General features: G+C 36.6%; 1 long non-coding RNA gene across 1 annotated transcript; it reads right to left on the bottom strand.

Moving 5' to 3' along the window:
• Nucleotides 1–17292: 17292 nt before the first annotated feature.
• On the bottom strand, nucleotides 17293–42222 carry LOC124108354 (uncharacterized). Its single transcript, XR_006856661.2, has 3 exons — nucleotides 42147–42222; nucleotides 37370–37480; nucleotides 17293–18163 (listed from the first exon to the last, which is right to left on the bottom strand). It is a non-coding gene; the product is annotated as an uncharacterized LOC124108354 (long non-coding RNA).
• Between the last annotated feature and the right edge of the window lie 29867 nt (nucleotides 42223–72089).

Here is a 72089-nt window from a genome sequence, read left to right as displayed (position 1 = left end):
TACCAGCTGTGCAAAACTGGAAATTGAAGTAGCGTTTCCTCTCAGTGGGCAAAACTCAAAGCCATTCTCAGATACCTAGACACTACTTTAACTTGATGAACCTTCTTATGTTTTGTTGCCAATAACAGCTATTGCATATGCCACTTGGAAAATTAAAATTGACAAGTGAAAGACACCCCTTACTTGGGACCATGAACTCTGGACATGAATCACAGCTGCTGATCAACTATGTGGGTCATTCATGTGGGCACCCACAGTAAACAGAGTTTCATGGCTGAGACTGGTTGGAATAAAGCTGCTGATTAAGCCAGCATCACCCAACTGCAACAATTGCTATCTGATCATCATTACACTGGGCATGTAAATATATCCATCACCACAGACTGACACAAAGTCAAGCACTTGGAATTTGTGATGCAGGGGCTGCTACTGCATGAATTACTGGGAAAGTGTTTGCCTTGAGGCAAGAGAGGACACATTGCTTAGGATATCATCCCTGATTGCTCCTGGTTGAGGGAATTTGAGCTTCTTTCGACAGTGGTGCTGCACCACTGTGGACAGTTTTTCTCAGACTATGGCTTGTCTTTCTTTGGTCATCTTAATAGCACTTTTTAATGAATAGAAAGAAGTGTTTAAACTTAATGAAGTCCAATTTATTAATATTTCATGGTTTGCACATTTGTTCTGTTATTTCTTCAATCATTTTTAACCACAAAATCAGCAATTTTGCATGGTTCAACCTAATACATGTATTAATTTATTTAGTTTACACTAACAACCTATAGGTTAGACAGCCCATTTCATAGATGATGAACATGAGGACACAGAGATAACTTCTCAAAGGTCACACAGTTAATAAATGACAGAGTAAGATTCAGGCATAAGAAATCTGACTCTAAATTCCTTGCTCAATCACCAAGTTTTTCCCATTTGGTACTGAAGTATCAGTTAATATGTCTCCCCTTTTAATCTATGTGCTCCTTCATAGCAAACCCGCTTTCTTGTCTTTGTAATCCTTGCACCCAGTTCAGTACCTTGTGTATGATGGATATCGAATAGTACCTGAGGAATGAGTAGATGAATGAATGAGGAGGTCTCCACCCCTCCCCCTCCAGGGATTCTGGTTTGACATTGCAGAAACAATAGTCATGTCATTTCAGCCTGGATGCATTTGTACAATGTGCCTGCTAACCTTTGAACATATATCAGATTTTCTGGAACTATCTATTTTCAGGGCTTTCCTCTTACATTAAAGCATTGGATATTGTAATATAGATATTCATGAGTCATGGTCCCTGGAAATGGGGATCTTTAAACTATATGGCTGAAGAAAACTCTATTGCATAAGACTCTAGGTATTAAAAAATATTACTTCATGGATAAAAGGATGGTGCCTATGAAGGATTACAAAAACTAAATTTTATTCTCCCAGTTCCACTGGAGAATCATGTTCACCTCTTCACAAAATATCTGCATGTCCTATTATTATATCTATTATATCTAAAGAATATTATTATGTATATAAATAGAATGCAATTCAGCCAGAAATAAATTAGTTTGCCACATTTTAATATTATTATTATCAAATTCATCAAATAAATTTGGAAGAATACTACCACCTCTTTTTATTTTTGAAAAATTAGTCTTTGTTCACTCTTGGTATTGTTGCCTGATACACTAGCATACTTATTTAGGTGAGAAAATTTATGTGAGTTTCCCTAAAGCAGTTCAGTGACAATGCATATGAATTATGTTATAATTTTGGTAATTAGCATTCATAAAAACAGGAACATCCTTTACATATAGGCAAGGTATAAAATTCCTTCTCACATTTAAAACTGCTAAATAAATCACTGCTAATTTGTGCTTTATAGTTGAATGTCCATTGTGATTTACCAATTCTAATTTATGTCAGTCTTGGTGCAAAGGATATTTTGCAGAAATTTTAACATTGTAATCTGACTTAAATATCATTGTAAGTTGGGTTTACTGAAGTCAGATCTGATTGTTGAGAAATAAATATAATTTTATTTGTTCTTAGTAGTTCTTGTCAAAATATTTTAAAACTATTTGACTTTATATAAATATAAAGTCTTATATAAATATAAATATAATTTAAGCCTATCCTAATTTTCTAATTTTCATTCATCTTTGAAAGAACAATTTCTTTACCAGATGGGTAGCATGCAGGTGAATATGTTTCTTACAAATAAATAAAATGATACCAGCTTCCTAGAAAAACACTTAGGAAATGTTTTTCAAAACAAGTTCATATTTTTTCATCAGATTTGGGCTCATTAGAGAAAAATGACTTGAAAATTCCAAAAGTTTCTGTTATTATTATAGTTATCATTTAAATTGTTATTAGCAATATATCATATTAATTATCCTTAATGAGAATAATAAATAATTACAATAATAATGATGAAAATAAATCACTGTTCATGGAATGAATTGATTTTCATAATGTTTTTGGATGGGTATGATTGGCAACATAATTAAATTTTATTAGTAGGCAATACTATTACACACACACACACACACACACACACATACACACACTATTTTTTTCCTTTGAGATGGGCTCTTGTTAGTTGCTCAGACTGGCTCAAACTTGCTATTCTCCAGCCTCAGCCACTAGAAGAGCTGGGGCTATAGGGGTAGGACAAAATGCCTGGACAAAAATATATTTTTTATTAGAATATTAGGAAGTTCTATCGTCAAAATTTTCATATGTACAGTACACTCTCAGCCAAATTCTGGGATGATGCGTTATAAATATCTCTGCTAAAAGATAAAGGCACAACTATTGTGCTGTATAATACTTCCCCCCAAAAAGTCAGGGTGATAGTAAAAATGGCCAGAGATATCAATGACAGAGAGATAAGGGATTCCAAAAGTGTTAGATCAGAGAATCTAGGGGAATTTACAAAACAAAGACTTGACTGAATGCTTTTTTAAAAATGTACTTCTTGCCTCCCGGAACTTCCCTGGCCCGGGGCTAGGAGCCCGCGGAAACTGCTTCTCGGTCCGGGTCCTGCTGAGGGCCGGTCAGGACTCACCTGTTGCTTTGGTTGCCCGGCAAGGGGAATGAAATGCTGCCATTCGCATAGGATACCAACATGGAAGAGATCTGATGTCATCAGAAAGCGGCGGAGGAGAGAACTTCATCAATACCAGCGGCGACAGAAACAGTTGGTCTCCTGGTAGGGGGGGTGAGGCACAGACACCCGAGTCTCCTCAATTTGTCGTCGAGCCAGAGGGGAGGAGCCGGGCCGCCGCCAGCGCCCGGAGCAGGCCCAGCGGCTCGCCAGCGTGGTGACCACGTGACCCCAATTGGAGAGGGGGCAGAGCGGAGCCGCCACCCGCACCCGCAAGGTGGGCAGACCCGCGACCCAGTGGTACATGGGCGTGGTAGGAGGGGCAGGGCAGAGCCGCCGTTCGCGCTTGCAAGGTAAACAGAACTGTGACAGCCCGGCGGGTCAGGCCCAGTGGCCTGCCAGTGTGGTACACACGTCACCCCAACTGGAGTAGGGGCAGAGCAGATCCTTCTCCCACGCCCGGATCAGGCCCTGCCGGTGTGGTGGTCACGTGACCCCAATTGGAGTGGGGGCAGAGCGGAACCGCCACCCGTGCCCGCAGGGTGAGCAGACCTGTGACCAACCTGCAGATCAGGCCCAGGGGTCCGCAGGCGTGGTAGGAGGGGCAGGGCAGATCCGCCGCCGCGCCTCCAAGGTAGGCAGACCTGCGACAGACCGGCGGATCAGGCCCAAGAGCCTGCCGGCGTGGTACACACACCACCCTAATTGGAGTAGGGGCAGAGCAGAGTCGCCGCCCGTGCCAGGAACAGGCCCAGCGTCCTGCAGGCTGGGTAGTCACGACACCCCAATTGGAGTAGGGGCAGAGCAGAGCCTCCACCCATGCCCGAAAGGTGGGCAGATCTGCGACCGACCAGCGGGACAGGCCCAGTGACCTGCCGGTACGACAGACACGTCACCACATTTGGAGTAGGGGCAGAGTAGAGCCGCCGCCCGCGCCTGCAGGGTAGGCAAACCTGCAACCGACTGGCGGATCAGGCCCGGTGGCCTGCCAGCGTGGTACACTCGTCACCCCAATTGGAGTAGGGGCAGAACAGAGCCGCCGCCAGCGCCCAGAACAGGCCCAGTGACCTGCCGGCGTGGTAGCCACGACATCCCAATTGGAATAAGGAGAGAGCAGAGCCGCCGCCCGCGCCTACAGGAAAGATACGCAAGCAGTATGAAAAGACAAGGAAAGAAAGGACCACAAGCAATGCAGGTCAACGCAACTTTAGAAGAGGTAACAGCTGCAGCAGATGGAATGTCAGATAAAGAATTCAGGATATACATGCTTCAGATGATCTGGAGTCTCAAGGAAGACATTAAACAGCAAAATCAGACAATGAAAGATCACTTCGACAATGAATTACGCAAACAAATCCAGGAAGCAAAGGATCAACTATACAGGGAGATAGAGGTTATAAAAAACAAACAAACAGAAATCCTAGAAATGCAGGAAGCAATAAACCAACTTAAAAACTCAATGGAGAATACTACCAGCAGAGTAGAACACTTAGAAGATAGAACATCAGACAATGAAGACAAAGTATTTCAACTGGAAAAGAACATAGACAGCTCAGCAAGACTGTTAAGAAACCATGAGCAGAACATCCAAGAAATATGGGATAACATTAAGAGACCAAACTTAAGAGTCATTGGGATACAGGAAGGTACAGAGCTCCAAACCAAAGGAATGAGCAGTCTATTCAATGAAATAATAGGAGAAAACTTCCCAGACTTGAAGAATGAGACAGAATCCCAAATCCTAGAAGCCTACAGGACGCCGAATGTGCAAAATCATAAGAGATCCACACCTAGACACATTATAATGAAGATGCCCAACATACAGAATAAGGAGAGAATTTTAAAAGCTACAAGAGAAAGGAAGCAGATTACAGTTAGGGGTAAGCCAATCAGGATAACAGCTGATCTTTCAACACAGACTCTGAAAGCTAGAAGATCCTGGAATAACATATTTCAAACACTGAAAGAAATGGGTTCCAACCAAGAATTGTGTATCCAGCGAAATTAAGCTTCAGGATGGAAGATGAAATTAAAACCTTCCACGATAAACAAAAGTTTAAAGAATTCGCAGCTAGAAAACCATCTCTTCAAAACATCCTCGCCAAAGCATTACAGGAAGAGGAAATGGAAAATAACAATGAAAACCAACAGTGGGAGGTAGGACAGTAAAGGGGGGGGAAATAATCAAAGAGGAAAAGAAACCATGTTTAGTAACAGAAATAAACAAATATGGCTGGAAGAACAACCCATATCTCAATAATAACCCTAAATGTTAATGGCTTAAACTCACCAATTAAGAGACACAGGCTAGTAGAATGGATCACAAAAGAAGACCCAACAATATGCTGCCTACAGGAGACGCATTTGATAGGAAAAGACATACATAGGCTGAAGGTGAAAGGTTGGGAAAAATCATATCACTCATATGGACTTCGGAAACAAGCAGGAGTGTCCATACTTATATCAAATAAAATAGATTTCAAGCCAAAGTTAATCAAAAGGGATAAAGAGGGACACTACATACTGCTCAAGGGAACCATACACCAACAAGACATAACAATCATAAATATTTATGCCCCAAACAATGGTGCAGCTATGTTCGTCAAACAAACTCTTCTCAAGTTCAAGAGTCTAATAGACCACCATAACATAATCATGGGAGACTTCAACACACCTCTCTCGCCACTGGACAGATCTTCCAAACAAAAGTTGAATAAGGAAACGATAGAACTCAATAACACTATTAATAACCTAGACCTAATTGACATATATAGAGTATACCACCCAACATCAAGCAGTTACACTTTTTTCTCAGCAGCACATGGATCCTTCTCAAAAATAGATCATATATTATGTCACAGGGCAACTCTTAGACATTAAAAAGGAGTAGAGATAATACCATGCATCTTATCTGATCATAATGGAATGAAACTGAAAATCAACGATAAAAGAAGGAAGGAAAAAGCATACATCACTTGGAGAATGAACAATAGGTTACTGAATGATCAATGGGTTATAGAAGACATCAAGGAGGAAATTAAAAAATTCTTAGAGATAAATGAAAACACAGACACAACATATCGGAATCTATGGGACACATTGAAAGCAGTTCTAAGAGGAAAATTCATTGCTTGGAGTTCATTCCTTAAAAAAAGAAAAAACCAACAAATAAATGATCTAATACTTCATCTCAAAATCCTTGAAAAAGAAGAGCAAAACAACAGCAAAAGAAGTAGAAGGCAAGAAATAATTAAAATCAGAGCTGAAATTAATGAAATCGAAACAAAAGAAACAATTGAAAAAATTGACAAAACTAAAAGTTGGTTCTTTGAAAAAATAAACAAAATCGACAGACCCTTAGCGATGCTAGCGAAGAGAAGAAGAGAGAGAACTCAAATTACCAGCATACGGGATGAAAAAGGCAATATCACAACAGACACTTCAGAAATACAGAAGATAATCAAAAACTATTTTGAATCCTTATACTCCAATAAATTAGAAGATTGTGAAGGCATAGATAAATATCTTAAGTCATATGATCTGCCCAGATTGAGTCAGGAGGATATAGAAAACCTAAACAGACCAATATCAATTGAGGAAATAGAAGAAACCATAAAAAGACTACCAACTAAGAAAAGCCCAGGACCGGATGGGTATACAGCAGAATTTTACAAAACCTTTAAAGAAGAACTAATACCAATACTTTTCAAGCTACTTCAGGAAATAGAAAAGGAGGGAGAACTTCCAAATTCATTCTATGAGGCCAACATCACCCTGATACCTAAACCAGACAAAGACACTTCAAAGAAAGAAAACTACAGACCAATATCTCTAATGAACCTAGATGCAAAAATCCTCAATAAAATTCTGGCGAATCGGATACAAAAACATATCAAAAAAATTGTACACCATGATCAAGTAGGATTCATCCCTGGGATGCAAGGCTGGTTCAATATACGGAAATCAATAAATGTTATTCACCACATCAATAGACTTAAAAATAAGAACCATATGATCATCTCGATAGATGCGGAAAAAGCATTCAACAAAGTACAGCATCCCTTTATGTTCAAAATTCTAGAAAAACTAGGGATAACAGGAACATACCTCAATATTGTAAAAGCAATCTATGCTAAGCCTCAGGCTAGCATCATTCTGAATGGAGAAAAACTGAAGGCATTCCCTCTAAAATCTGGAACAAGACAGGGATGCCCTCTCTCTCCACTTCTCTTCAACATAGTTCTCGAAACACTGGCCAGAGCAATTAGACAGACGAAAGAAATTAAAGGCATAAAAATAGGAAAAGAAGAACTTAAATTATCACTATTTGCAGATGGTATGATTCTATACCTAGCAGACCCAAAAGGCTCTACAAAGAAACTATTAGAGCTAATAAATGAATTCAGCAAAGTGGCAGGATTTAAAATCAACACGCATAAATCAAAGGCATTCCTGTATATCAGCAACAAATCCTCTGAAATGGAAATGAGGACAACCACTCCATTCACAATATCTTCAAAAAAAATAAAATACTTGGGAATCAACCTAACAAAAGAGGTGAAAGACTTATACAATGAAAACTACAGAACCCTAAAGAGAGAAATAGAAGAAGATCTTAGAAGATGGAAAAATATACCCTGTTCATGGATAGGCAGAACTAACATCATCAAAATGGCGATATTACCAAAAGTTCTCTATAGGTTTAATGCAATGCCAATCAAAATCCCAATGGCATTTCTTGTAGAAATAGAGAAAGCAATCATGAAATTCATATGGAAAAATAAAAGACCCAGAATAGCAAAAACAATGCTAAGCAGGAAGTGTGAATCAGGCGGTATAGCGATACCAGACTTCAAACTATACTACAGAGCAATAGTAACAAAAACAGCATGGTACTGGTACCAAAACAGGCGGGTGGACCAATGGTACAGAATAGAGGACACAGAAACCAATCCACAAAACTACAACTATCTTATATTTGATAAAGGGGCTAAAAGCATGCAATGGAGGAAGGATAGCATCTTCAACAAATGGTGCTGGGAAAACTGGAAATCCATATGCAACAAAATGAAACTGAATCCCTTTCTCTCGCCATGCACAAAAGTGAATTCAAAATGGATCAAGGAGCTTGATATCAAATCAGAGACACGCCGTCTGATAGAAGAAAAAGTTGGCTACGATCTACATACTGTGGGGTCGGGCTCCAAATTCCTCAATAGGACACCCATAGCACAAAAGTTAATAACTAGAATCAACAAATGGGACTTACTCAAACTAAAAAGTTTTTTCTCAGCAAAAGAAACAATAAGAGAGGTAAATAGGGAGCCTACACCCTGGGAACAAATCTTACTCCTCACACTTCAGATAGAGCCCTAATATCCAGAGTATACAAAGAACTCAAAAAATTAGACAATAAGATAACAAACAACCCAATCAACAAATGGGCCAAGGACCTGAACAGACACTTCTCAGAGGAGGACATACAGTCAGTCAACAAGTACATGAAAAAATGCTCACCATCTCTAGCTGTCAGAGAAATGCAAATCAAAACCACCCTAAGATACCATCTCACTCCAGTAAGATTGGCAGCCATTATGAAGTCAAACAACAACAAGTGCTGGTGAGGATGTGGGGAAAAGGGTACACTTGTACATTGCTGGTGGGACTGCAAATTGGTGCAGCCAATTTGGAAAGCAGTATGGAGATTTCTTGGAAAGCTGGGAATGGAGCCACCATTTGACCCAGCTATTCCCCTTCTTGGTCTATTCCCTAAAGACCTAAAAAGAGCATGCTACAGGGACACTGCTACATCGATGTTCATAGCAGCACAGTTCACAATAGCAAGACTGTGGAACCAACCTAGATGCCCTTCAATAGACGAATGGATAAAAAAAATGTGGCATTTATACACAATGGAGTATTACTCTGCATTAAAAAATGACAAAATCATAGAATTTACAGGGAAATGGATGGCATTAGAGCAGATTATAATAAGTGAAGCTAGCCAATCCCTAAAAAACAAATGCCAAATGTCTTCTTTGATATAAGGAGAGTAACTAAGATCAGAGTAGGGACGAAGAGCAGGAGAAGAAGATTAACATTTAACAGGGATGAGAGGTGGGAGGGAAAGGGAGAGAGAAGGGAAATTGCATGGTAATGGAAGGAGACCCTCAGGGTTATACAGTGGAGGGGGTAGAGAGAGAGGAGGGGAGGGGAGGGGAGAGGTGGGGAGGGGGGAGGGGGGAGGATGGGAAAGGCAGCGGAGCACAACAGACACTAGTATGGCAATATGTAAATCAATGGATGTGTAACTGATGTGAATCTGCAATCTGTGTATGGGGTGAAGGTGGGAGTTCATAACCCACTTGAATCAAAGTGTGGAATATGATATGTCAAGAAATTTGTAATGTTTTGAACAACCCACAATAAAAAATTTAAAAAAAAAATGTACTTCTTGAACACTAGCCCTAGAGATTCTGATCCACTGGACCTGGATATAGGCACATTATCTACATTTTTCATAGGCACCTTAGAAGACTCCAGTGAGGGATGTCCCATAACACTGAGAAACATGCTCTGGGAAGATTAAAATATCAGGTAGGTTGCCACAGTGGGGACTCTATATGTAGAGCAAGATTGAAACCAGGGTATCAGTCATACCACAGGGTTAGGGCTAGCCTGGAAATGAGGCTACAGGGATTTCATGAACAAGGTCAGACTGGTCTTAGAGAGTCAAGTGGGGCTGAGGCTACAACCAAGAGTGCAAACAGTTCTGATGGAGGACAGGAAAAAGCCCAAGGGACAGGAGGACAGTTCCAGTCAATCAGTATTTCTTCCTCCTCCCGCTTCTGGATATTCTGTAGTTAAGTGGAGTATGGCTCTCCCTCTAAAAAGAGCCCAGACTTTGGGTGTGGAAGGAGCCATTCTCTCTCTTCTCAAACTTGAAAGGGTGGCTTTGACTCTAGGAAGATTTTCTGAACAGGTTCCAAGTGTAAACAAACAAACAAACAAAGAATGAAAAGGGCAGAACAACCTGAGGCTGGAATTCTGGAGACACACTGAGAGGTGATACTTTCTGGATGTATGACATTTGCTCTGCCTGTGTCACAGTTGTGAGTAAAGTGGCTTCCTGGAGTTCACCTAAAGAAATGAGTAGAGTTGTAATAGAACCAGAAAAATTCCAGTTCAGTTGCCCATCAAGATCATCTGGGGACTATTAAAATCCCTCCCCTGAAGATCTCATTTAGTAGGTCTTACACAGAGTTTAAGAATCTGTTTTTAAATAGTGTTCCAGTTAATTCTTATTTTCAGCCATTAATTGTGAACCACAATACTAAAACATATCAGAAAGTTAGCAAGTATCTGAACACTGACTTTGGTTTATCAAGAGTTTAATGCTTAACATTTCTATGCTTATTTTTTCTGTGCCTATTAATCAGTACAATCAAGTGTACAATTTTCCATGAATATTTGAAGTGTTGCTTAGTGTTTTCATGCCTCCCATCATAATTCACATTAAGATATTTTAACTAGAGTCCATCAACAATCATTAAATCGGTGTTTTGTGGCTATGTGACTATTTCTGTTTTACCTAATGATCTGTGAAAGACAACTAGAGTGTGACTAAAACTTTCACATCAAACAACAATTTTCAGAAAGGAAAAAGGTCAAGGCTACTTAAGCATACAAGATCAAAGGGAAGAACCCTGGTATTCCCAAAGCCCACCTAAACATAATCTTTAGCAAAATGCCAAATTGTAAAAGGTAGATTTTGTGCCATATATTCCCTTCCGTGTAATAAAGCATTCATTAGGAAGGGGAATTGAGCATAGAATGACATGGTGCGACTATGACAGGCTGTGACCCTTAGATGAGTGGAGAGTGGCAAGGCTGACATTAAGTAATGACCACAAGGTTTATATAGAATTTTCCCTAAATTAAGGGGAGATCTTAAAGCACATGGAGAGAAAGACAGCCAGGAAACTGGGTTTTGTTATCTGTCTAAAAAGAGAAAGAACAGCTAGCTGAGGGAGCTCTGTTCTTGAGCTAATTATGAAAGCTGAAGACACAAAAAAATAATATTTCACTTTCAAAAGGTGCAGTGTTAAATAGCTCATCCAGCAGAAATGTAAAGCAAATAGCATCAAACCACTGGATTTTGGGCCACTTTTAACACAAAGTGGAAAGGCCTTTGATTCTTGAGAAAAATCAAGTAGTGAGTAATTTAGAGAAAATGCCATAGAGTGCTCTGTCGAGGGCATAGCCTCTCCCCTGGGACCCACCCCATCTTTTTCTGCAAACTAGTACCCTCTAACTTCCTAAATGCATTCAAATCCACGTGGTCACTGTGAGGCTCCCCTGACAGTACAGTGTGACCCCCATCTCCTAATTGCATTTGATCAGCTCCTGGGTTGGGCTTCCAACCTAGGCTGAGCAAATCACTTTTCTTTTCTGAGAACTTGGAAGGGTCTAAGAGATTTTTACTCCTTTTTGTTAGACTCTTGAAAAAAAAAAAGGTGAATTCTGCACAAATGAATTAAGAAATCACTTTCTATCATAGCAATTATAAAACAACAACAACAAAAATTAAGTCTGCAATGTGAGAGTAGATGTAAATGTGAAAAGAGAAGCAGAGACTGAGAGAAGAATGTCAGTGGTGATTTATCACCCTGCACTAATCACCCCTGTGGCCTGAGTGCACTGTTTCACCCCACACTAGTGTAAAATGGGTGTTCATGATTATAACCAAGGGAATTCTAAATGATATAGAGGGAGAAAGCTGTAGGGTTATTCAAAAAGGACCATCTCTTAACAATCCCTGTTGTCTAATCATTGAACATGGTGATACTTGCCTATAGAAGGATTATGAAAGTACAGGTGTTATCAACAGCCTCTTCACCTTGATGTAGGATAATAACGGAAAGGGAAAACAGACTTTGGGAACAAACAAACAAGCCAATAACAACAACAATACCCCATTGCCTAATATTACCTAATCCATTATTAAAGAAATTTATTTTTTTTAAAAAATTACAAATGGAGGATGAGAAGATCATGGGTGACTATATTCATGAAAGCTGGCAATCTTAAGTTAGAATAAAGAAAAGGACACTCAACCAGCAAGGAAAGGAGGAAGTCTAATAGCATTCTAATTTCCACAATATTAAGGGCCTCATGTCCTATTGTGGTTTCATATATCTAGACTCCTTTTGTATTTAAATGCTCCTGTGTATGTATTGTTGGAGCAGGAAAATAATATTTGCTAATATACAAATAATATGTCAGCAAACGTCTTTAAATTATTTTTCTTGACTGACTTAGAAGAATGGTTGTCATTTTTTCCAGACTCATTTGTAGTAAATTTTCACAACAGATCAGAGTAACTGGCACATTTCTGGTTGACACTTGGTCAAATATAGTCCTGTCACTATCATAAATTAGATAGAAACCCATGGACCTTCTTCTTATGGCCCAAATGAAAGTGTCCTGATTCCTAGACTTTTAGATTCATTTATTTGCTGAGATGTCAGGTTTTTATACATCTTTGCTTTTCAATTTCATATATAATTTTTCTTGGATAAAAGATAAAAGCCCTAAAGGACTTTTTACTTGTTCTCTTCTGCTTCAAGAAAATAAAATTTCGAAAAATCTATAGTTTGCCCAATGGAATAAGGGGTGTGTAACTTACAACAGTCACAGTTCTTCTAAACATCGTAGCAATATCATTATTTGCATTCAAGTTAAAAAAATTGCAGAGCAAATAGAACTTAGAACCATTGCAGGTAAAACATTTCATTATGTTTTATTATTCCCAAATCAATTCCTAAAGCAATGTGTGAATTAAAATGTTTTATCCAGCATCTTCAAGAAACCAATTTAAAGTTACACAGCTTATAAGAAATTGCCAGAAATATTACAGGCAAACATTAATTTACTCAAACCAATTAAATTCTACATTAATACACGCAGTAATATACATGCAGTTGTTCTTAATTTCCTTTTGTAATTAAGCATACAAGGTAGAGCCTTACTTGATAAAGAATTTTAATCCCCTCCTTTGATCTCCCCCTTGTCTTCTCTGGCCCCTATCTCCAAATAGAAAAAGTCACTTTGCCTGTACCACCCTTTTTTCACTTATAAGAACAGTCTCATTCATACACTAATATACACTCTGCAATAAGTTTCTAGGCATCCTGAAATTGCCTTTGTATTTGAGAGAAATTCCACCTTCACATCCATGGTGAGAATTTCCCAGAAGGTTAATGGAACATAACCTTCCGTACATGCATAAGTGTTCCAGAATTTAATGTCAAGAACACGGAGAGAATAAATGCAAATTGTACCAGTTCATGGTCAAAAATCAGTTCATGTGCCATTCTTAGCTTCACATCTTCAATTGTATATGGAAATTAGCCTGACCTACAATCCAGGATATTTAATACTCTTGTAAAACCCGTTCAAACATAAAAATTATTGACCAATCATGGGAGTGCTATCATTACTCTGTAATTTCTAAACATTCACTAAAAATTCGAATTTGAGTAAAAAATAAAGATTGAAATCTCTATAAAAATTAATCAAATTGAACAAAACGTCTCCATCTTAGGAAGTCTCAGACACTTATTAAAGTGAAAGGGATTGGTATTGGGCTTCTACTGTGTCCTAGACTCTTAAGTGGATTTGCTCATTTAACTCTTTCACACAAACACAAAACTTAATAAGGACATGGATGGATACTCAGAGAAAATTACGAATTTGCCAGGGTCACACAGCTGTGGAGGAACTGAATTCAAACCTGGCTGTAACCTAAAGCTTGCATTCTTTACACAATGTGAACATTTTCCTCAGTGAAATAACTCTTTCCACATAGGCAATGGTACCACCCATACCCACATGAAAATTTCACCCACTTGAGTACAAATATTGCACTCTGCTTTTCTTATTCACTTGGCATTATGATAAAAACATTTTCCAAGTATATATAAAAGCTCCAAAATGCTAGATTTTCACATCTTTCTAATGTGTTTTTTTAAGCATTTCCCTAATATCAGGCATCAAAATTGCTTCCAAGTTCTTTTTATTGTAGGTAATTCATGCATAAAATATTCATTTCCTAAAATTTTTGTTTGTATTGAACTATTTCCTTAATAGTTTTAGCTGCAGAAGTCATAGGACTAGAGGATATGACCACTTACTTACTTACATAGCTCTTGGTATGTGTTGCTTTTTATTTTTCTCAAACAGATTCACTAATTTAAAAATGAAATATTGGTACTTTTAAGAAAGGAGACATTTTCAACACTGACGTTCTACAATAAGGTGAAGAACATCAAGCTCCAGGGATTTATCATGCAAAATGATGTTTTGTGAACAAGATGGGTGATAGAGTTCCGCCCCTCCCTTGAATTATATGATGTCTCAGAGGACTAAAATTATCATTAATTTTTAATACTATCTCTTCTGAGTGAGGAGTATAATGAATTTTCTTTTATACAGTCTTGTAAGATTGAAGTCCTGGCAATCCTTGAAAGATCTCAGGGCATCTATAGTAAACCCAGAAAATGTTAACCAGCTGCTAAGTTCCTGAAAGAAGGTACATATCAAAAATAAGAATAATTATTAAATCACCTACAACATCAACTCTAATAATAATGACTAATGAATGTGCAATGAATTCCTGTTTAAAGAGTATTTCCTCATATGTTCAATTCTGGGCAATAGTCGATTAAACTATTGGTGAGATACAGGGAACTCTGTGTCAGGAGTGAATATAGTGTCTCTGTCTTTGTTGAAGTTAACATTTTCATTGGATTAAAAAGACATCATATTAAAAATTAACTATTGATCTCCAAAATGGTAATATTAAATACCTCATAAGTAAAACATATGTGTCAGAATATAAAAGAAGGAAATTTAATTATTCTGAACTTGAGTGATCGAGGTAGTTAATGGTGCTGAGGTATGGAAAGTACCTTTCAGAAAAGTTATATATAATGAGTAAAGTTAGGTCTTAGTTACATTTTGGACCTTTTGCTTTCTCACATCACCTCGGTGTACATGATTCAAGGTTTTGGGGCCATCCTGAGGGCTCACCTATCAGAAAAATGTATATGACCACTTTTCCTTGGCCATCTGTGGAAGTAGAGCCTGGTAAAAACTCAAGAGCAAAAAGTTGTACCAGTGAGCCAATCTACTCCAGAGCAAAATCTCTCTCCTGCATCAAAACCATCCATGTTTAAAAATCTTACTCAAATTTGGGTATGGAAAACATCAAGCTACAAGAATAAAGAATGAAAGGAGCAATTTACTCAGGCAGATAACTAAATACATCCATTTTTTCAACAAAATTCTAACCACTTAGAAGGTACCTGACCTGGAACTGAGTGTTTGGACACATTATTGACGTAAGGGGAAAATAGCATTTCATTCTGATTATAGGACAGAAGAAATTCATTTAATTTAACCATAGTAAGAGAAATTCATCTATTCTAAATTCTTTATCATGAATATCAGAAGACCACCAAAAGCAAGGGAACTTCCTATAGGTCCAAAGGTGGTTAGTGTAAAACCCAGATCCTAAACTCAAATTGTCCTACTCTTTGCCAGTTTATCTTTTGCAATAGTCCCACAAAAATGCTTTTATCACCTTTGTCTTGTTAAAATGTTCAATACTCTTCCCTGAAAGAAACTGTGAAAAAACATCTCCCAGTGCACAAGTAGTTGTTATCTTTCTTTTTGTTACTATGGTTTAAGAGGAAGGTCTTCATCATCTAATATTTAGCCTTTTATAAAATGAACTTGAGTAACTAGGTATACATCTACAATGCTTCACAAACTATTAATAATGATAAAACTATTAAAGCTGCATTGTCCTACATGATAGTCACTGCCGATATGTGGTTACTGTTTCAAAATTAATTATTCAGTAGCTCAGTAGCATTACCTTCATTTTACATGTCCAGTAGCCACAAGTAGCCAGTGGCTACCATGTTGAACCATGCAGACTCAAAACATTTGCATGATTGCAAAAAATTCTAATGCAAAGTACTACACCTGGCCCTGTAAACAATGTAAAGAAGGAATTAATACACAAAATTCATTTTTTTAAAAGCATCTTCTGCCTGAGGAACAAGATATTTACATAAGGAATGCATGCAGAAAGAGATTTTACTGAGAAGTAGTACAAGAAAGATACTATCATTTGTTTTTCTGCTTCCCTACTTTCAAAACTAAATGCTTAAATGGCATTCTTTAAATACCTCAGATGCTGAAATTTTTCTCTCCATATGACCAGAGTTTCAAATTTTTCCATAAGATAATTGAATGTCTTAAATGGAAATGTCAGTAATATTCACTATGGTACTCATTCTATTACACATATATTACAATTTTATTAGAAGAAAAGCAAATATTATTTAGGAAGGAAATTTATTTCCAAATAGATATTCAAGTGATATGCCATTAAAGAAAAAATAGTAGCTTTGACTACATTATTAAATTGAGCACATCTGATTTTTAGAACTAGAGAACTTTGGAGAAGATTATAGGAATAATAAAATATTTTCAAATAATAACATCTATAATAGTGAAAATATTTTTAAAACCTACATGGTCATTAATACAATATCAGGAAAGTAAAATAATTATTCCTATATAAGGTGGCATTATTTAGACCTAAAAGAGGCATTATTTAGACCTAAAAGTGAAAATATAGTCTTCACCCAAGCAAGAACAGTATAATTTCATATACGAAAAATGAAAAGTGTAAACCTACAAACAAAATTGACAGATAAACACTGAGGTACTAATATTGGGTACTTGGGTTGATAATATTTTTAATGTCATTCTCTCTGTCCTTGTCCATCTTTGCTGACAGGGTTTTTAAATTTTGTGTGTTAAATATAAACTATTATTACAATGGGAAGGCTACAATAGAATTTTTTAATTAAAAAGTTTTCCCTACCTCCATGCTGTAAAAATGCAGAGTTCAAATAATAAATACCTGAATGTATAAGCAAAGGAATAAACAGATGAATAAATATGGCTTTCTTTCCCAACACACTGGGAATACAGTGGTCTTGTTCCCATAGTTTTGGGAGGCCTCTACTAAATGACATAGTTTGTTTTTCAGTTTATTATACAATAAATCATTAAGGAATCAAGCTTTCACTTAGTTGTTAGCCATGGTTGAAAGTATAAAAGGGTCAATGGAAAGAGCAAGGGAAATTTATTAAAAAAAAAAAATTAGAATCTATGGTTGGAGATTTATCTCAGTGGTGTGCACAAGGCCCTGGGTTCAATCTATAGGACAAAAAAGAAAGAAGGGAAAAGGAAATAGAACCTAGAATACACAAATTTAAACTGTACCCTGACTATTCCCAAAATTTGAGTTTTAATTGAATTTTTAAGAATTTGAAAGGTGAAATGTAAATGAATCAATAGTGCTGAACAAAGCAACCTACATATCTATTGTGTGTCATCAGCTCTTTCTTTCTCTTTTTTTAACTTACTGTGCAAATTATAGGCAATGTATGAATTTTCGAAAGGCCACCATTTTTAAAGAAACTGAAAAATTATGTTTCTCCTCTTTTACTCTGAACCTTAATGAGATCAGTATACGTGGGTACTACAAACAGAAGAGGGAAGAAAGAAGAATAGATGAAGGGGCGGTAAGGGGAGAGAAAGTTCTAAACCATTTCAGTGGAGTAAAGATCAATTTCATTTTAATATAATTTTTAATGGTTGTTCAAACTCCTATAATGCACCCACACAAAAGGCTTCAGTTAATGTGTGTGTATTTTGAGCTGTTCCCCTCTTCGACCCTCGATTTTAATTTCCGTCCTTCAAATGAGATGAATGGAGCGTGAAGCAGGTCATATCTCAATGCTGACACATGGGTTGCAGATAGAACTCACAGCCTAGAGAAGCAGCCAGTTTAGAGATTAAATCAAAGCAGCTCTGAATAGATGGGAGGTCAGCCAGGGCCAGCTTTGACATTTGATAGGACCTTGCGCTCAATCAGGCCTTTCTTCACTCATCCAGGCATCCTTGTGACAGTGGCCCTAAAAAACAGATGGAATATGTTACAAAGTGTAAGAGAAACACTAGATTGAGAAAGGAGATAGGTATCAATATTATCAAAGGGACAACTGTTATTTGAAGCAGCCAGCAAATCAGAAGCCCCTGCTTTGCTGCAATTGTTCAAGTTTGCCTTTCATGATTGTGAAATCTGGACCTTGGGGATGCTGAGATAATTCGTAAATTGCTTTTAAAATTTGCTTATATCCTATGCATTAAACTGTAAACTTTGAACGTTCTTGATGTCATAAGATTAAATTTTAGCCTGTGTTCACTTGGCCCATAAACAGTGTTTCCAAAAAGCCAAGCATAGGTTACGCTCTGTTTGTTTCTTTGTTTGCCTTTGGGAAACACACACACACACACAAACACACACGTGCATACACACACATACACTCTCTCTCTCTCTCTTCTACACAAACACATACACATACACACACACACACCAGGATAACCTTTGGAAGTGAAGAATCAGGGGCGTTAATGCAAGCACTCACTGTGCAGGGACCTGTGTGTGGTTTCAGGAAATCCCAGTCACGTTGCCAAGAGGATCATGAAAAATAAATGGCCCCAGAGCACTGCAGTGACAGACCGTTTTTAGTGAGTGGTAATGGGGCCATCTCTAGGATGAAAGGCAGGCTACCGGGTGTCACACCATTCATTATGCCTGCCTGATTTAAAGGAGATGCCTTTTACAGGGGTGACATGGGAGCAAATTATTTCCAGGAATATCACAGCTCTCTTCACCCCCTCCTCTCATAGCTCTGTCTTGCTGACTCTCATCCCAGCCATAGATACCTGCACTTTCTCTGAATATTTCCTGTCCTAGGCTATGTTGTAACTGGAGTTGACCCCTCCAAAATTCACCCCCTCCATATTGGGATAAGCAAGCTGGATGCCTGGCCTGAGGACAGCTTAGATAAGGACAGAAGCCTTGCTCACACCCCACTGCCCCTCCTTTACCCACTTTCTGGCTGGGAGTCTACAAGCCCAGGCTACATGGCCTTAAGACAACAACTGGACTCATATGCAAAGTGAGTTTCTGAAGCCATATTTTTGCTTGACATGGACTCCATCATCAGGGAAGTTAGTGTTTGACTCACATTTTATTCTTTCATTACAGTGGTCCATTAATAGTCAACTATGTGAAATTACTCACCTGAGGTTATTTCTGATGAAACATTAACCAATTCATAAAATTTCTCTAAGTTATGTTCTAACACTAATGCTTTATTAATGCTCGGAATTCTAATAAGAGAGTTACATAAAATACCCAAAAATTCCAATGAGCAAATCAGATTAATTATTAAAATTAATTATTAAACATAATTGATCTCAGAGAATTTGTGGGTAGAACTATCTCACTTAGTAGAAATACGCAAGTCTCATTTTGAAAAAAAAAAGCATTTAAATCTATCAGAAGAGTTATCATAGGATAAATTGTAATCTATGCCTTAGCTCACTTAAGGTATAACATTAAAAAAAATAACTTCATATTTCACACTGGTATGTTGAGGGAAAGATACATATAACCTACTTGAATCCTAACTAAGTTAATTTAGCTGCCACTTTAATGTAGCAAAGTACATCCATAGCTTAAAATAAAGTCTCTACAGGCATGCATTCAGTCTGTGTCACAGGTCTTTGTGAGGAGATGGCACAGTGATACTGATGAAACTTTCCAGAGAGGATCAGAGCACATTGGAGAGGCCTTTGGATTATCAGAGCATACAAGTCCTGTGAGTCTCTGTGTGTATGTTTAATTTATGCAAATTGTGCCCTGATTCTGGCCCCCAAAGGCTCAGATGTTTGTGAGAATTTAGAGAATATTTACAGAGAAGCATTTTTTTCTGAATAATTTTATCATTGAAATGTGGCACAAATCTTCCAAAATGGTAATTCTTTCTAGCAAGCTAATCCTTCAAGAGGTTTTTATGTCTCAGAGAAAGCTGTGCATAATCAAAAGACTCTACAAAATACATATTGCTTTGAGTCACTCTATAATTCCATTTAACTATTGCCAACTCCAAAAGCAGCCACAATTTCCCTGTATCTTGTGCACATCAGATGAGGAATGCAGAATGAATTGGCAGTTGGCCATCGAGTAGCCTAAAGAGGAAAAAAAAAAAAAAAACTTTGCAGGTCTTTTCCAACTAATTTTCTTTTCTTTTTAAATATTTTTAGTTGTAGATGGACACAATACCTTTATTTTGTTTATTTAGTTTTTTTATGTGGTGCTGGGGGTCAAACCCAGGGCCTCGAGCATGCAAGGTAAGCACTCTACCACTAAGCCACAAATGCCTTTTCAAGGGAAAGTTTGAAAAGAAAAGAAAAAATAAATGGGAAATGACTTTAGAAACACTGGTTCAATAAGATAAATTTTGACCTGCCCATCTTTCTGTGACTGAATGTATAGTCCAGTTACCAGAAAGATGACAAAAAAAAAGAAAGAAAGAAAAAAAATCATAGAACATATCTTTCAACAATTGATTTTTTAAACTATGCTGACACTTAAAAATAAGAAGTAAAAGAATTGAATATTGAAAAAATTAAGTCTGTTGGAAAATTAATAAGAAATAAAGCAAATAAATATATACTTAAGAACCTTAACCAAACTTCCATTTTCAAAAATTATACTAATTCCAAGTAATAAAGAAAAGATCTGGTTGTTCAAATAGAACACAGACACTTGTAAATATCATAGAATATGTTTTATTTCATCTTGCAACTTTTAAAAAATATATAAATGAGTCATTGACGTTCGTCAGAATGATCTAGAAGCATAATGCCCTGGTACATGTTCTGGCACATAACAGTTCACCAAATACACCAGCCCTTCAGTGAGAAGCAAATTACTAGACATGGTTACAGGCATAACCAGGGGGTTTTTGTTCTACTCAGTCAAATGTTCTGTAAACTCCCTGATTTATACCTTACAGTTGTGTACTCCTGAGCCTGGAAATCGATATAACTAGCCAGTTCACATATCGCCCACATTCTGAACAACATTTAAAATCAGTTGAAGTTTTCTTAGGGGCAAAGGCAATAATCTGGTAACAGTTTATTTCAGCTTGGGCATTCACCTCTCTCTCTTCAAAAATATCACAGGCTCAGATTTAGGGAAGAGAACTAAGGATTCAAAACCCTCTCAGATGGCATCCACGAGCATATGAAAAGGATGGTCCTGGTTCTGTAATAAGCATTGGGTCATGAAACAGATCTACCCATTGCAGTTTACTGTTCTATCTGTGCAAAGCAGCCCCAGAGGACTTTGCCTAGAGGGATTAAGGGCTCAGGTCTTCCTTGCAGGTGGGCAGGTCTGGACTCAAATTTGAGACCTGTGTCACCAAGGTGTGACATTGGGCAAGTCTATTTTAAGTGCAGTGACAATGATGCTTATTTCAAAGGACTAATAGACAATTGTCTAAAATGATTACATAAAGCGATTTTCACAGTTCTTGGCACAGATGAAGCATGTGACTGTTATATACAAATCCAATTCATCTTATCTTTAAGCATTCTAACCTGATAGGATTCCAAGAATACAAGGACACGACATGTCCTCATGCCCTTGTTAGTTATCATTTTGCAACTAAAAGAAAGAATTAACCAAAAAACCAGTTAAGTCAGTGGAGAGATAAGAAACCAAACTTGAAGATGGTGCTCCTCAGATGGTAAATAAAAGATTCATTGATAATGGCATCCTATTAAACAGATTGGAATTGCTTTTTCAGAGAATGCTGCATAATAACAATTAGAACATTATAGCATAGTCTAAGATCCTGTAGAGTATTGATGCATTTTTTAACCTATTTCTGCATGACCTATTGTCTCATCTTTTAATAGATGAAAACAATGAATGTTTATTTTTCCAGCAGTTTCTGGCAATTGTGAGTCCAAGAGGAGCTTAGCTGAGTAGTTTGGACTCCGGTTTTCTCATGAGCTACAGTCAAGACTTTGGATGGGTGGGGGGGATGGCTTCCATTATCTCAAGGTCTGGCTGAGGGAAAGTCTGCTTCCAGGCTGATTCACAGTGCTGTCAGCTGGCCTGGTCCTCTGAAAGGCTACTTCCACGCTCACTCCCCTGGGACTTGCCACAGGGCTGCCTTATGGCATGGCAGCTGTCTTCCCCTAGGGTAAGCCATTCAAAAGAGGGGTTGGGGGAAGCCCCTCCTCAATGCAAACCACAGTACCTTATAACCGAAACCTCAGAATTAACATCCTGTTACCTCCACTGCCTTCTATTTGTGAGATGTGAGGCAGTAAGACCACTCTACACTCCACAGGAAGGAATTAGAAAAGGGTGTGAAATCCAGGCAGCAAGGATCACTGGGGCCATATTAGAGGCTACTCTGCTTTCACAGTCCATCCTCTGGCTCCCAGTGACTTTTGTCCATCACCAATGCAAAATACACTCACTGCCCCCAAACACCTCAAAACTCTCATCACATTGCAACATTGACTGAAAGGCCAGAATCTCATCATCTAAGACCAGGTCCAGATGATGCTTTTCAAGGATAGTTCCTTAAGAAAGACTCCTCAATACTTTTCCTTGCAATCCATAAACCTTGAAAGAATAAAAAAAAAAATTGTGTTCTGTCTGTCAATATACAGTGGGATAAGCATAAGATCCATTCTATATAGTCCTGTTCAAAGTGGGGTTGGAGGACAGACACCAGAATTACTAATCCATAACAATTCTAAACTCCAGTCAGGTAAATGATAGAAGATCCTTGATTAGGTCTCATATAAGAAATAATCTTTTGTTTCTCTACTATGGCTTCTGTACTCTTGGTTCTACCATTTAATCTTCTTTCCATTTTTGCTAAAAGTAGCAGGTGTTAAAATTTTTCTGAATTCAAAACTCCATTTTTATTCTATTCTGTCTCTGTCCCCTCCATCCAAATGGTAATGTTTCTGTACATATCTCTTTTGAGAACTCTGTGGACTTCTTGTGAAACTTTCTGGGGTTAAATTCATTAGACAAAAGCTATACCCACAAGTCTCTTCCAGATAAACCCCTCCCTAACTTACACCTGTGCTAATATGACTAAGGACAGTGTCCCTCAGATTCCTGGAAGCCCTATTATTTATGGAGAAAATCTGTGTGGGACACTCTTAATCTCTTCAAAGGGTCTTAAGTCTGAGTGTTCTCTAAGGCATCACCTTAGATCTTTTTGAGCTCTCAATAAAAAAATTTTACAGTTACTCTCTGGTCTTTTCACTTCACACAATGTTTTCTTGGCATTACCCTGGATTTGATATTTGTTAGGAGATTTTTAAAAAATTATTTCTTATTTGTTTTTAAATTTTGGCCTCTTTGATCTTCTGAATAGTCTGAGAGCTTTCAAAACCCTTAGTCCTGGCTTTGTTTTGAAGTTTTGTTTAATAGTCCTTCCCGTGGCTTGTCTTTCATCTTACATTTTGCTCTAAGCAGCAAGAAGAAGCCAGGCAGTACCTAAATGCTCTGCTTGAAAATCTCTTTATCTAGGTCCCCACATTCATCGGGCACATTTCTACTTTCCATGTTACTGCACGTACGAGTCTTGCTAGATTTCTGCCCTCTCTGCCAGTGTCCAGTAAGATTTTTCTCCCCTTCCTTTACAAACTCACTGCTTGCCTCCTCAGAGTTCAAAATTCCATGGATAATGGGCTCAATGTACTTGCAGCTTTTACCAAGACTCTCCTCAAAATTCTTACTGTGTTTCCATTTTCTATATATTGCCAAGTTCCAAAGCGATGACCACATTTTAGATTTTGTTACAGCAGCTCCTCCATATCTGTGCCAGCCAGGGGTCAAAATTCATTCAGTATTCAGAAAGGCAGAACAACCAGGAGATGAATATCTCCTGGGAGAGGAAGGGTTTACTTTGGTATTTGTGGGCTTTGAAAAATAGAATTTGACCTTACACTATTGTGGAAGATGCATCATCAGTCTATGTCAGGTGTTTCTTCAGTTTGATAGGCTATAGGCTGAAGTCCAAGGTAAGCAGTTGGAAAGGGAAGACCGACATGAAGGGGATGAGATCAAAGATGGGACTCCATCAGTTATGACTGGAACCCATGAGGACAAACCACAAAACATATGTGTTCTTATTGCTTCTGACTTTGGTGGTATGAGTGTCCAGAGAAAAGCCTGTGCCCCTGGTCATGGAGCTGAAACACACCCCTGGTCCAGGAATTGGTAAAGCTGAAGGAAGAGCACAAAAAGGTGGAGCAGTTTCAGGCCTGGCTCCTGAGGGCACCAATGGGAGGAGCCAGCACATAAGCACAGAGATTAGCTATAAAATAGCTGCTGCCTCACTTCTACCTTCCATGCCAGGCCTCCCATGGGGATCTACCTCGTGGCTCATACTCATTGAAAACACACAGGAAAGACTATTGAGAAACATAGTTCAGCCAAGCCAGGATGACATGTTAAAACGTCACCACAATAAGCTCCTTTAGTAAAGTATGTGTGTACTTTTAAAAAGAATCCCTTATCTCTTATATCTGTTCAACCAATATCAGACATTACACTAGTTGGTAGGAATTAAAAAAAAAAAAAAAGAACAAATCATACAAAAATTCCTGCCTTCTTGGAGTTGATTCCTTATTTCAGGAAGATTGATGGTTTAGTCATATTTTCATTGTTGTGACCAAAATACCTGGCAAGAACAACTTAGAGGAGGAAAGAATTATTTTGGCTCAGGGTTTCAGAGATTTCAGCCCTTGTTTGGCTGGCTCCATTTCTGTGGGCTGATATGAGGCAGAACATCATGGCAATAAGTGCAGGAAAGCTGCTCAGGTCTTGGCAGTAAAGAAGCAGAGGGTGGAGGAGGACCTGGACAAAAGAAATACCCGTCTAGGGCATGTCCTATTGACCTACTTCCCCTAAAAATGCCCCACCTGCCTTGAGTTTCTGCCACTTCTCAGTACTCCATTTGGCTACCAATGGATTAACTCACTGATGAGGCCAGAGCCCTCATGGTCTAATCCCTTCCCAAAAGTCCCACCTGTGAATGTTGCCGCATTAGGGACCAAGTCTTCAACATATGAGAATTTTAAAAGGGACATTCCAAAATCAAACTGTAACAAGTGACAATAACCAATTATTTTTATCATAAAAAAAAAATCACATAGTACCTGACAAAATGAAGGGTTCTGTAAAAACAAAAATACAAACAAAAATCAGGACAAGTGGATTGGAACTGTAGTCTGGGGAGATCACAGGTCTCATTGTGATATTTACTCAAAGACTTAAGGGAGATGATGTGAAGGAATATGCAGATATTTGAAGGAATATTGTCAGTACGTTAAAGATGGTAATAGTCAACAAGCGAATGAATAAAAGAATATATAATCAAATAAATGAATAAGCAAAGAAAACTTAAGACAAATCCAATGGAAAGAAATTACCAATACGTGAATTTCTGATAGTGGGGACATTATCTCCCTACAACTTTTTTACCCAGTTAACTTTCTAAGACATGAGTCATATTGAGAAAATATTTCTACTTTTTACAGTTAGGTGGTTTTGGTTGTAAACACTCTGGCCAACTTAAAATCAAATTCATAGCAATTATATGAATTAACCAATGGACCCAAAAAAAAAAAGAAGTTCATCAGCCAGGCTTTAGGAAGAAGGCATCAGGACAATTCACATGGTGTAGGTATGAGAAAGAATGCATTGATGGGGACTCTCTTCCCGGCACCACTAGCAAAATGAACCAGTGATCATGATCCTTGTTTGTGTCATCCCACTGAAAACTCAAATTTGTGGGAGAATGTTTCACTCTTCAAACTTGGATCACCTGTCCATTTACTGGCCCAAAGAAAGACAAGCCAGCTGGACTGACAGTGTCACCAAGATGGGCTGTGACAAGAGTGGTTGGTTCTTCAAAAGAAAAATATGGATACAGAAAAGGATACTGGAGCTACAGAAGCAATTGATACTAACCACTTCTTTCAAAACTCATTGTAACTGGCTTATGGTCGGCTATATGTAAAGAATGGATAAGAGGACCTAAAGATCTAAAGACAAGGGAAGGGATGAGATTTTACTTGTGTCCCCAGCACTAGGGCCATCTTCTATATACAGGTTGGTTCATGCTGTCTTGTTGATGGTATTGTATAGGAAACAGGTAGTTCGAGGTAAGGAAGAAAAGAAATGCCCTAAACCACACAGGATGATTAGAAATGCTTGTCTCCTACAGACATGGCCTTGGGTGATAAATTATCATTCTCAGATCAGAGAAAAGGCCGGGGGCATTATAAACAGGATAGAAATCCAGACCTTGGGTCTGCCATGACTATAGATAAGGTTGCGTGTTTCTTCTCAGTCTATTCATGTCAGTTTCTTCCTGTTCTATTGCTCACCTTTCTCTGCCGGTATATTTTTAAAATATTAATTCAGAACATGAATCTTTCCTTTCTCCCCTAAAATGTCTTTGGGTATGTGATATTTTCACACAAAGGAGCTATTTTTTGGTATTCAAAAATTGCCTTTCTTCCTGCTGACAAAAAGAATTCACTCACTACCTACTAGTGCATAACACATATTTTGCTAGAGAGAGAAAAAGAGAAAGAAAGAGCACGCTCTAAATTATATAGGGAAAAAGAGAGGATATTAGATTTTAGAGGGACAAAATTATCCCTCCTCTTTGAACATTTTCCAGAACAACACAGTGCTGCCTGCCCATTGTTTCGGAGCTAATTGTTATATAAATGTCTCTGTAACACCACCTCTTCCTCAGAGCTCTTGTAGGCTATGGAATAATGACTCACTTCAGAACCACACCCTTATCTCTATCCAGTACTCCGGAAAGAAGAGAGAGTGCATTCTTTAATTTTCTGGTTTTTAACTCCTTATTTACTTTTCTAGTCCTTGTAAAGTTCTGTTTTCAATGTGTGTGATTGACCCCCTATGTCAATGCTGAAAAAATGGAGAAAGAAAATTAGGACAAGAATCAAGATTCTCTCTCTGTTCTAATATCTTACAGAAAATTCGGGCCAATATTTTCACCCAAGAAAGAAAAAAAAAAGTAGGGATTTTATAAACAAGATTTTCCCAGTTTAATGTACAAATGGACATTATAAGAATTAGACTAAAAGATCTTTTTATTTAACCTCTTTTTAAAATTCTAGATTGCATGCTAATTTAGATAATATCACTCTTTGCTAGGAAACTCAAAGAAATGTAAGTAATTGGTAAAAATAAGCTTTTTATTAAATTTTCTCACTGAATTTATGCATAGAATGACATCCTACTTTTGTCAGTATTTGTGTTGGATTTTCTTGGAACTTAAATTAGAAAATTCCCCAAGCCATTTTAGTTCTTAAAAATTAAGAGGGTACCATTTAGAGCATTTAAACTCTTGGGATACCAATTAGAGAACGATTGGTCTGGAAAATTAAAGATGTCTTCTAGAAAGTGTTTTCAGAATAGAGTTTTTAAAAAGCCTTCTTATTGGGACAACTAGACTCAACTGATGAGCATTTGAAAGGATAGGTTATTATTCCACAAAAGTATCACCTATAATAGGAAATATAAAATGTTACTCTACTTGGCATTGTAATACAATATGATAAAACACGAGCCACAGGTAATGGCTTCCACTAACCAAATGAGGCGATCAGATATGAGATCAAACTACTGGAGAGGATAGAAAAGACCTGTCCTGAGAGGCTATATTTTGTCCTTTGACTCCCTGGGATTTGTTTTCTCCTATGGTAGAACTTAGAGCTGTATGGTTTTTCAGAGGCTACAGATTTATAACCTCCTTATAGACATTTTATATCACCTGCTATTTATTTGCACTTCAAATACTACCTTTCCTCCTTCCTCCCACTGGCTTTTCACTGCTAGTTACAATCTTCTTTTCTCATCTGTATTCCTAGTATCTTGCCTGGCCTCTTGCTTTAGACACTTGATGACCAGGATCTTTCAGGTCAGCAACCATGCCTCTTTCTACTCAGTATCTCCAACACTAGCACTGAGCAAATTCCTAGCAGAAATAAAGTAGTATTTGATGAATGAGTGATATAAAAAGAAAGAAAGAAAGAAAGGGAGAGAGAGAAAGAAAGGTGGATGAGTGTTGAAAGAGTGGTCAGTGTCTATGGTAAAAGATTCATCCTTCCCATCACTGAAACAGTGGGAGATACGTTTTTGCAAAGGATTGTTTTTTTTTTTTTTTCAATGAAAATAACATAATACCATAGATGGCTTCTGTATTTTTCTTTTTATTTCTTTCTTTTTTTTTTAACATAACATGGTCCTCTACTTCATGAACATTACAGATAAAGTGGACTTTTTGTGGACCTGTTTTCTCCTGTAGTAAGATCTTGATAACCTTGTAAATTCCAAGTTGTGTTCACATCTCCAAAAACCTGATTGATAATGCATGTCTTATAAGTTGGCTTATTGTGTTTATAAGTTGGAGAGTCTCAGAAAAATAAAGCCAAAGTTAACTTTCACAAGTCCAAGTTTAATACAATTTGTAATTTTATGGAGGCTTTAAAGGCTGGAACTCACGGGCTGATAAACAGAGCACAGACCCCCATACCACCTTGGCATCTGGCATGCTGTTTATAAAAGTGCTTCCATATGTCAAAGGGAGGGAAGTATTCTGTGACTCCCAAAGCAGAATCGGGATCCAAGGGAAGAAGCAACAGGACCAAGAACTCAATTCACTTTAAAGAAAGACAAGTTTTAAGCTGATTGCCATTGGTCATATTCAAGAAACAAAACTTCTTGGTTTGCTATAGAATTCTGAGCCACCCTGAGGTCTGCTCAGCCCATTGAGCAGCCACCAGAAAGGAGACCTTGTCTGATGGTTTTCTTTAAAGGCAGGTGCAGGGACTCACCTAGCATATCCATCCATGCATCCATCCAGCTGTCCAGTCATCCACCTGTTCATTCATTGTTCTCATAAAAATTCTCTCTGAATTTTCTTGAGGAGTACCATCTTCACAGTGTCCATGACACTGACTTTCACTCTGTGTTCTTCCTCCTTGGTAATCTTTGCTTTCCTTCCCTTCTCCTGCTGCTCAGACCTCATTACACTAATCTAGGACCCTCCCCTACAGACACTATAGGATGTGCATATTCTTAAAAAAAAAAAGAAAAAAACTAACCACTCTGACTTCTTTCCTCTCCATGTGATCAACTCCTGAGAAATCTAGGAGTAACTTCCTGCTCTTATCACTCACATTTATTATTTTTGAAACACCCAATGAAAAATATGGCATTGGTATTAGTATTCCCAGTTTGTAGATGAGAAAACTGAGGGCCAAAGAAATTCCCTCACTGTCCTGAGCTCACACAGGTAAAATGATAAAGCCATCATTTAGATCTGGGCCCTCTGGCTCCAAGCTTGGTGCTCTACTCACTACTTCAACTGGGACCACCAGGTGTTGAGGCTTTGAATAGGGAATTCCTCATTGTTAAGGCTAGAAGTCTCTATTTTACATATATATGAATCCATTTTTTATTTTCCTTATCTATCAATAAAACTAATATGGGGATCTATAAATGTTCCTAGCATCAATCTCTTTTTTTTTTTTTGGAGTACACTGCAGCAGTCATAAACTGACGGTACTATTATTTAAGTTAGTTTGAGATTATACAAAGAGGCCAATTTTATCACACTGTTATTGCTATTGTGTCACTTTAGCTCAGACAGGTTAATTTAAGAAAAGAAAGTGATTTCAAAGGCAGTAAGCCACAATGGTGTAGAAAAGCCTTTGCCAGCTGGATATAATGCTCTGAAAATTAATGAAATCATCACCCCTTAAACTTTTCTCTAGAGCGGCATTGTCAAGAATGTTTTTTCTTTTTTCCTAAATTTAGCCATTGGCAAACAACCTCTTTGAAAACTAATAAAATTTAGTAATTTTTTCCATACATGTATGTTAGGGTGAATAAAATTTACTGAATAACATTGTAATCTGAATGACTGTTCCTCTGTGGCATAAATGAATCAAGATGAGTGGCACTGAGCTAAAGAAGCAAGTCCAAGGAATGATCCCCAAATATTTGCAGGAGTTAATTCAGCTTGGGTTGGAGAAAAACCAGGATCTTATTTCAGCCCTACATTCATATACTGCAAGCCTTTGAGTATCCAAGTAGAATGATGATAAATGTCACACGGGTCCAGGCAGAAAGAGGCTACATAGATCATCAGTCCTCAATAAGATCTTGCTGAAGGCCAACTTTTGGTGAATAAAATAGTTATGACCCACCCCCCATAAGTTCAGGAGCATAAAATGTGCTACATTTGCATAAAATTTACATAAACCTACCTAAATGATTCCAGCTGCCACAGAAAAAAAATATATGGGCATCTCCTTCTATTACCTTATACCTTGAGAGTGAGAGAAGTGCAGAGAAGTTGCTTGCAAGGTTCTCTGAAGAATGCTGCCCCAAAATTTAATCGTAAAAGCTTGATTAAATGGAATAACTGCAGGAAGGGAATCTGTTTGGCTAATTTTAATTTAAGTAAATCTGTTTTTTAAAATGCTTATTGTTGGGGTTGGGAATATAACTCAGTGGTAGAGTGCTTGTCTAGCATGCACTAGGCTCTGGGTTTAATCTCCAGCACATGTATGTGTGTGCACGTACACACAGACACAGACAATCCTTATTGCTGAATATATGATGATGTGGAACATTATTAAGAGAGCAAAGTCTTTTAGGGGACTACTCAGGTGGGCTCTGATCATCTGCTGGCCTTCAGATAGAGGCACACTTTAAATTAGTTTATCTTCTCTATTTTCTCAGCCATAGAATAAAAGATGGGGGAGTATTCAATCTAAATGGGAATGAAAATTATCTGAGAACTTTGATGAAAATTAAAATCCCAAGATCTATTCTGAGAGATCCCAATTCCAGGGTGAGGAGAGGAGTCATAAATCAATACCATGATCAGGCGCTGTAGATGATTCTGTACAGTTGTTCAGGTCACCAGACTTAGACCTTGCTGGGTTGAAAGAAATCAAAAAAGTACCTAATACTCATGGTTTGTGTCCATTAAACTCCCAGTTTGAGGTTCAGCATCTTGAAATCCCTAAGTTCTGTGAAGAGCAAAAACTTGAAAAAATGTGTTATCAAAGTTAGCCTTGGATCAGAAGTCAAGAGAAATCCTGAGTTAGAATCCTGGTGTCTTCCTCTAATTTTCATTATATTTGCAATCATTTTAATCTCTCTACATGTCTTTGAGGTGAAGACTAATTCATTTCCAAAGTCTCCCCAGTTTAAAACACTATAAAGAGTAAAAGAATTTGATATGAAGCTAAGTTCTTAGGTACATTTTGAAATTTGTGAGGAAACCATATCCACCTCTAAATTGACTGCTCTTAAAAAACATTTCACACACACAAAAAAATCTCTGTTCAGTTGACATGTACCCCGTAGAAGGAGGCTTCAGCACACCTTAAATTTGACTCAAAGTGAATTCTCATCCTCTGATCCTTCTCTGAGAACTTTCCAAAATGTCGCATATTCCTCTTTTAAAAACATAAACATAGGGAACAAAAGAACAAAAGAGAAAAATGAAGTTTGTTTAAATCATCTAGCTCAAAAGTTAATTATAAAGTAACACCCCTATTCAAGACCTCAGCCCAATGTTGTGCAAATCTAGACTAACTTTCTCTGCTGTGGGTGTGTACAAAGAACTGGATGAAGCATATATGAAGACTTTATAAGTCTGTTTGCAGTGGTCAATAATCTAGAGGCAGTAGAAAAATAGGTTTTCTGATAAGGCATCAGTTTTGCAATGAACACAATGAAATATGTCACTTTCAAGTTGAGTCCATTTTTGAAATCCCAGGCAAAGCCATCACAGCCCCTGTCATGGATACTGGATAATTGGGATTCGTTGCACAACCTATATTCTCTAAGAAATGATTGACATCCCTGAGGTTTGTGCTGTGTGAAAGTGGCCACATTGTCAAAACCTGGGCAAACACAATCTTCTCAAATGGTTAATTGAAATTCAGTTGAATACAAAGGTATAGAGGGTTTTTTTTTCATATATTTTAATACATAGCTTTAAAAGTTATGATTAGAATGAAGTATTTTATCTAGACTTACACAGTCTGACATGCTAGCTATAAGCCATGTGCGGCTATATAGCACTTGAAGTGTGTGGCTAATCCAAAATGAGGTTTGTTGTAAATATAAAATACGCACCAGACTTTTAAGGCTTGATTTTAAAAAAGAATGCCAAATATGGTGAATCTCAATAAAACCTTTTATGTTGATTATATTTAAAGAAATTATATTTTGGATATGTAGAGTTAACTAAAATATAACAGCAAAACTACTTTGACTTTTAAAAACTTTTTGAATATGACTAGTAGAAAATATAAATGACATATATGACTCATATTACATTTATATGAACAGCTTTGTTTTTAAAGAAAGATCAAATGTACCTTCTCAAAACAGTTTAACTGATGCTATTGATTACTCATTTGAGCATGTATAGCAGGTGAGATCAAGATAAGAATGTCACTCAATACCTGTTTATTCATTTTAGAATCATACTGATTGCTCTAAGATATGAAATCATAATTTCAAATTTTAATTTCTGTCTCAAAGGACCTTGTTATGACATAGTGCCCCATAGAGCCTTGGAATATCTAGAAGTTGCACTAAAAAATAATTTAATTGAATCCTACCTTTAGAGAACTCAACGAAGTCCTAGAGTTTAATCTCCTTGATATTACTTGAGAGAAAAGTAAGAACTAGAACCCAGATCACTGAATCTCAAGCCACAATATTTTGTACCATCACTACTTAAATTTAACTGTTTCAAAATGAGAATAACATTACTGTGTTTTTTCACAATGAATAGTCTTATTTTTACAAAAGGTAGATATGTTTTTCAATCCAAAAGCTATGTTTTTAAAAATTGCCATAATTGAGACCACACTTTTTTTTTCAAACAAAGATATTTGACTAAAGTAATTCAATGATATCCTTTCATTGATGTTCTTCCCCAGTAAATATAGTCTGGTCTAAAAGGATTTTAAGATATTAAGCAGTCAAAGCACAAAACTTATGAAATCATTAGAAGCAAAATGTGTCTGAACAGAAGAAGAGATGGGAAGGAGAATAAGCTTGTCTAAAGGAAGAGCCTTAAAGCCCTGGAACAAAGTCAGATGCCAGGCAGGCCTCCTGCCTGACAAAAATAAAATCAGATAAGGGCAATGATTTCCCCAAAGGGATAAACTTGGGTGAACGAAAGAACACTGACGAATTTACGGGAAATATTTTTTTAGATCTCATTAATTTTATACATATGGCACAAAGGAAAAGCAAAGGAAAACTGTCACTTCTCTCCTAGGTAGGGACAGAAAACCACCCCCTGCCCCAGTTCTCCTCCATGCTGACCTGGGTTCCTTGGGGAGCACTTAACCTCTTCATGGCCTCAAGAAGGCATCCCTCCAGTCACTCATTTGTAAAGCAAAGAGTCCCATCAAGGCTTTCATTGATTCTCCATAACTAACTATATTTTAAAAATATAGCTGTGTGTGGTGGCCACACCTCAGCTACTAGAGTGCCTGAGGCAGGAATTATAAGTTCAAGGCCCGTCTCAGGCCCTAAGGTGACCCTGTCTCAAAACAAAAAATTAAAAGTACTGGAAAGGTAATTCAGTGGTAGAATACCCCTGGATTCAATCCCCAATAGTGGGAAAAAATTTAAAAATAATAATAATTAATATTCCATTCTGTAGAGGTTGAGGGGGAAAGGAAACAAAATGTATCTTTTAAGATCATTTAAAAATAGTCTCATTATCAGAGGAAAACAGTCATTCTAAAATACTATTTTAACTAAATTGGCCAATTGTTTTTGGTCAAGGAAATATAATAAACTTTAGGGTGCCAAATGCCTGCCACAGTGCCTGCCCACCCAAGATACCCAATAAATGTTCAAATTATCTGCATCACTCAGAGAGATGCCAGTGTGAATATAAGGGTAGAGATGATTAAGGACTGGGGAGTATCAAGCATCAATATCCTGTTTCTTTTTTCTTAATTTTTTGTATAGTTGTAGATGGACAGAATGCCTTTATTTTATTTAGTTATTTTTATGTGGTGCTGAGGATCAAACCCAGTGCCTCCTACATGCTAGGCAAGCACTCTGCCACTGAGCTACAGCCCCAGCCCAAAATCCTATTTTTTTTTAACATCCTGATTTTATTTTACTTAACATTTCAATTATAATGCATTTTCGTGTATTTTACCTGAAATATATAAATACATAATATTCAAAGTATAAAGTATAATGAAAATCCTTTTCATCTTTCCTTTTTCCTTTTTTTAATCTTACCATTTCTCTTCTTTTAGTTTTGGCTTTTCTCAAACAAGGTTTGTGTCACTCCAGACTTTCTCTAATTCTATTCTCTTCACTGGGAAAACATATTTACTGAGTTTGAGAATACTTGGCGCTCTCTTAGAGCAAGATGAAGTGGCATTAATGTCAAGACAGTTTCCTAACCACCAAAGGAAGACCCAAGATGGTCACTATGGGATCAGCAGCACCTTAACTTTTAAATGCTATATCATCATTTTAGAGTGCCAATCAAATTTTACCTTGCTCTGGGGAACTGCTTCCCACTAATCCAACCATTAACAATCTGATGTTCAAACCATCAAGTATTTGTGCATTATCAAACAATATCCAAAGAAAAAAAGATGTCCTGAGAAGACATGAACATTCACATCAGTTCATCAATTCCAATGTTCTTTTCCCATAACACAATATGCATAGGAAGTTACATTTACTCAGTAAGTTGCTAAATATAGGTAGATGGTCTTACTGATGAGTGTCATTGAGCTAAGAAGGTGAGATATACTTATCCACACTGTAGAATGTAGAATTTGCCTACCTACTTGCAGGAATAAGGAAAACTTTATTTTCCCCTAGGGATTATTGGCAATATTCTGACAAATATTAGTTTTTAACACTTCTTTTTAATTTTTCTAAGCAAGCCATCTTTCTTCTTTTAGTATTGCCTTTTTTACAACTGTGTGTCATTAAATTAATCAAATTCGGTATACTGCCTTGTATTGCATTCCCATTCTGCTTTTCTAAGAAGTCTCCTTGATGGGTTTTTAGCTGTTATCAAGAGTTTATAGTCCTTCTTTTACAATTATCTATTGGTTTACCCAGAGAGAGTGCCAATCAAATCTGTTATGTGGATATTTTTACCAGATTAACTCAATCAAAGTGCTGCTATTTCCAAGTTTTTTGTTTATATCTCACTCTTGTACCCTGCATTTACTGTGTAGGCACCCTTGTACATTCTCTTTAGCAATGGAACTACCAAGCCTTATTCTAAATAATTTAGGACATGTCTAAACACATTTTTCATGAGTGATGTTGACCCACATGACTCAGGCACTTCAGAGAACATAGTATCATCATATAAAAATTCCAGATCTAGACAACTAGATAACTTTCCTTTTGAAAGCAAATGGTTCTCTATTTTAATTCCTCCCCAGTCTTCCAAAGCAAATAGATTTCTTCCACTATTTTTCTAAGCTAAGTAAACATCATTAAGTGGGCCTTTGGCATAGCTTAGGTTCATTAAGTGATGTTTCTATCTGAAATTAAAATATAAAAACAATCCTCGTGTCCTATTTGCTTCCACTCTAATGGGGAGTCTAGGCATTGGCTTAAAATTTTAGTGTGGATGCAGGATTGTGTATTCCACTTTGAGCTGCAAGAATCTCTACAGTCAGATGCCTGTGTAATTTCTATGAAAAAGTCACAACAATTTTTTGTATAACAGTCACTACACAATACTTATATATAATTAATTCTTACATGAGCTACAGCTCTTTAAGTATAGAGATCATAATTTTTGTTACATTTCTTGGATCCATTGGGATCTCTATTATGTCAAACCAGATGATGTCTTTTTCCCCACCATATTGTACATTTTCCAACCACCAGTATACTTGTATTACAATTATAATACGAAATTGTCTTACAGCTTTCAAAGACAAATGAAGATAAAAACACCTCTTCCTCATACTACTGAATTCTCAGTTTCTGGAATATCTTTGCATTTTGTCCATAAAGGCCATATTTCTGGCCTTGACACCTCCCATCTTTCATTGAGTCATAAACCAATAACATCACAATGTGTAAAGGGCAGGCATGTGTGGAGGTGGGGCATTGGAAACCAGGAATAGGACCTGGACTGCCAATCCCTTTGAATCTTGTAAAAGTCCAAAGGAGTTGTAGTTGTTAAAAACAGGAGAGAAAAATTTTAACATTCATGAGTTTACATCAGTGAATTTTGAAACATGTTATTACTAATACACTTGAGACCTGATTGAAAACCTCAAAAGTTTTCTTCTTACTAACACAGAAAAAGAAACAAGAAAAATTAGGAGCATACTGCCACCATCACAAATGTGACTCTTTATGTCCACATTTTCCTATGTTTGCAATATCTGGACAACAAATCTCGTGATTCCTTACCATTGTTTTGAATAATTGATCATGAAATTTTTTGGGGGGTAACTATGCTTCTGTGAAAGCAACATCAAAACCAAGGTGTTTCTCTTCCATTCCAACCATCTGAATCCATTTCCTATCTCTGTCCTGCACATTTTCTTCCTTTTCTCACATTTCTGCATATTCCCTCAAGTCCAGAATTTCTGAAAGAGGTTGATAAAGATTACCTACATACAGTCTAAATAAACAACCCCACCATGATGAAGGACAGATTTGGGCTACAAGGAGGGATCAGTCTGCTTGCTGCTGTCCCAGTCCCGCCCGATGTCATAGACTATCCTCTGATCACAGCTTCTCTCTTTGGAACTTTTTATACCCTCCTGGCTTACTGCCGCTGGTGATGCTCTCTGATTTAGTTCTCAGCTTGGCAGTGTGCCCTAGTGTAAGCACATGGTCTCTTTGCTGCACAGTTCTCCACAGCATGCACCATGAGTTACAGCCGTATGGCCAGCCAGCTAGCACCAGCTTTAAAGACCCCCACGACATACCCTGGCGATCCACAAACACCATCTAGGAAAAGAGAAGGCAAAATTAGGAGAAATTCTAGAATGTGGAAAAGGATGTAAGTGAGCAGCATTACCAAAACGATAACGATTTTGGGCAACAGCCTGCAACACAAGTGAAAGAAAGGAGGTAACTAACTAATTTATTAAAATGTGCCCTTTCGCATACTCACACTGCATACATACGTGCTTTGGCTTTCTTTGTTCTCGGATCCAACAACAGCTATGGAATACTTTGGTGACAGTTCTTACTTCATAAATTTGGTTCCCTGGTCCAATTTTTCCTTGCAAGGAAAAAAAGAAGAAAAAGAAAACTTAAAGATCTCTCCTCAAATGAGATTCTCTTTCCCCCTGGGTTTTCATTGATTTATAATTGCATCGATATTTCACATTTCTATTAAAAACACCGTGTTCTAATGCTCAGTCTGGCAGAGGCTTCCCTTTGCATTTGACAGAACATTCACCAAATCATCTTATTACGGACAGACTCGGGTTTTGGGAAAATCAATACGTGTTTAGCTCTCAGGAAGGCAGAGGAGCTTCAGAATGTGAACAGGGGCCACCAGCAATTGCTGGGATGGGAATGTTGCTAAAGAATGAAATGAGGCCACGGGGCTGTGGATTGTGGAATTTCAGTGGTTATGTAACCACATTTTTAGGTTAATTATTCACTCTCTTCTGCCCCTGTTTCCTTTAGGGTAGCTGCTCCTGGGACAGCAACATTGTCATTTCCTGTGAATTGCTGCTTCACTGACCACTGTTTTTGTCTGAAAGGGAAGGGGCCTTTCAGAGAAACCCTATTTTGTTTAAGTTGCTAAATAATAAATCCTTGGCCTCTGTGCTTCACATTGCTTTGCTGTCAATCGTGGACAGTGTTCAGTTATACATCAGGGTGAAGATGGGGTTTCTCTTTTAGACATGTGCCCTGGAAAAAGCCTACCTCCCTGCTACTTACAGTGGGGGTTCCATTGTAACAGTTCTGCCTTTTCCCTCATCTCTGCCCCCAAATCAAAACATGTACTCAAAAGGCAATGAAAGGTCTCAAGCTGCTAAGGAAGCTAAACAAATCTGCTAACAATAGTCACAGCCTTACTGAGGTGGGATGTACAAGAAATTAGGTCTATATTCCTCAGAAGGCATTCTGGAAAACCTCCCCATCACACCAAAGCCCACCTCTAAAATATGACCAGTCATGGTGCCAGGCAGAGGGTTGGGGGTTCATGCCTGGTGACTAGGGCTGATGGCTCATATGTAAAAGTACAGCATTCTCCCTGCTCATGTCCCAAAGCTACTGGGAGTGAGATCAGCAACTAACTGCTTCAGAGTGGTTGGGCTATTGTCTAACTAGTTTCTATTCATCATAAAAGCAAAGACCTGAGCCTTACTTGAAAAATGTTTTGAGACTAAGGCTTCCAAGCAGCAAACCTTACCATCAAGGAGAAAGAACAACCTCCTATGGGAAACGGCTAAACTTAAAATAAAATTGACCAAGCAGAGAGTTATAAATAATATTATTTTAACAGGGTTTTGAGGTGCAGCCAAATATTTTGGAATGTTCTCAGTCTGAACAAAACTAGCATATTTTTCATGTTTTCCAGCCTCATGACTGAAACAAGAGATAAAGGGACAAGAAAAAAAAAAAAAAACACCACAGTTTAAAAATGTAAATTGAAGAGAAAAATCAATCTGGGCAGTCATAAAATCCAGGTGGCAGGCAAAAATTGAACTCATTTATGAAAAAATGCAGAGTTTCCTCTAACAGGCCATAATCAAGGTGGAATGAAAAGAGCAAAAAAAAATTGAAGGCAGAAAAAGTTCAAATCCCAAGTTTACCATTCATAAAATGTTTGCATATGGGCAAATTCCTTAGCAAACATGAACTTCATGTTACTCATCTGGATAATGGAAAGTATAGCACCAATTTTGTAGAGCTATGAGGATTTAGAGATTGGCTATGAAAGCATCTAGCACAGCACTTGGTGCATACGGGGACGTGAAATTTATGCTGTCTAATACTGTTTCCCACATCCCTCCCACCCCCAAGACCCCAGAAGAACAGAAGATTTGACCTCAATTAAATTCTTTTAAATAGTTTGGTTTTTGTTTGTTACTGAAAATGATCATTTGGCTTTTAAAAATAAAATTAAATTAGAAATCTTGTCTTTTGCTGATTCTGCAACTGTGGAAGAATTAGCTATGAGAAGAGTCCTCACTTCTTTAAACTTCAGGTTCTTGTCTTTAAAGTAAAGGGGCTGGAATCATCTATTTAAAAAAACAAACAAACAAACAAACAAAAAAAAACTTCCAGTTTGGCTATCCCAGGAATGGATCAGGAATGGATGGGATCTATGCCTATTAAAATCATGGTTTTCCTGTTTTGTTTTCAGATGGCCTTCTCCTGATAGGCTATTTAAAATTGAGTTTTGGTATAACTAATACTGGTGTTTTTCTTTGTATGTGGAGATCTTCGTGAAGGCAAAGAAGAGTCTTGTTCTCAGAAGATGTTCAATACATGTTTGCAGAATGAATACCTTATACTAATTAATACAAAACAGAATGACACTTTTAGTATAAAACTTTGGTCCAATCCCAGTGCATTGCTCCCCCTTATTCAGAGCTCCCCCAATCTTTGTGGAAACATGGGATGCACCATCCATAATACTGTGAATGCAGCAAGCAGCAGGTATTTAAAGAACTTTTGCATCCAATGCAGTTTTTTTTTCATTTTATTTTAATTATTTTTTTATAATGTTGGTGAGTGGCTTATGAGTTCTTTATTGTTACTAAAAAGTTCAGAAAGTTCCCAAAATAATGCAATCATCTGTCTTTCAAAGTTAAGCATTTATAAAATAAATAACAAAATAATTGTAAGCTATCCTTTTCCAAACATTCCTAAGAGGAGAGAGAGGGGAAAAAAAAAAAAAACAAAACCAACTAAACATATAGACTCTGACTTAAATGCCTATATTATGTCCACAAGTTGTAGTGTAGCCTTTATCTAGGGTGTAAATAATCCAAAGAACAAAAGAGAAACTCCTTCTTCATCAACAGGACTTTCTGACCCTAGAGGTTTTTTTGTCAAGCATATACCAGTCCTATAGGGCATGAAAATGTGTGGGTTTATCTGTTAATCAAATTAGTTTATTTGTAAATTGGAAATATTGAGTCAGTGGAAACAAAACCTTAAAATCATGAATTTCTGTGGAGGAGAATTCTTCTGCTCTCAACATTTAATCTTTTGAGGGGTTGAGGAGAAGGACATATTTCCTCTGCCTCCATTGGCCTTTGGACCATTGATTGGTCAAGATTAGAATTCAAATTGTCTGTAAGGAGAATGAGGCATTGACTGGAGTCTCCACCCGTCTGGCTGCAAGGTCTCCTCCTAAACGTGTCCTCACTGCTGGTGCTGCTGCTTCTGCTGCTGGAACTTGTTATCCTCAGATTCAGATGTCTTTGGAATTCGTGACAGTGGCTGGCATTTGGCTTTGCTTCTGGGGTAAATCTGTTCTAACTCTTCATATGTCACCTTATAATTTTCCACTTTCATGGATGTAGTTTAAATTTCCACAGTAGTCAGTTCTTCTACTGAGAGAATGCAGTAAGTCAAGAGAGAAGTGTTTGCCAACTCAAAAAAAATTTAGACAATTAATCATGAGATGTTTCACTAATGGGATGTCAGATGTTGGTTTGGCTTTCAAGTTTACGTGAGTATAACCAACGACTCTACTACATCAGTCGAGTTACTGGTTTTAAAGAATTCCTCTATCTTTTGAATATGTTCCAAATATTATTCCTTGTATTTAGTTATCCATTTTCTTTTCTACTGGTATTTGGTGATTAGGCAGATTGTTACATATAAACCTTAAAGTTTTCACCGAAACTTCTCTTTGATATAAAGATATGTAAATTTAGAAAGAATGTAACAAAAAAAAAAGTTTTAGTGTTTAGAGCCATGTGTTTCCAAGTATATAAGAATATTCTTGGAAAACAGAGGAACATTAAATTTGAATCTCCTAAGCCATTGATAAAATGAATAAGCAAAGACTTTTTCAGAATCATATACATTCAATTATACCAGTCAAAATTCAATAGCAAGGCAATCAGTACTTTAAATTTTACTCAGGACTTTGTTATAAACAATTATACATCATGTTAGTGCACAGTGGCCTTTGAGGCCCTTCACAACCTGCTGGATGATTGACACCCTTTGACACTGGAAGTTCCCATTACTCCCTTACCTATATTTGTGCTCCTCATGGTCGGAGCCCTGCAGCTGCATTCCCGCCTCCACCTCTAGCTTGATCCGTGTCTGGAATTGTCTACACTTCTCTTTTTCTGTGCTTGGCAACAAATCTATCAACACATACACTTTCTTATGTTTTCAAGGCCTGGCATAGTCTAGACATGCACCAAACTGATGCACGTAGCAATTAGAATACTTCCTCTCCATGACTGTGTGAGGCAGTCTTACTACATGCTTCTTTCATTTCTAAGTCTGAATAGACTCCCTTTGCTCCACCATGCACACTGTCTTAGAATACTATTATTATACTAATAATCTATTTCTCCCCTCAGATCTGTTAATATTTGCCTTTTATATTTAAGTGTTCCAGTGTTGAGTACAGATGTTACAATTGTGATGCTCTTATGATTAATTGACACTTTTATGGAATAGCTGTCTTCCTTTTTTACAGGTTTTGAATGAGGATCTATTTTATTTGATGTAAGCTTCAGATCCTGCTGCTGTCTTTTGATTTTCATTAGCATGGAACACCTTTTTCCATCCCTTCACTTTCATTTCATGTGTGTCCTTAGAGTTAAAGTGAATCTGATAGGCAGTGTACAGGTGGGCTTGTATTTGTTCTCCACTTACCCACTGTGTTTTTTTTTTTTGATTGGAGAATTTGATCCATCTATATGTAAAGTAATTATTGCTAGGTAAGAACTTACTATTGCCATTGTGCTGTTTTCTGTTTTGTAGCTCCTGTCTTCCTCATTTGGGGCTCTTCCATAGATTTGATTTTCTTCCTTTTTAAAAAAAAATATATATTTATTGGTTCTTTTTAGTCATACATGAAAGTAAATCCATTTTTATATAAATTATACAATCATGGACTATATTTTATTCTAGTTAGAGTCCCATTTCATGTATGTTTGTGATGGTGGGATTCACCGTGATGTTTTTATACATGTACATGGGAAAGTTATGTCAGATTCATTCCAGTGTCATTCTTTTGCCTATCCCCCTCCCTTTCCCTCCATTCCCCATCGTCTAATCTACTGCATTTCTATTCTTCCCCTCATGCTCCCCTCTGTATTGTGGGTTAGCTCCCTCATATCAGTGAAAACATTCAATTTTTAGTTTTTGGAACTGGCTTGCTTAACTTAGCATGATAGTTTCCAGATCCATCCATTTGCTGGCAAATGTAACAAAGTCATTCTTCTTCGTGGCTGACTAATATACTCCATGGTGTATATATTCCACATTTTCTTTATCCATTTATCTATTGAAGGGAACCTAGGTTGGTTCCATTAGGACTGAAAATTGGTGCAACCAATCTGGAAAGCAGTATGGAATTTCCTCAGAGAACTTGGAATGAAACCACGTTTGACTCAGTAATCCCACTCCTCACTATATACCCAAAGAATTTAAAATCAGCATACTATAGTGACACAACTACATCAATGTTTATTGCTATAAACAATAGATTTGATTATTTTCAAATCTATTATAAAATAGATTTGATGACTTCCTACAGTGCTGTGCATTGATTTTTTTTCTCATTTTCTTTTGTGTATCTATCAGAGGGTTATGCTTAATATGGAGTTTACATAAATATCTTATAATAAGTATCTTATAATAGTCTATTTTAAGCTGATATCAACTTTGCATACAAAAAGTCTGCACTTTTCTTCCCCTCCCATATTTTAAGTTTTTGATGTTACAATTTACTTCTTTTATATTTCATAACCATTGTAATTTTTTTCATGATTATTATATCTAATACTTTTATCTTTTAGTTTCATGTTAGACTAAAATTGATTTCTACTCCATCATTATAGTATTAGAGTATTTAGAATTTGACTGTACACTTTCTTTTACCAGTGAGCTTTAGACTTTCATTTATTTTTCATATATTAATTAGCTTCTTTACTTTTCAGCTTAAAGAGCTCCCTTCAGCATTTCTTGAGGCAGATGTAGTGGTAATGAACTCTTGGATTTTTTTTTTTTTTTCAATCTGAAAATCTCTTTATCTCCTCTTCACTTCTGGAATATAGTTTTGCCAAGTGACATTTTCTTGACTTGCAGTTTTTTTTTCTTTCAACACTTTGAATATAGGCCACTCTCTCTTGGCCTATAAAATTTTTACTTAAAAATCTGATTATGATCTAGTGGGGTTCCTTTGGATATGACAAGTCTGTTTTTTGTTGTTGCTTTCAAAATTCTCAGCTTTTGATTTTTATAATTTGATTATGATATGTCTCACTGAAGTCCCCTTTGGGTTGAACCAGCTTCAGGACTTTGAGCCTTGTGTACCTGAATGAGTTACGGGACTTCTCTACTGGGACCCCCAGACTTCCACAAAAGGACTGTCTTCTGTGGGTGGCTATCAAAATCAGTGCATGGTGGAGAAATGATGGTAGAAAAATCCTATTCAAAATCTTTCTCAAGTCACTCTTGTCCATGGATTTTTATAATCTGTATCAAGTTCCTCTAATCGGTCTGAATAAACTAAAACAAATCAAATTTAGTATTCAGTTAGCAAAATTTCTTCATGTTTAGAGACCATGATATCACCATTTATGTGCCGTCATTTCCCAAAGTGTGTTCTTTGGGTCATTAGTTCTGTAGAATATACCTCAATGGAATGAAGATAAATTCAATCTTATGACCAAATATTTGGGAAAATTCAGTTAAGCATAAAAAAAGATTTCTGTATTACAAGACTCTAATATACTAATAAATAACATGAATTCTCAAGAAAAAAATATATTATGCAATCTTTCTCAATTTTTTAGACTTACTTGACTGTGGTTCCCCTTCCCCATGTCCTCACTGGGGTATCTTAAGAGACTAAAGGTCAACAGACACAGCTTTAGGAAACACGTGTTTTATACAAGTCTGTGATTTAGCAATCCATTGTATGACAGCTGAAAGATACAATCAAGTGGCTGGATGTTTTCAAAGATATGAGTTTATAGTATTAATTAGAGATATCTAAATCATGTACACTGAATACATAGAATTCATAAGCACATATTTGCAGAAACATTAAAGACAAGCCTAATCCTTGAGCTTACTGATTTATTGTTATTTCATGCAGTTTTCACTTTTGTTATTTAATGTAATATGTTATACCTATAAGAATTTTAATTTGCCCTTGATCATGGGAAAAGTCAACTCCTTAAATAAGCTAGGTCCTGTGGGATAAGAAAATAAAGCAGTGTTGTATTTTTAACAGTAATAATAGTTTATTAAGCACTTGCATGAATTAGGCTTTAAGACCCCTCTTAAATGTACTGATTTACTTAATACTTATGAAAACCCTAAAAAGTAGATACTACTGTTAAAAAATGAGAGATACAGGAAAGTCAAGTAATTTTTCCAAAGTCATCCAACTAATAATCTGGTGGGGCAGAACTTGAGTTCATACAGTCATCCCCAGAGTTTGTGCATTTAACTATCACATTAAACTACCTTTCAAGCATTTAGATATAGAAATATAACCTTTCTGAAATTTCTATTATTGCTTCTCAAAATAGATAAAATAATTCAAGTATATAAATCTCTTCCATAACTTCAGATTGAAAGAAGTACTTTTGTTCAGCTTGATAATAGGGAGAGAATCAAACCCTAAAGCTTAAAGTACTTTTCTCCTTATATTAAAATCAACTTTGACATCTAACCCTATGTGAACCAATGAAAAATCACACAGAAGATGCTAGCAGGAGGCATCAGTTTGGTTTTATAAGAGACATAGTAGAAATGGAAATATTATTTTAAGGCAAAGGTATGTGGCTGAATTTTTATCCCTTTGTTGAGTATAAGTGACATATACTAAAAGAGTGTTTTCACTGAGATCATTGACATGTGGCTTAAAAATCATGAATCTAAACTAAAATGGGAGGCGGGGAAAACTTGGATAGAAAGTAGTAGTTAACCTGAAAATTACTGGTCTCTAAGATGTACCCTTTAATCATTTCTGAGATGGGAACTTAAAATGAGTAACATTTATTAGTGAATTATTTTTAGCTTTGAAGTGATCCCTAATGACTTTCAGTGAAGTCCTGATTTAACCTTGGGATATATTTCATTATCACATCTATGGACAGAGATTTTTCACACAGCAAATTGAAATAATAATTTTTAGTAGATGGTCTCTATTTAATTAGATCAATCTCATATATATGGGTAATTTCTAATTTTGGTGGCTATAAGGTCTTAATAATAAGAATAATACTAAGAGTACACAATTCAAGTTTAATACCCAAAGACTATGAGTTCTTTCCTACTTAAATGCAAGGACATTATCCAATACTCTTCTTCTTGACAATACCCTTGAAATCCAGGCAAATGACAGGTCTCATTCTCCATATTTTATAGAAAGAAGATCTGAGTTAGAGAAAATGGCATGACTTATTTAAGGTCAGGCTAATGTTTTTTATGGTACTTTTTTTCCCCTTCAAACTGTACTTCTTCAAGTGACAAATGGAGGGATAAATAGGAAATATTTTGTGTAGTTCCTTCCCATAATTTAATAATGATTTATTTATGTGTCTACCTACTTGTTTACTTATACTCTCTGCCTTAGAAAAGAACTTACGGATGTTATTGAAACAATAATGTTTCTCCTGTATTCATATAATAAGGTTATAGAAATACAAAGTGCTGTCATTTTTATAAAGTAAATCATTTGCATCACACTGTTTACTTTAACCATGGTGAAAATGCAGATGCTTATATATAAGGTCACAAAAAAAAATAGCTATCTAAAGAAAATAGATAAAGGATCTTTCATTTCTTTCCTACCTGTATTTGTTTCAGGGTGCATACAATAATCTTTTAAGTTCCAGGCACCTCAATAAAGGAAATCAAAATTATTATAGGGAATCTTAAGCAAGAAGAGATTCAATACATGAAATTCGGTGATTTCAAAATTATTAAAAAGACTGAAAGAGTGGATTTTAGGCTGGACCTCCAGGAATTTCTCCTAGAACTACAGAAAATTCACTCACCAGGAGAGGTACCACCTATGATTCTACCACTAGGGCTACTGGGTGTTAACGCACATCCCAGAGCAGTGGTCCAGGGAGCTGAAATCAGTTTCCACTACAGCTACCGCGGCTATTCCATAGTAGCTGCTGGGACTCAGAACGCTGAACAAACACCAGTGTTATAGATCAACACCCTAAATCCAAAACCTGCTTGCCAATAGTACACACCCTGGACAGAATGACATCCTTTGTCTCATTTCTACCTTCTAAGTTGTATATGCTCATCTCTTTGACGAAATCCAATTTTCATCCATAATTTTAGCAACACTGAAGTCTAGAAAATTTTAAAACATCACAACTTCTGCAGCACAGAACAGCACAGCAAAAGGATAATGGAGTAAGACTGAATGAGATGTCATGTAATATCTACCAAACAGGAATTAAATTTTTTAACCATAATTAGCTTTAAATTACTGTTCATCAATTCTGAGAAAATATTCCCCTATTCTGTACAGTAAGGAAAAGAAAGATACTGTCCATTATATCATGAAATAGTGATGGATTCAACTGTACAATGCAGCCAATTTCAAATATATTAACACATGAAAAGATATGCATGGTAGGATCAATGAAATATAGTACACACGTCATGATAGATTATAATGATATGGTCTTTTTATGATAGCATGTGAGAGGTACTGAGAGTTCATGATTTTTAGAGAATCATTGAGAGTTTCAAATAAATTAACATTTCCTTTTTAATTGGCATTCTACTGTGTAAAGAGAAAAGAGCCAAACCATAATCAAATGATGACAGACTGGAAGAGATATTTTATAATTTGTCAATACACAGATAATTTATCAAATTAAATGGACTATTTAAACTATTTATACCATTTTAGGTCAAGAATAGATTATATTACAAATTTTCTTATCCCTGTTTAGAAATGGAAAAATAAATTTGTGGGTGAGACTAAAATACAGGAAATGCAGCCACCCAGAGTAACTATATTCTATCAACTTCAGCCAACTACAAATGCTGCACAGAGGGTCATCTTTTATCCTGAGTAGGCCAGCACTTTCTCAGGAGGACACAGAGCAGTAAAGAGCCAAAAACACATTCAAAACTGTAACTTGTCAGTTGTGAGCTCACTGGAAGCCTATAAGATAAACAAGACCCTAGGCCAGGACTCCATCTAGATGGGTATAGCAGGATCTGCACATGGTATAAGACCTCAAAGATTGATCAAGCTGCAGGAGTAAAAACCAGAAGTCAACAGTGCTGGGAAAATAGGTAAATGGTCTGAAGCATGATGTAGATATTTGCTGAGTACCTACTATGTGCTGAGCACTATTCCAGTCACTGTTATCAGAGAGAGAACTCAGAGTTTCAGAAGATCAGAAAAATAGTATTTCAGGGATCAGAGTTCTTAGAACAAAGCAGGTCCTGGCAAAATTTTTTGCTGAAGTCTCCATTATCCCACATTTGTCTTAAGGTGTCAAATGAGCCTGCTTACCTGAGATCAGAACTTAAAGAGCTGCCCCTGAGTTGCCCAGAGGTCTGGATATGTTCTGTTATCACTAACAAGCACAAGTGTTTTGTTCGTAATAATAATCCATTTCTGAGTACCAGCACTGAAATGTCTAGAAAAGTTGGCCTGTGATATTTATGATTCATAATATATTTTGCTGTCAGCTCAAAGATTGCAGATGTCATTTGCCAACATCTTGCTTATTTGATTTATAGAATAATTAATTGTATGTAAGATAAGCAGTGCACTGCAGACTGGCAGCTATAATTAATAGATCCTTGCAGCAAAGAAATCTTTATGAAATTGTGAATGCAAGTTTGTAGACCACAAAACCAGCGTCTCTCAAATTGTCTGATGTCCCATTCTTCAGGTGTGGGATTAAAGGGCCCTTTTTTGCAGTCAGTTAGGATGTTATAATTTATAAAGTGACTTCTGACACATGCTGTTTTGTTGGAAATATCACAATATACCTACGATGAACATGGAAAAGGCATTGTTACCTGTGCAGAATAAACCCTGAGAGGTTAAGTGATGTGCCCAAGTCCACTTTGTAAGTGTCAGAGCCAAAGAAACCCAAGTGCAGCAACTCCCAATCTTCCCTTGGTAATTCCACAGGTCATAGAATGGTTGGAAGAGCACGCTTTGAAGTGCCTGGATTTAAACTCTGCCTCTTCCATGCATTACCTATGCAAAGAAATCTCTCAATCACCAGGAGCCTGTTTCTTCACGTGTAAAAGGGGACAACACAATTTCCATTAAAGAAGGGCAGATCTTTAAGTGTTGATCTCAGGTCAGCAGGTTCATTTGATACTTTGTGAGGATTAAATAAAATAAAGCATGAGAAAGCTCCTCTCTCCTGATGCCTGGAACACAAGAGCTGCCTAAAACTGTAGCCTCTGGCTGCTGCCCACTCTGCAGTCTCCCTTCCCAGCCCAACCCACTGTTATTTTCTAGTGCCAGACTTAGCTGGGTGCTCCATTCATTAAAAGCTCTCCATAATTCTGTCCGTGACAAGTGAAGATCAGACAGCCTTAACATGTGTCCATTTTGGTTGTTCAGTATACCTTTTGGAAATAACTCAAACAGATCTACTCCAATAAAAAAAAAAAGACTGCTTCAAATAAAACAGTATTGGATCCTAGTTTACATTTATTCTATGACAATAAGTGCCCCATGCACACAGGACATGGAATGTTAAACATCATCAGTGCAGTAGCTGGTAGACACCCACCATGGCCATCTTCAAGGAACTTAGGATCTTAAGGGAAAGACATATGTAATAACTTGCATGGATCCTTAGTTATCTTTTTCTTTCTTGTATGTGAGAGCAAAGCTTCTCCACCTGTCAACCTTAACTCACTGCAAAAGATCACATTTTTATTTTCTTAAAAAGGGGGCAACCATTACTGGGTCGCTGTGGCACACTCCTGTAATCCCAGTAACATGGGAAGCTGAGGCAGGAGGATAGCAAGTTCAAAGTCAGCCTGAGCAGTTTAGCAAGAGCCTCATCTCAAAATAAAAAACAAAAATGTATGGAGGTGAAATGTATTGGGGTGAGGGGCCCCTGGGTTCAATCCCTGGTATTAAAAAAAAAAGGAGGCAAAGGGGCAACTGTTATAATATCTTCTGTTCAAAATACCAAGAATGCTTTTCTTAGGAACTGATGGAAGACTGACCGATCAAACAGCAACAACTGCTTTATCATTTTATACTATAAATTGCAGGACACTAACTGAAATCTCTGGTTCTCTGGTTCTCACTGTGTCCAGCTCTCCTGGCTGGAGTACTTACTTTCTCTCTCTCTCTCTCTCTCTCTCTCTCTCTCTCTCTCTCTGTGTGTGTGTGTGTGTGTGTGTGTGTGTGTACATCCTAGAGAATGGGAAGAGAAGTTGAACATGTTGAGACATTTTTACTGTAGAAAACTAGCATGGAGTGCAGTTCATGAAATGGGTCAAATAGCCCCTGATTTATTGCTCTCTCTGAGCACATTTTCATGCCCATCAATAATACTTCTTGGAGCACAGTATCAGAGTTTGTGATTTCCTCTCTAGTCTGTGGACTGCGACTGAAGACTCCACTTCAGAACGATTTGCCAATGCCTTCCTAAGGTGACTGCAGATCTTATGCTCAATAGGCGAGTCCCCTTTTCATCAGAGGCCCACAAGCATCAATCTTTTGGATCACCCCTGTGCCAAGTGTGATTTGTGCTAATCCATTTAACAGAAAGTAACAAGTGAGATGTGAACCCATATGAACAGCCCTGCTACTGATCTGCTGTGTATGAGAAAATGAACCATCACCCAAGCAGTGATTGGTTTGTGGTCTTGTGTCCTATTTAAACATGTTGAATATATTTTTCCTGGATGCCTCTGGGAGTATTACACTTGTTTTCAGCACAGAAAAGAGATATTTAAAAGAGAAATAGCATATGGATGTAAAATATCTGAGTTACTTTTAAGCAATTTAGAGTGAATCTTATTTTAACAAACACATAACCAACACCAGTCCTGTCCCAAGAATATTGATATAAAGATAAAAAAAAATGGAGCTCATGGCAGGGCAATCTCCTGGTAAGAGCTATGATGGAGCAGTCACAAAAGACTGAGGACATATAGAAGGGACTCTAGTGGAACATGTCCTAAGATGTGACTCTTTTACTGAGACTGAAAGACAAAGCAGGAATTAGCCAGGAAGCAAAGTGGGAGGGGAGGGATATTTCAGAAGGACATAAAAGCCAATGAGAGCATCCTGGTTAGGGAACAGGACACTGTCCTGCATGTCCATATGCTGGTGCCGGGGCTGCAGGAGGGAGAAGGATGAGCCGTAAGACTGGGCCAGATCTTCACAGGCCTTGGATGACCTGCAAGAAAGAAACCTTCAGAAGATTCCAACAGAGGACATGATCTGCTGTCTGAGGGCAGAGTGGAGCCTGGGTTGGGGAGGACACAATGGTCCGCAAGGATGCACTCAGAGCCTATGGTCATGAACTTCACGGCTCAAGGACTTGGGTCAAGGCTTCAATCTTGATATAGGGAGAACATTTCATTCTTCCCTGGCAACACTCGGGAGTTAGCACCTGATCTGTGCATGATTGGGTTTTTATTTTATATTTTTCTTGTTTGTTTGGTGTGTGTATGTGTGTGTGTGTGTGTGTGTGTGTTGTCATCACTGTGAAATCAACAACAAAAGTTTAGAGGGAATTCTTTGACTTCCTTGAGATAACCAAGAAAACTGCCATAGCCCTTTCATTATTTACTACAGAAGAAATTAGAAATGCTATTTTCAGCAGTTAACATTATACATCAAAGACACCCTGCTTTTATTATGACTGCTATTAAAGGAAACAAAAGCTGGAGTGTCAATGTTAGCTGTCAAGGGGAAACTGGGAGATGAGCCACATCACTCAACCTGTAGAGTGTTTTCTGAGAATTAAGCACCAGCATTATAGGGGATATAGTTACTGAGCTTCAGCCCTGCAAAACAAATCATAAAATATTCTGTCCAACATAAAACACTCATTTACTATATTGTCCCTCAAAATTAATCCTTGGATTCATCTTTAAAATGTGTCACAAAAGACAGATTGCATTTCCATCTTGGTTGTTTTGCCCGGAGAGCACTAAAGGCTCAAATGTACATAGTTTTGCTATGTATAGGACAGAAGCTGTTTAGTTTTTTTAAAAAATAAATATTCATATTAATTATCTTCCATATTCTACCAAGTGTAGCTACAACACATTTTCTTCTGAAATATATAATCTTATAGTTTTATTTTCTCTGCACAGTTTTATGGCATAGCGAAAGGATTATAACTGTTTGTTATAGAAAGATGCCAAAGATTTATTTTTCATCCTCACTAAAGACTATTTTCATCTATAGGATGTTGTATGTTGTTTGTCCAAATCAGAATAAACATAGTTGAAACTTGTTTATCCTTTATGTTGTTTATCCCATCTATATGAGGATGTGAGCACATGTGTGTTCATGGGGGAGAGGATGTAATGATTGGTGCAAGGAAAAAATAGAGAGCGTTTAGAACTTAAAATCATAGGGATAAGAGGTCCTCCCATTATTACACAGATAATTTTTGTGCTTCCCTATCAGGCTTCCTTTTTAATATTTCAGTGATAAAATAATGCATCTCAGACCTCATCGTTCACTATACTTTAATAAAACTTGTCTAAAATAGTTGTGGCATACCTGCTGTGTTCAATTTGTGGTGTCAGAGGTTAAGGGACACTAAAAGAAGAGAGACCTCATTCCCTTGAGACCCTTGTAGTCCCAGAAGACATGTAAGATAATTATAGACATTTATAAAGTGAGCCAGGTGGAGGGCCGGGGAGAGATGAAATAGCAGTTCAATGAAACAATCACACAAAGGGAGGGTCATGCTCATTTACAGGAATTCAGGAATGCCTCATGAAGGAGGTGATCTCGCTCTGACCTCCAGGATGGGTTAGTCTATGAATGGGAATCCAGATATCTTATAAGAAAGAAATGCATGCTATAGGTGACTTTTCCCCATAAGTTGGTGTATAAGGGCTTGGTCCCCAGGGTGGTTCTGTTGGAACACCGTAGAAGCTTTAGGAGGAGGGGCCTTCCTGGGAGGTCCTTAAGTAATGCCCTTGCAGATGTGGGACCCAGTTTCTTCCTCTTCTTGTGTTTCCTAGCTTCCAGTATAAGCAGTTTGTTCTACCACACTTTGCCCAACCATTACCAACTTTATTTCTGTCAGAGGCCCAAAGAAATGGGAACACCAAATCTTGGATGGGAATATTCACAACTATCAACTAAATGAAATTTTTCATCCTATAAGTTCTTACCTAGTGTATTTTGTTGTAGTAACAGAAACCTAACTAATACAAGGAAACAGGGAAAAGTACATAGTATTGCACCTGTACCAAACAGGAACATTTGACTGAAGTGTCATGTAGAGGTGGGTAGAATAGAAGTATAGAAGGCAGAGTTGAGCCATAGGGTAAAGTCCCTGAATCAGAAGGACACATTTGAGTAAGAAATAGAGAGCCATTGGAAGTTTTGAGTAAGATAATGGCTATCGAAATCATGTTTAAGAAACATTTATCTGGCAATTATGTGTTTGAAGGAAATGGAGAGAAAATGGCAGTGATATATTTGAAGACATTGAATACATTTTGAAATAAGGAAATTAGGAAGCTGCCTCTTTAGAAAAGAGATATTGAGTAGGACCTAAAGAGAAATAGTTAAGACTAAAAAAGGGAAGGTAGATACATGCTCCTACTTTCTGTGCCATGGTTATTGAATAATTTTTGTTATTGGCCAATCTACCCTTTATGTATGAAAATAAGCCCCTCAAGTGATGGTCCACTGTAGAGTGTTTTAAATCCAGATGAATTAATCAATGCCAATATACCAATATATTTTGTTTAAGGGCTGGCTCACTTAGGAGAGCTCAGGTGTCTATACTACAAAGAAAAAAAAATAAATTATATTGGGGAGATAAGAAAGAGAAATCCGAATGAAATGAATGGCAAGGTAATACAGAATGTGGACAGACAGAAAATTGTTGAGAATTAAGAGTCAAAAGAACTTGTCCTTTAATCAGGTGTTGTAGGTCCACAGAAATAAGATTCTGGGGCCTAGAAATCAAAGTGTCACTCAGATGTTAGCGTTTGATGAGATAGAAAGGGAAACAAAACAGAACTTGTGCTGAGAAGCCTGGAGGGTACTATACTGGCACTGAGGACAAAGGATGGGGACCATCAAGACCTTTAAAGAGGACAAGAGTGAAGAATTGTGACTACAAAGAGGAGGGGGTAGGGCTAGCATGAAAAAAAAGCACGTTTGAGTGCTCTAACAGTCAAAAAAGCTGAGACACGGGCTTGGAAGTATGTAAATATATTTAGGAGAAGATTCTTGTATAGGTACTTTTATTTGTCCACCATTTGGATGAGGAGATTTCATTTTGTGTCTTAATAATCATAGCCTGCCAATAATGGAAGCCTATTATCTGACAGAAGGCGGGAGTCACTACTAATGCAGAAAGCATAGAGCTGGCATGATGAGGAAACAGGAACTGCTCAAGAAGCCAGTGGGCCTGGAAGAGCCATCCCAGGGCAGGAACGATGTCGTGGTGTCTATGTCTTCCCTCTCCAACACCTCTCAAAAGAACTCACCCATCTCTGGCTTCACCTCCCTTCTTGTGTGCCCTGTCCCAAACACATTTAGCAGGTGATGAAAGAAGAGATCAAGGAGTCCCTGTAGGTTTAGCTTCCACACATTCAGAATTTAAGCCAAAGATATTCAATATAGCAACCAAAATGCTGACTCCTCTGTTTATTAAAATTCCCTTCCTAAATTAATCACATCCCTCTCTCCTTAGCTCTAAACCCTGTCCTTCCAGAGTGAATTGTAGAGAGTGGCCATGCCACATTAGTTTACATCCTTCTTTGACACAAGTCTTGCTTTTTTTCATTTGTAAATGTAAATTAGAGTCCCTGACCCTTAACTTTTCCCATATAGACTTAATAGGTGTACACCTCGAAGTTCTCGGTGCTTCTTTACGAGAATTGCTGCGCAAGGATATTTTAGTCCAAGAAGAGTAAGTTTTATTTTTCTTTATCTCTGCCTTACCTCCCATGGTAACATATTAAATAAATGACTTTCCAGCAGAGGTTTTCAACCTTGGCAGCGCATTAGAATAATTTTGGGACCTTTTAAAAAAAATCTCAATGCATAGACCATACCAAGGGCCAATTAAATCAGGATCTCTGGAGATGAAACCCAGGCACCAGTACTCTTAATGCTCCCCAGACGATTCCAATGTGCAGTCAAGATTGAGAAGCACTGATCAACAGCAATACCTAATTACTTCCAAATTCCCCAATTGGTATTTACTTTCATGATCCTTTTGCCCATGCTATTTTCTTGGCATCAGATGCCTTTCTGTATTTTACTAACTGAAACAAAACAAAATCTGCACAGCCATTAGAGCCCAAGTCAGAGCCCCTTCTTGTTTCCTGACTCACTTCCCTTCCAAGCAACCCGTATCTGTTCCTAACAGACATCAGACTTTGATCTCTAAATAATGTCAGTCATGTTTCTTTCCCAAATGGATTTTAAGCTTCTTAAAAATGGGGATTTAGGATTATTCATTTATACAAAGTGAGCATTCAATTAAATTTTTTGAAATAGAATTAAAACTTCCAAAAATGAAAGCTATATCTATACCCTTCCCTTATAGAGTGTGGGTGATGACTTATGCCTTCTATTAAAAAGGAGTTCTTCAAAAAAGCCATAATACCATTTCTTATAAAAAGTGTGGGATGTGATTTACTATTCCTGGTAACAGCTGCTGTTCATCAATGATGAGTTCAAAGCCGGTGATAACATAATTCAGCAGCCACAGTGGTTCTCAACCCTCAAATGACACCACCTGGACTTCAGCACAGCATTGCTTCCTGCTCACACAAATACACTCCATGTTTTGTTTTGTATTTGAATTGGATTAAATGAGTATTGGCTAGAGCATCCAACCCCACCTAAGACAATGTCTTTGGGTTAAATACTGGAATATGTGTGTGTATGTGTCGTAAGTGTAAAACATGCACAAAACCAGCCTCTTCTGGAAGAGACAACTTGGGCACAACCAAGGCATCTTCCTTGTCTTCCAAATGTCCCTATCTTTCTTTTCTGCTCCCATTTAAACTCTGGCTTAAATTCTAACTTAGTGTGACCTGCACCTTTCACTAACAAATGTGGAGCCAGTTGGAAGTAAACATATTTGACTCACTTTTTTCATACGTAGCATTTATTTGTCACAGTTCCTACCACACAAGGAGTCAAAAAGCATTTATTGGATTGCTAACTAAACAAAAGAAAGAACCCTAAATAGAGAAAGTAAAATCAGTATAAGTAGCTCTCTGACTCCCAGTGTTCCCTGGCTTGCCTACAATGAGCAAGCACTTTTCATACCACATCCACAGGTACAGGGGCTTGAGTAGGTTCCTGATTAGATATTAACACCCAGAAGAAAAATTATTAAATGCACAAGTAAAGAATCAAGCAAATGTTATTTAATGAAGCAATACTTTGTGCAAAATTTAATATATAAATTTTACTTAATTGGTCAAAAACCTTAAGAAGTTCCAGTTAATTTCTAAAGCCAGAGCTAAAGTGAGATAAGTCAGGGATCCACCTTGAGTGCAAAAAGACTCAGTAAGCAAGAATAATAATAGTTAATTCAATAAATTTGAAATTAATGCAAATAAATACATAATGAACAAAATATAATAAATATCAATAACAGGATTGATATATGATATATTCTGAAAATATTACATGAGAATTATATCGTGATTGGTATTATATCAAAATATTCTAAGAGCATAATTACATAATGCTATGAATAAAACTCCAAGCAAACTAACAACAGCCCACAGGTTTCGATGTGCATAGATTTGAAATTATAACCAGCTATGCGTAGACATGGGCTTCTTTATAAAAGGAAATAGTTTAATACCCAAGGCTGATGTGGATTATTTTCCATAGGAAACAATAAATAATTTTTCATGCTTAGATTTTAATTAGTGATCAAACTATCTAATGTGTTAGCAAAGAAATTGATATTTCCCTCATTATGGAGCTCTTTAAAAAGTATTTGTCTGTTGAAAGATTTGTGTTTTCACTTAATTATTCACTCTTTTCTCATTTCTTAAGTGCCTAGTACTGTTGTGAGCACTGAGCTAATACTCTGGCCAGCCTGGGGCAGCCATTCTTATGAGCAGACACCGTGATAGAATGCTGAGAAAGATCCAAGAGAATGCATGGGGGTTACCATGGAGAAGGGATGGCTTTTCCCTGGGGAAAGAATGAGGAGAGAAGCTGGAAGAAATTTCAGGTCAGTGTAATGCAATGTTAGTTAACATGCCCTTTTCAAAACTGCAATTTTTTCTACCTTAAAGGCTGGTTATTGTATCCAATGCCTTTCAATTTCAAATAATTTGGATGAAGCACTTTCATTTCAAGGAAATTTCCTCAAAGAAATGTATAAGGGATGTGTGTAAAGATTTCTCTCCATAAACATTCACCATTGTTGTTTTCAGAAAATAAGGAATAAACCTAACTAGCCAATAACACAGCAGTGTTGCGATATACACATTGCAATAATGGAAGACTTTACAGTGGTTAAAAATACATGCATAAGGAATCAGAAATGATGTGAAAATGTGTATGTACCTGCTGCTCAACGTGCACCCTGGGCCAGCAGCATGGACCTCACAGGGAGAGCTTGTTGGTCATGCAGAATCTCAGTCCCCAGTCAGAGCTACTGAATCTGCATCTGCATTTTTTAAAAGGTTCCCAAATGCTATGCACATTATTGTTTGAGAAGCACTGGTATATGCTGTATATTTTGAGAAAAAAAAAGAGTATGGAAATTATAATTTCATGTTTGAAATTATAATAATTTATAATCCAATCATAAACTAGGCTATTTTTTTCATTTTCTCCTTTTCCTCATATATTCTAAATATTCAATTAGAAATGTGCATTACTTTTGTTGTTAAAAAACAATTTTTATAAATGTATTTTCTTTTTTGAAAATGATTGTTCTTGGTTAATGATTTTTTTTTTCTAAAAGATAAAATTCAGGTCAATTGTACATCAAAAGTTTGTAAAAGTATAATTTCACATCAATAGGTTCTATGATCACATATTTAGTATGTGTGATTTAGAATATTAAAACATTGCTTCCATAAGTATCTTTCTACTCCTCTATCTTGCTCTTAAGTATATAAATTTCTTTCTTTCTTTCTTTTCTTTTTTTTTTTTTGGTATCAGGGATTGTTGAATCCAGGGGCTCTTAACCACTGAGCCACATCCCCAGCCCGTTTTATTTTATATTTTGAGGCATGGTCTTGCTAAGTGGCTTAAGGTCTCACTAAATTGCAGAGGCTGACTTTGAATGTGGGATCCTTCTGCCTCAGCCTCCCATGCCATTGGGATTACAAGCATGCACCACCTCACCTGACTATGAATATGTTTATTGAACAAGTCTCACCCATCGGCAGGTTACACACTACCTCAAATAGTTCTTGGTTTCTTTGGAACTTTATACTCTTTTCTGATGCCATCCTAAAACTGCTAAGATAAAATTAAAAAAAAAAAAAAACCTTTTTCCTTTTGTTGTAGGTTCAAAAGCCATCTAAGACAGGTATAATTAGCATACCAGCTGTGATTAGCATAATATCCCTTGTTTTATCCTATCTCCTTCCTTAGAGCATTGTTGGATTAAGGCACATTGGAGGTGTTTGATAAGTAGTCAAGATGAGAGAGGAAAAGCTTTTCCCCTGGAGAGTTGCCCTGGTGGGCCCTGCTAGCCACGGAACACGCTGGAGCAGACAGAGCACAGGGAGGTGAAGATATAAAAAGAAAACAAAGCAAATAAACAAAAACTTACCTGCAGCAGTTCTCAGTGCATCCCAAGACATTTGAGGACTACAAGTCAAATCCCATTCTGATGCAAACCTTCTTAATATAACATTTTACTAATGAATTAAGGCACATGACCTCCCAGAAGGCAGGACGCAATTGTACTTTGCTTATCTCATTCCATAGACCTTATAGAAGAAGTGGAACAATGAGGTTTGTCCACGTACCACCCTAATGAGAGAAAAGCTCGCCATGATGAACATCTGTGCTCCTCTATTGGAGAGACTTCTAGAGTATATAATGGGTGATGAACCAAAGAAAGAGGTTGCTTTTCAGTGGAAGAGATGAGGAGTATTATTGAAAACATACTAGAAGAAGAAAGCAAAATGGAAAATAAGTTGTTATTACAGAGGCTATCAGGTCAGGCTTTTTCAAATACCATTTCATTTTTACCTCAAAAGAGATAAATAGTGCATGTGAGCTGCCTGAGATGTGGTAGGGCTCATAATTTCCCCAAGTTCACCCCCCTTGTGAATGGCAGAATGAGAACAACAGCCTTCCAGCTCCTCGCCCCCTCCAAGAAGTAATAGAGTACCAACACGTGTTTCCACCTTTACAAAGCTGACTAGCTCGAGGGCTCTCCTGCCCAAGCCAATCACCTACTCTAATTGCCGTGGAATTGGAGTTGGGACAAGGAACACCTTTGCATGACTCCACTAAGCAGGGAGCACAGCTTCAAAGAGCAGCTGAGGCTCCCAGAGGAACAGGGGCTTGGCATGTAACCTTCTGTGTAAATCATCACATGTGCACTTCTACCAACCACCATCAGATGACAATGACATTTTAAGGCAAGCATATGGATAACCCCAAACAAATTGAGCTGTTTCTCTGTGTATTTGGTGATCATTTGAGTATTTAAAAGGGTACAATAAAAGTTACCAAAGCAAAGGAAAATGAGCTTCAAACTTCTTTGAAGATTTTTACCTTGGGCATGATTATAAAGCTATACATTTGTGTTGCAGGTTTAACAGCTTGGCTAAATAAAGTCTACCTTGGATAGTAGTGGATTCTGGTTGAAAGTTCATGGGCTAGAAAGTCACAGAGTGGATTCAAATCCTGACTCCATCATTGCCATGTGTGGGTCATATCCTCTTCCTTGGTTTCCCCTGCTCTGAAATGAGAATGATAACTTACCTTGAGGGTGCAAATGGAAAAACACTAGTAAATTACCAGCTAAATGGCTGGTGGATGCTAATAATTACAGAAATCATTTTATTATAGAAATTTATAATTTTATTATGAAAATCTAATTTATTAAAAAATATATAATTGTGGTTATAATCCTGGGTTCACTATTCGTATCATCTTTTCCACTTGTCTGTAATCTTGAGGAGTATGGGAACTTTCCTTTGTTCAGTTTTACAACCCTTGCATGAAGCACATTCTCTTGTAGTGAATGAATGAGAAAGAGAATTGAAAATATCTTCAAACCAGGTTATCCCAGGTCATTTCCAAATACTCCCAAAGTGGACCTGTATATCCCTATCAGTGCCTGAGCTCTCCTCCCTCTTCCTTCTTACATACCACACTCAATACCAAGAAAAGGGGAAATATCAGGTCAGTTTCTCAGAAACAATCCTAATTCCTTTCTTCAAAATTTGCTGGAAAAAAAAATTCTACAAACAACAAACAAGCTATTTGAGTTAAAAAATCAAATGATAAGAAAGTGTCTTCTTAGCAATAGATAACTTGAATCTCCCTACTTCAAACCTAGTTCTGCTTGAGGTGGGGGATCCATTGATGTTTCAATTTGGTCTGAGAAACAAAAAAGCAAGTTTGCAAAAATAATTAAAATTTAAAATTTGATCTTGCTAAAGATAGTTTGCCATAGAAAGTTGGTTATTTAAATTCCCCAAATATACACTAATTTTTTTTCTAATATTCCAGATGATTTGGGGCACAGAAAAATCCAAGATGAGTAAGACAAGCTCCTCTTCCAAAAACATTGTCCTGGCCACCTAATAAGACTTAATATTTTCCTTTTCCATTTTTATTTCTCTAAATTTGTAAAGTTCTTGTTAACTCGTTTAAAACTCTTATCTCCACCCCCTTTCTCATTAACCCACATTCATAATTGAATTCTACATGATATAAATTATATTGATGTTTTAATTCCTTACCAAATAATAAGTATTTTCTTTAGAACTGTGTGCTGGGAGTCCAGATTAGTTCAAATATAGACACGTGGTTTACATGTGCCTTGAATACCTGAAAAACATCTAGGTACTAACCTATGTATTTTTACATATACTCCTGGTGTCTGAATTAGAACAAGACATATTCCATGCTTTTATAATGATGTCAAATTGGATTCTATTGTCATTTATAACTGAAAAGAAGCAGCAAAGAATAAAAAGAGAAAGAAAGTGCATGTACTTAAAAGCAAAGCAAGAATTATTTAAAAACATGCCAAAGAACAATGTAGCATTTAGTTATTCAAGTTAAAGAGGAGTTTTTCATTAAGGTATAATTTACATAATGTATGTAATTTGATGAGTTTGACAGATGCATACGTGCACTTGTGTAAATGCCACCTTCCTTGCAGATGTTAACCTTTCCATCACCCCTCACACCCCATCCTATCAATCCCCACCCTCACACCCACTCTCAAGAGGCAACCATTAAATTGTGATATTTATCACTTTATATTTTCCTTATTTATTCCAGAACTTCTTACAAATAGAATCATACAATATGAACTCTTAGAATCTTGTTTTTTTTTTTTTTACCCCTCAGCACTATGTCTTTGAGATTCATTCATGTTTTTGCCTATAGCAGTAGCTCTTCTCATTGTTGAGCAATATTCCACTATATGGATATACCACTATGCCTTTGGACATTCTTCTCTAAATGAATGTGTGATTATTTCCTAGTGTGGGCTATTGTTAATGAAGATGCTAGAAGTATCCTTAATGGAGCTTTATAGCAGGCTTTGAAATGAGATAGGATAAATGATACAGTGTAGATCCTTTCCAAAAATTATTTTGGCTGTTTTAGGTCTATGCACATTTAAAAATAAGATTATCAGTTTCTACCTGCACCCCCCCCCCAAAAAAAAAGAGCAGGTAGAAGCTGGTAGAATTTTGATTGCAATAATATAGAGTCTGTAGAACAACTTTGGGAGAACTTACGTCTTAATAATGCTGAGTCTTCCAACTAACCAAATTGTATATCTTCCTCTTTGCTTTATGAGATTCTTCATTTTCCTTAGTAGCATCTTATAGTTTTCAATGTCATACTTTTGCATATATTTTCATAAACATGTTCCCAAGTAGATTATGTTTTTGATGCAACTATAAATGATATGGTAAAAAATTTGATCATTTTGTAGAAGATATATAAAATATAGCTTGGTTTTTATATATTGCTTGTTTACTTTTCTTGCATTTAATAAAATGCACAACTGAAGCTATCCAAGAATGGGGTTTTGTCATGGGAATGTTATTACATAAGATTGCACATTCATTGATATGTACAGATTTATTCAGGTTCTCTAGTTTTTATTGTACCAGTATTGATATCAACAACTTTAAAGATTTTTTTTCATTTCATCTAAATCATTTTATTTTTATCCAGAACACTCTATTATTATCCTTTTAGTACCAGTAAAGTCTGTATACTTATCTCATATTCAATTCTGGATGTTTACAATTTATATTTTCTTCTTCCTTTTCTTAAACACTATAACCAGTGTTTTATCACTTTCATTGAACTTTTCCAAGAACCAATTTTTTGTTCCATTGATTTTTCCCTATAGTTTGTCTGATTACAACTTTATTGATTTTTTTTTCTCTCATCCTTATTATTTCCTTCTTCTACTTATTTTATGTTTAATTTGCTCTTCTTTTCCTAGCATCCTAAAGTGAAAGCTCAGAGCATTGATTGTATATATTGCTATTTTCTAATTTGAGTACTTAAAATAACAAATTTCCCACTAACCACTGTTTTAATGATATCCCACAAATTTTGATATTTTAACTAAACTTTAATATAGTTAAAAATTGTCTTGCATACCCTTTTATTTCATCTTTGATAAATGGGTCGTTTAGATATGTGTCTTAACTTAGAAAAGGAAAATTTGGAGTTTTTGTTATTGATTTCTAATTCCATTCCATGAAGGTTAAAGAACTTTCAAACTTAATGACTTGCTTTTTGACTCATCCAATTTTATCTTTTGAATATTCAATGTTTGCTTGAAAATAATATGTATTTCTCATGATTGAGTATAGTTTTCTAAAATATTAATTGTATTAATTAATTAACAATGTTCTATAATAATCTGGAAGTCATGTGGAAGCTCCAGAAGATAAAGGAAAAGAGATGGGGGGAAATCTTAGGAAAATCAAAGGGAGACCAATAGAGTAGAGGAAAGGGACCAGGGGGAGGGAGAAATAGAAAGGGGAAATACTGCAGAATGATATTATGCAAATCATATCATTATATTGTGTGCATGAATGAATATGTGACAATGAATCTGATTTGTAATGAACCAATAAAAATCTGGAAAACAATCTGGAATTCAAATGGTGGATTTGTCTTCCTCCATTTAATGCTGTCCATTTCTGCCTCATGTATTTTGAAGTTCTGTTATTAAAATAGTTGTGTTTTATTATTTCCTCTTAATGATTTGACTTTTTAAGTGGCCGAGTTTATTTCTGGTCATTTTCTTTGTCCTGAAATCTATTTTGTCCGATACAGTTATTCCTACTTTCTTGTGATCAGTCTTTACACCTTGTGTTGTTTTACTTTTTATCAAAGTCCTTATGGTACCTATAGTTGGGTCATGCTTTCTCAACCAGTCTGGCAAACCTCGACATTTAGTTACAGTGTTTACATTAATTAAATTTAATACAAACATAGTTAACTTTAAATCTTTTACTTGCTATTTGTCTCCTGTGTGTCCCATTTATACTTTTCTTATTTTCTTTCCTACCTTCTATTAGATACATGAGATATTTTGTAGGTCCATTTATTCTTCTAATTTATTTATGGTTTGTGTAGTTTCTGTATAGATCATAATGTGAATCGTTGGCTTAATCTGTCTCAATCAGCACACTCCATCTTCACAAACATAACAACCTCACAGCACTGGGCTGCCACTATCTGCCATTTTTTGGTTGCTATTGCCAAGTATTTCATTTCTATGTTATAAAACTCACTTCACAATGTATTTGGTTGGCTTTTTGTTTTAAATATTAGTTGTCATTTAAAGTAGTTTAAAATGAAAAATTTATTTTTATTTTCTAGATCTTTATCATTTCAGATGCTCTTCATTCCTTTGTATGATCTGAATTTCTGTTCTCATTGCCCTTTGGTGTAAAGAACTTTGATTTTTTTTTTAATAGCATAGACCTGCTCAGCATTTATTTGTCTGATCATGTCTTTTCACCTTCAATTTTTACTGCACATAAACCAAAGTATAGTAGAATCTATGATGGAATTCCTTGAAGATCATGCTTCCCTGCCTTGTGGATTGCTTCTTTTAATGAGGGCCCATGTTCGTTTTCACCTTTTCCCCACTGTCTGCTTTAATATTTTTCTCTTTACAGATGGTTTTCATCAATTTGATTATGAATGGTCAATGCACTCTTTTTGTTTATCTGCCTTGGCAATCATTGAGCTTCCTGAATTTTTATGTTGATTTTTTTCCCTCTAATTTGGTTAATTTTTCCCATTATTTCTTTAGTTCCCCCTCCCCCACGCTCCAATTTTTATTTATTCTGTTTCTGCAGTCTCAATTACATGTAGGCTACACCATTTGGAATTATCCCATGGGCCTCTGAGGACTTCTTTATTTTTACTTAACCCTTTTTTCCTTTCTGTGATTCAATTTGGGTAGTTTCTTTACACTTCAACTTCACTGCCTTTTTTTTTAACCTTCTTCAATGTTGATATGCTGTTAATCCTATCCAATTGTATTTTTTCAGATTCACATTTTTTCAGTTCTAGAATTTTCCCTTGGGTCTATTCTTTTTATAGCTTTCATTTCTTGGCTTGGATGCCACTTCCATTAATTTTCAATTTGTCTTTCAAATTTTTGAATAAACTTAAAATATCTACGTAAAGTATTGTCAGCTAATGCCAATCTGTTATATCTCTATATCTATTTCCATTGAGTTTTTCTCCTGGCTTTGTGTCATGTTTTCCTGCTTCTCCTGATATGTAGCAATTTTATTGATATTCTAGATTTCCATTATCTCCTTAAATAGTTTTAAGTTTTGTAGTACTGGCCAATTAATTTACTGGTAGATTACCTTAATCCTATGGAGGCTTAATTTTGTTAGGTTGGGTCTGGAGGCATCCTCACTATTTATAAGGTGTGGCCTTTCTGCTGTCCCAGATGAATTCCTAAGTTTCACTCTGGCTAGTTGGACTTCAAAATCTCATAGCATGGTGAAATCTTTAGAATCATTGGGTTCAATTCAAACATAGCCATTCCCTTCCAGACCTCATACTATCTTGCTTCATGTAAACTCGTCCTGGTTCAGCCAAAAACTCTCAAGGTAGCCCCAATGCAGATTTCTGGAGCTATTTCTCAAGACTATTTTTTCCATCCTCTCTGACCCTGTTCCACAAATGAGGTCCCAAAGAATATTTTCATGCTGTTTTTCTATGTGTGTGTGAGTGTGTGTGTGTGTGTGTGTGTGTGTATGAACATGTGTGTGTGATGTGGTGTGGTCTGTGTGTTGCTAGGGATTGGACCCAGGACCTCATGCATACTAGACAAGTGCCATATTATTGAGTGGCATCCCCAGTGCGCTCTCTGTTTTCTGTATCTCAAAAGACCAATTTATTTTTCTTGAGGTTGAGCTCTTCCATCTGAAACTGCAGTTTTGAAAGTTTCTCACAGAAAAAGCCTGAGTGAAAGTGGAAGTCACTTCATGCATCTCTTCTCTCAGTAATCACTGTCCTATGTTGTATGTTGTTCAAAGCCTGCTTCACGAAGCTGCACTAGTTTTCTATTTGGAGGGTAAGTCTGAAACATTTTAGTCCATCATTACCAGAATTAAAATCCTATGTCTACACTATACAGTTATAAATAAAAGTGAAATAAGAGACTTGAGCAACAAGAACCCTATAATAAAAAGTTACTATTATCACCTTTAATAATGACAAAATCCTACAAAGCACTATCATGCCAAAGAAGAGAAACTTAGACTCAGGTTACACAAGGTCACTTGGTAAATGGTAAAGCCAGCATTTACCAATCAGAGCAAGTCTTCCTGCACAGTCTTCATTTCCCCTGCTTACCACAATTTTGAAATCACAATGATTAAAATCATAGCAGGTGTCCTGGACTGGACTTTGAAAGACCAAGGGCCTTGGGCTGGGAAACAGATTAGGGGGAGCAGAACGTATCCTTGGAAGTGGGGAGAGCCAGACTAGAGTCAAGAATTTGTGTGGAGAAAATGCTGAATTATTTGGATGATGTCAGTCAAGATTTTTAGATTGCATTTTTGTATCATTTCAGCCACAGATTTATTTTTCAAATGCAATGGTAACTACATAATTATATACATTTATGTTATATAGACTCTTGCATTTCTGTGTTTATAGTCTCATGAATACTGAAGTGCCTGCCAATCTTATTTACACAGATGATTAAAGAAGGTGAAAGAGAAAAGAAAATGGGAAAAGGTAAATTTTTTTTCTCTCCATTCATGTCTGGTTGGTTTTTATAGTAATGTAAGGAATTTCTCCAAGCCTACTCAAATATCAAGGAGTCTTGAATTGCTAAAATTCCCCTCCTGAGATCACAGGATATATGTCGCCTTTCCTCATTTAGCTAAAATTTTATCTACAAAGTCTTCCTTTTGGCTCATGACCTCCTCTTCCAGGAGGCTCATAATCTATTTAGAACTATCATTTAAGCAGTCTCTCTGCTGCAGGCAGGGTCCTGGACCTCTAGTCCCAATCCTAGCTTTTGAAGAGAATACCTACGTCTTCAACTGTAAAGAACTGCTTTCTTTGTATGGAAATGAAAAGCAGATATTTGTTTGGTTTTAAATTTATTTAAATGTTTACAGGGTACTTTGATTTCTTTATGATATTTTGAGTTGAACTGCTTCAGCGCCATATTGCTTGGTGTCTAATTTAGTTAATGACATAAATATCCACTAACACCTGAGCACATTGGTACACCAGGAACTGTGGGCTGTGCCAGAATTTTTACCTTACCTGATCCTCACCATAGCCCCATGATGTAGGTTCTATTATTATCCTCCCATTTTACAGATGAAGAACCTGAAGCTTGGCACACTTGAAAAATGTGTCTGAGAATACCTGGCAGTAATCTGCTATGTTACGAGTTGAGCTGACAAACAAACAAAAAAAAAGAATTGAACTCAGAAATTTAAGCACTGGAAGAAGACAAAATTCAATTGTGAAGCATACATGAAGCCAGAAAAAAAAAAAAAAAAGAATTTTCTGTGAGGACTTCACACATAACAAATAGCTTTAGAGTCAGGCACATATATATTCAAATTAGGGCTCTCCCATTTCCTAGCTAAGGGGACGGTGGGAAAATTACTCATTCTGGATTACTCTGTTTTATTTTTATCTCTATAATTCAGCAAAATTAACAGCCCTTGGTGAGTCATGATAATTAAAAAAGTGTCTATAAAGTAATGATAGTAGCTGCTACTATTATCCATTATTATTTTACTGGATGACCCATCTTGACTCAAATTTAAGAATCGGATTTCCCTGAAAAGCAATTTCACCACTCACTAGCTTCATGGCCTTGGGCCTATAACTTAAACGTTTGAGGCCTCAGTTTCTTTATCTGAAAAGGTACAGACAATACCAATTAGCTACTTCTAAAGCTGAAAGAACTCTTTTGTGTGTGTGTGTGTGTGTGTGTGTGTGTGTGTGTGTGTGCTCAGAGTGCTCTCTATATGATACTAGTGATGATGGCTAGAAAAAATAATGGACTTGTTCAAAATCCAGTATACATGGAGAACAAATGCATGACAAATTGAATTAGGAAAAATCCATAATCTCTGAAGACTTCTGTTACTTGGGTTTGTCTCCTGCCTGCATCCTATGTAGAGCAACAAATTCCCATGGAAGAGCTGAGCCATAGCTCATGGATCCTACTTATAAAGAAGAATTCAGTGGGGAAAGCATCATTCTTCTGTGTCCACTTCAGCATTGAAGAGCAGGGTCCTTGGCCACAGTGTTGACTCAGTGTCTCAGTAATGCAAACTGGGTGCACAGTGAAGACTACCCACGGTGCCCAGGAAGGTGGTAGCAGACAAGGACAGTGGAATAGATTATGGTCCACAGAGAAACATTTAGAGCAGCAGGATCTAACAAGGAAAAAATTGGTGATTACAGATAAGGTCTGGCAGAAATAACTGAGGAAGACTTCGCAGAGAATCCTACTAGACTGATGAAAGCAATGAGACAGATTAATTTGAATAATGATGAACAAGGCAACCTCATTTTTATCCACAGTGTGGTACGGTCTAGAGAAATTCAGGTTGCATTATAATAGAACTGGTAATTATTATCATTATTATGGTATAATTTCATTGGAAACATAGATTTTGCTAGTAGTTGCCTGCTTGACATTTGGGGTGGCACCAATTTTTAGGAGGCATAGAACCAATTTCCTAGTGGTTTGAGATTTGACTTTCTTTTGACATTGCTTACTGGGTCACCATGAGTAAGCTTAGAAGAAATTGTGTTTGTTTCTTAAGTATATTTCCCTTTTTAAATTGCTGGTGTGTTTTTCCATATGCCTAATTAAAGTTTGTAGAAACTGCATGTTTGTATTTTCCCTTGCATCCCATGAGAATAGAGTTATTTTTTAAATGCCCTAATTAACATAGGGACAATTAGAAACAGGAGTCCGTTAACTAGTGAATTTCTCATTATTAACCAAAATCTAAAAAATATTTCTCTTAAGAATGTCAATTCCAGACACTACCATCTCAAATATGAATGTCACAGGCCTATGTAGTATGATTCATACTACAAACACATCAGAGAGATTGGAGTGGATTTTTATCTTTTTTGTTTGTTTAGTTTTTATTTTTTCAGAAAGTCACAAAGGAACCATTCTTTTATTAGACCTCCTAAACATAACAAGTAGGAACAAGAAGATAATTTAATCAAAAAATTTTATAGGCCCAGAACTGCTGACGTAGGATTCTTTTCTCTAGTTAATTTATCTTTAAAATAAATCTATTCCCTCAACAAAATTCTTCAAAAGGACAAATAATCTGTGAACTGATCATGAGCAATCTGATAGTGAGGTTGTACAAGGAAATGAAGCATAAGTTTTTAGGAGAAAATGACAAAATGATATGCCTTTTAGTATTTGACCTCAAAAAGTAGTGTTTATTTGGCAAATCATCCAAAGAGATAAACTGCTTCATATTGGAAAAGCAAGGTCTCCTTACCATGAAACTAATCTTCATCCAACTCTGCAATACAGAGATTAGTGAGAATATGATCAGTTGCCTGGCTGATTAGAAAATGGGCTTCCCCAAATCTTTTTTATGAATTCATCTTTCATATGGAAAATTTGTTAAGCTCAACATCCACCCAAAAGATAATGGCTTATTATTTCTGACACATGCTCAATCTTGAGGATCATAAACTCTTTCAAGACAGGTAAGTTTTCAGCGTATCAGTAACTATTTCTAAGCAGGGGCAGTTACTATTATTACTTAACAACACTTACAGCTACAAATGATATTACAGAGATTATATTATTTATTTAATAATTAGAACTGTGTGAGGGAGGCACCATTATTATTCCCATTTTACTGAGATGAAAACCAAAGCTAAATAATTTGTCCAAGTTCACATGATCAAGTTTTAGACACACAAGTCTAACAAGTGAAACTTGCCTAGACAAGTTTGTACTTATCCACCATATTACTGGTCTGACATCATAAGAATAGCTAAATGAGAAACAGAAGATCTCCAAGTCTGAGTTCCCAAGGCCAGGTACTTGGATATTTGGGGAGAAAAACATGGAGGTGCTCCACTACCTGGCCTTCAGGATAAACCAAGTGGAAAATTAAATTTGCTTGGGAGAATTATTATAGAGTTTTACTAGAAACTTTACCTGTCCCTAAATATCAAGATTTAGGAAAGTACCATGGGTTTTGGAGGAAGGAGGTAGAAACACCTGCTGTAAGGCAGGTCAACTGGCAGCAGAGAATTAACTTACAGTGGAAAGGAAGCAAAATGTGTCCACTTGAAGACTCAAAATTCCCCTGGCTCTGAAAGGATCAGTGTGGTTTCAATGCCTAGTTAGAGAAAAGCTAGCAATGGAAATATCCGTTCTCTGTTTGACACTAGTGAGATTTGGTTTGACAAAACCATTTTTATAAAGCAAAATACCAACTTGTTCCACAGGTCACCCTATTTGTATGCTATTTTTCCAAGATGAGTAATAGATTCATTCTCTAGTTTCTGAAGAAATTTCTTCTCACTATATTTTGACTATCCTGTGTAGAAGTGACCTGAATTAAAATTATCTAGTCTATTACTGATTTTTCCCTCTAAAATTACAGTTGTGCTATAATGTGCAAATTTTCATTGCTCTTCAACATGAAATTAAAATTACATAGTTATTTAAAAAAAAGAACCTTAATTTACAATTTTTGAAAAGAAGTCTTGGACTTCAAAATATAATTACCTAGAGCTCATTAAAATGCAGGATTATTAACCCAAGAGCTGAAGTTTCTAGTAATAGTGGATCTTTTATAAGAGTAATTATAAGAGTCATAAATATTAAGCATGAAAGTAACACTCTACATTTAAAGGGAAAGTGTGTAACCCTCATCTTTACTGAACTCAATGTAAAAAGAAGACAACGTGGAAGCCACCAGAATGTTAAACAGCTAAGCAAAGCCCTGTATTTGGGCTCTTTATTAAAGTAAATTATTATAACACAATGTCCTGAAATGTTTTATGATGAAAGAAACAATGGACAAAATATGTCCATCAGTGAAAAATATATGTAGTAGCACCTTAAGTGGTCTTTTCCCTAAACTGTCCTTGAAGAAAAATGTGAGTAGAAATAGTATATTTAGTGTGATAAGAATTAAGTAAACAAATGAAGAATAAATGACTACAGTGAAATATGCTTATATAATCACAGCAGTAATCTGGGTGGTAGATTTATGGGTTATATTTTCACATTTTTAATAACTCTCAATGATTTCTCAGCTTTCTACAGTAAAGATGCATTTCCTTCAGTTTGATCTATGTTTTTTTCAATTATAGTTTTATTTCCAAAATTTCTAATTCTTTTTTGTAACTGCTCTTTCTTTACATTTTCCCATTATCCCTTACATCTCTCGGGACATTAATTGGGCTTATTGTATTTTGCCATTGTTGACTCTTTTCAATTATTTTCTGCTTATTTTTCCACCTTGTCTGAAGAGAGGGGTTCAAGTTACTGCAAACTTCTATTAGCACAAGAATTGGGGTATGTGTTTGTAGGTGTGGGGGAAAGGCAGCTGTGCCATTGGGTTGTGTACCTTTGTGAATAGTATTCTGGGAATAATTCCTTTCCAGCTTATCACCAAAAAGTAAGGGCTCTGCCTTGCCTATACTCAAGTCCTACACTCCTCACTCCCATTTGGAGAGAGCCAATCTCATTTTTGTCCCTGCCCTGATTCCCTCCTGACTTTTGCTTCTACAGACTGAGGTCCAGAGTATCTTTGTTCTTCTTCCTCTTCCTTCAGCATTTCCCTGCCTGGGATTGTGATATCCCCCTCCTCCTAGGATTTTTCTAGTTTGGGAATATAGCAAAAAATGTTTTGAGCATGAACATATATTTAATAGCTAATACAAAAATCTTTTCTATTATTGTTAAATATTTGGATTGAAGAGGGCAACCACAAATTGTGTTTAGTCTGCCATTTTGAAGTTGAAAAGGAAAAAAAACACAATTTTTAAACATTACTCTAAAACTACCATTCTGGTAGTGTTTTAGTTTTGCTAATTAAAGAAAAAGAATAAAGAGAAAATGAAAAACTGAGTGATACCAAAGAACTGCAGTTCAAAGGTATGATATAAATACCTCCACCACCCCCAGTCCTGGTTTTGTTTTGTAATATTTCCCTGGTGCTACATGTGATCTTTTTTCCTCCTGATAACTTCCTCTTTTCTTTTTGTTAAATAAGTAAAGATTCCATGCTTAAAGATTGACTATTTTTGTGTAAAGTTATAAAGAAAGCACAAAATTATAGTCAAATAGTCAAGTAATAATATGGTTAAAATTTAAAATCTCTTTTGATTTTAAATGCATGTCAAATTTACCAATGACTTCAAACAATAAAACTTATAAAAGCTTGCTTGTTCATGAGGCCTACTTGCAGACATCACGAAGGCTAGGTGATTCCAAGAAGTTGGTATGTACTCAAGGAAAAATGTCAGTTTTTATATATAGTTTTTGGAATGGGCCCCTTGAAAGTGCTACTAATATAATTTCACTTTGGTTCTCTCCGATATCCAAGAATCAGAAATTCATTCTTTTAATTCTAAGGTATTCTTTATGACTTAGAGTATATTTGATCGATATATTTTCTATAAAACTTATTTTCTTCTTTAAAAAAATGAGAATCAAATAAAAAATCATTACCAAAGCAAGTCAAGATGCTTATTCTCTTAGCTTATAAATTTGAAATTTTCAGATTGAATTTTA

The sequence above is a fragment of the Marmota monax genome, unplaced genomic scaffold, assembly GCF_021218885.2.
Source record: "Marmota monax isolate L192 unplaced genomic scaffold, Marmota_monax_Labrador192_F-V1.1 WCK01_AAM20220418_F8-fsc00074, whole genome shotgun sequence".
Taxonomy (NCBI): Eukaryota; Metazoa; Chordata; class Mammalia; order Rodentia; family Sciuridae; genus Marmota; species Marmota monax.
The sequence above is the reverse complement of the archived record's forward strand: the minus strand, read 5'-3'. Positions and strand labels throughout refer to the sequence as shown.